The 72,089-nt window shown below is 36.4% G+C and overlaps 2 protein-coding genes across 6 annotated transcripts; one reads left to right on the top strand and one right to left on the bottom strand.

The window, feature by feature from the left end:
• Window positions 1–17,417: 17,417 nt before the first annotated feature.
• LOC104231468 (uncharacterized) lies at window positions 17,418–28,183 on the top strand. 5 transcript variants are annotated; one of them, XM_070172173.1, is made up of 17 exons: window positions 17,418–17,570; window positions 17,669–17,784; window positions 17,870–20,690; window positions 20,767–21,594; window positions 21,678–22,202; window positions 22,414–22,476; window positions 22,547–22,714; window positions 22,813–22,881; window positions 22,952–23,080; window positions 23,290–23,346; window positions 23,417–23,596; window positions 23,724–23,915; window positions 24,012–24,065; window positions 24,155–26,119; window positions 26,573–26,824; window positions 27,046–27,606; window positions 27,693–28,183. In XM_070172173.1, exons 2-17 carry the CDS (start codon window positions 17,671–17,673, stop codon window positions 27,977–27,979), a joined length of 8,265 nt encoding a protein of 2,754 aa, XP_070028274.1. In that variant the 5' UTR covers window positions 17,418–17,570; window positions 17,669–17,670; the 3' UTR covers window positions 27,980–28,183. The 5 variants fall into 5 exon arrangements, with proteins under 5 accessions (XP_070028274.1, XP_009782804.2, XP_070028273.1 ...); XM_009784502.2 differs by having other exon boundaries at window positions 24,152–26,119; XM_070172172.1 differs by having other exon boundaries at window positions 17,419–17,570; window positions 21,681–22,202; window positions 24,152–26,119.
• Window positions 28,184–28,795: 612 nt separating this feature from the next.
• LOC104231505 (cellulose synthase A catalytic subunit 2 [UDP-forming]-like) lies at window positions 28,796–35,867 on the bottom strand. Its single transcript, XM_009784520.2, has 13 exons — window positions 35,605–35,867; window positions 34,590–35,003; window positions 34,237–34,336; window positions 33,967–34,150; window positions 32,796–33,062; window positions 32,366–32,711; window positions 32,133–32,270; window positions 31,909–32,034; window positions 31,583–31,795; window positions 31,177–31,453; window positions 30,724–30,920; window positions 30,296–30,646; window positions 28,796–29,836 (listed from the first exon to the last, which is right to left on the bottom strand). Exons 1-13 carry the CDS (start codon window positions 35,683–35,685, stop codon window positions 29,255–29,257), a joined length of 3,276 nt encoding a protein of 1,091 aa, XP_009782822.1. The 5' UTR covers window positions 35,686–35,867; the 3' UTR covers window positions 28,796–29,254.
• Window positions 35,868–72,089: the final 36,222 nt, after the last annotated feature.

The following is a 72,089-nucleotide window of genomic DNA, read 5'->3' as shown; positions in this document are numbered from 1 at the left end:
TTAGGAGGAAATGCGTCTCCTATGGGTAAAACTTAAACTTAGGAGGAAATGCGTCTCCTATGGGTAAAAGTGAACTTAGGAGGAAATGTGTCTCCTATGGGTAAAACTTAAACTTAGGAGGAAATGCATCTCCTATGGGTGAAACTAAAACAAACCTAGGAGGAAATGCGTCTCCTATGGGTAAAACTAAAACAACCTTAGGAGGAAATGCATCTCCTATGGGGTGAAACTAAAACAATCTTAGGAGGAAATGCATCTCCTATGGGTAAAACTCAAACTTAGGAGGAAATGCATCTCCTATGGGTGAAACTAAAACGAACTTAGGAGGAAATGCATCTCCTATGGGTAAAACTCAAACTTAGGAGGAAATGCATCTCCTATGGGTGAAACTAAAACGAACTTAGGAGGAAATGCATCTCCTATGGGTGGAACTCTAATGATTTCAAACTAGGAAGTGCGTCTCCTATAATGAAACCTTCGCTTTCTTTTTTTTTTGAATTATTTACTTACTTGTGTTGTCCCCATTCGAAACTGTTGGGGATTATTTAGATGGGGATGACTTTTTACCCTTTTTTCTTTTTTTTCATTATTATCTTTTTATTCTTTTTTTTTTATTCTTTTTTTTTGTTTTGTTTTTGCATAGCTTCTTCCTTCGAAGACTACCTCCCTTGAGAGTCGTTTTGCCTTTCCCCGAAAGGAACCGCTGAGGATACCGACTTTCCAACCTTGTGTTGGACTCCTCGCAACTGCTAGGGATAACATTGTTGGGGAATTATTTACTTACCTGCTAGGGATAACACTGTTGGGTAAAATGTTATCAGCTGGGGGTACCTGACTTCCAGAAAATTTTCTAAATGGAAGGAAAATTTTCTGCCCCAGTTTGATAATATCCCTTGTGGCATGCAGTTCTGGCATCAATGCCATTTCCTTTACCTGCTTCAAATCAAACAAAATTTGTTAGTTTAAAACATGGTGGTTGGTTGTGATACTCCTACTGGGACGGCTTTTCCTTTTCTCCTTCCTTGCTCTGCATTCAACGACTTGTTGGGGATGATATTATGTGCTGGGGATAATCCCTTCCTGCTGGGGATATCCCTCTTCTTTTGTGGCATAGCTTGGAAACTGGCATTTCCCCGACCCTTTAGTCTAGTATGGATTTCGCCAAATCATGCTCACTGCTCTCCTTGCTTTGTTCACGGGCCTTGTCTTTGAGGTTTATAACCTTAGTTTTGGCAAGGATATCCCTCTTGACCCTCGTCAATCCTTTTGTCAATTCCCTTTTTCTGGGGATATCTTTCTTGACAATGGCCTCGCGCTTGTTCTTTGCTGACTATACCATTTGGAGGTACTAGTCAGATCTCATCTGGCATAATTGGAAAGCTGATGGCATATTTTAAAGTCATTTCATACTCGTTCTGACCAGACAGACTCTATTGGGGAGTTTTTCTATGAAAGGAGAAAGATAAGAGAAACAAAATAAAAGACAAAGGAAACGATGACTCTTTTACAAAAGAAACTATAAATAAAAATCTATCAAACGCAGATACCGACTCTAATGGCCATGACATGTGTATGTGGCCTATCCTCTACCGTCAATCATCTTTCAAGATCTTCAATTGGCGATTCCCCATCTGATTCTCAATCTTATTCGACTTGTAGTGCCCGAAGGGTTTACACTATCAAGTCTCTCTCATTTTTGGTTCTTTTCTCAGCTTTCATCGCCTTATGGTGCCTGTGAAGGTTTTCACCAATAAGACTCTCTCGTTTTATATCTCTCTCCAGCTGGGGATTTGGAGTGTTGCTGGTATGACTCTTTCTGTTGGAGATTAGAGTCCTTTCTGCTGTGGAACAGAATGTTATGTTCGCCGGTAAGACTCTTCATTTGTCTGACTTGGCATTTTTTTAAAGACTGATCAGAAGGTCTTTCTTTGGACCGTAATGTGGGTTTTGGATAGGCTAGAAAGAAAGGGTATAAAAGGCTCAAAAAATACATTAATTTTGGGTTATTAGTTACAACCTTCAGAATTAGATTTATTTACAACAAACGCAACTTTTGCCCCAGTTTCTTGCTTGGGGATATTTTAATTGATTTTTTTCATTTTTTCTTTCAAAACTATGACCGAGCCGTGAAGTGCCTACGTATCCTCTTTGAGGAATCAGGTCAAACGTAGTTCCCAATTCCTCTTTTTTCATTCGACTCTCCTCTTTTTTTTTTTTTGTTATCATTTTTCTTTTTTTCTTTTTTTCATTTTGTTGTTTTCTTTTCTTTCTTCTCTTTTTTTCTTTTGTTTACCTGCCACACTTGTGTTTTCTAGTCGTTGCTACTGATTCCGAACGAGGGGTATGAAAGAAAATAAATAAGGCTCAAAAGGGGTAACGAAGGATAGAGTGTTTGGGTAGCAGAACAAAATGCCTTCGTCATTCCAGTTTTTAAAACATGCCAAGTGCAAACAACACAATTAAACGATAGATTTATAGTCTCTTCCGATGGTGCTGGTCTTGACAATTATATTCAACATCTGTTTGTTCATTTGTCACTTCTAAAGCACCGTTGGGCGACACTCTCTTTCTCATTATTATGAACGACCCTCATGCCAATTTGGCGAATCTTGCATTTAACGGTTTATGTTTTACTTGCCCCAGTTCTACATGACTCGGGCTCCAGATAATCTTGAACAGTTCCTATTCCCTTTAAATGCTTTGATCACCTTCCTATGGTTTCAGGATTAACTTTTAAGATTAGGCCCAAACTGGGTGCGCATGTCATGTCCCTAGAATCGGCTTTGAACAAAAATGATAAAAGGACTAAACAGAAAGATGACTGGAAATAATAAAACACCGGATTTTGTATTAGACTACCGGTGAAATGGTTTAAATAACGAAACAAACAAAACAATCCAGAACAAAATCCTAAAACAAACTGGACAAGACAACATCCGACTTATACCCTAATAATCCGAACAACAGAAATGACAACAAAATGAGCCACCACAAGCTTTTCTCTTGCTGACCAAGGAACGAAACGTCCTCCCACTTTATCAAAATTGGCATTTTAGCCACTGAGCTTTGCATCAATACTGCCGAGACCATTACCAGCTTCAACCTCATCAACCTCCGTCGGCCAGTTCTCGAGGGGTTCGAGTGCTCCATGTCACTGTTATTAATCACAATCCGCCCTTCTTGGATCATTTTCTCCACTTCCCTTTTCAAAGTACGACAACTCTCAACGTTGTGCCCTACGACATTGGAGTGGTATGCGCATCGCGTTGCCGGATCAAAGTTCCTTGCAAGTGGATCTGGAGTACATGCGGGGAGTGGCTCAATCAAGCCAGCATGCCTTAGCCTTCCAAACAGACTGGCATAAGATACTCCGATAGGGGTGAGAGTCTTTCCTCGTTTCAATAGCCTCTTCATTCTTGCATGTTGACAGGGCCGGAAACCTGATCCAGGTGGCTTTTGGTAGGCTTGTGTAGGTGGGTAGGCATTTTGTGGAGCCGGGTGCCTGGAAAGTGAAGTATGGCGGGGAAAGAAGTGGTGTTGGGGAGCGGAGAAGCATTGAGGAGTGATGGAGCTACTCGGGTAGCTGGGAAAGCTGCCATAAGTGGGTTGGGATGGAGAGTATGGGGGATCTTCCATTATGGTGTTGGGTGCTTGGGAAATGACCGAGCTCAAGAGACTTGGCGGTGGAGGGGGTGGTGCTTTTCCCGTTATCCATGCCTGATACATGTCTGCCACATGCTGTCTCAGCATTCTCACTTCTTCTACCAACCCGCTGTTCCGTTCGATCAATTGTTGTCGGTCATCAGTACCGACCCACTCGGTTCTGCGGTTCTGAGCCATTGTCCTTTGATTTTGCTTTGCAGGGAGGAGTTACCACAACCAACCACTTTCTATATATGGACACATCAAAGGGAAGCCATCACGTTAGTGTTAGGGCATTGGACAGACAATCATATATCAGAGATACAATGTACCTAAGCAGTTAGACAATTGTGCCCCCTGAAAATCTTCCACACTCTCTTTTATTTATTTATTATTATATTTTTTTATTTTTATTTTTATTTTTTTTTATTTTAGTGGTGGTCGAATCTTATGGAGATTGCCTACGTATCACGTCCCCGCGTGAATCAGACCTTGCGTAGTTCGGACCAATAAGAGATAAACAATAACAAACAATTTTTTTCAATTTTCATATTAAAACAAACTGGGCTTCAAAGGTTTGAAGATGACCTACAAACTCGAAAATCAAATAACCCATATACTTTAATCAAGAGATTTATAAACTCAAAAACAAAAGGCTAACTCCCTTTCTCTGTTCGACAAATGCAACCAAATGGTTATTTTTGCAAATGTGGCCCCTTCCGAATTTCACATGAATTTTGAGGCCGGTGAGGATTATTTTATGACACTTTACCAACTTGTCCATTCTTTTACGAAAATAACCTTTCGACAACATGAAAGATACTCTAAGGTTATTTCGGCAAGAACGGTTTAAGACGCGGCCGAAGCTGACTCGGCTTATTATGACAAAATTCAAACGGTATTCACCTGACCGCCGACTCTTTATTTTTTTTTCTTTTCAAATTATAATAAAAACTTGGTGTTGCAAACACGGCTCTTCAGCGCCTCGGGGACGAAGATTTTTTAAGGCTGAGTGGGTCAACTAGATCAAAATAAAAAATGACCCTGGCTGTTTATGCAAAGTCAGCCTTCCGGCGTCCCTCTCGGGAACATTCGGCTATGTCTTGATAAAACAACGTCACCCGACTTCTTTATGACAAAATTAAAATTTGACATATTATTCTTTTATTATTATTTATTTGTTTTTGGCTTTTTAGCAAAAGGTGGGGTTGGACCCGATGAGGGTTGCCTACGTATCTCACATCCGGTGAGAATCAAACCCGCGTAGTTCGGGCAAACGAGAAGGGAGTAAATAAACTATATATATATATATATTTTATTATTATATTTTTTTTTGAAAGAACGACTTCTAAGAATTCATTTTCTTTTGACTCGAACATTGAGAATTTCAAAAGGAAGATAATAATTTTTTTCGTTTTTTCATTTGTTTTTCTTATTCTAAAGAAAAAAGAAAATGTTTTTTTGTTTTTGGAATTTTACCTTTAATAAAAGAAATGCTTAAATTTTTTTTTTTTTGAACTTTGAATTTTCTTTTGAATTTTTTTTTTGGATTATATATATATTTATTTTGGAACAAATAATAAAATCACGTTCAACGCCCGACTCTTTTTATATTTTTTTTATTTTTGGCATTTTCATAGACAAACAAAATAAAATAAAATAAAACATTTTAAAAACCAGACCCTTTTTCATTTTCATTTAATGGCAAAACAAACTATTTTCTTTTCAATATTTTTGAAAAAAAACAAGACAGAACAATGATGATTTTTTTTCTATTTTTCCTTTGCTTTTAATATAACAAACTAATAAGACATTTTTTTTCATTTTCTCAAAATTTTCGGCAGAGTTTCGATACTACTCGGACATTGGTTTCTTTTTTCTAACAATAAGTAGCCACATCTCTACACTGTTATTTTCTCCTCTTTTCCACTATTTTCTAATTTGTGGATGATGAAAACATACACAATCCTTTTTTTTGAATTTCCAATGGTTCTTTCTATATATATACATATATATTTTATTTTTTTATATTTATTATATTTTCAAAAATGTGGCATGGGAGACATAAGGACTTCCAAGACATCTTGGACTCCGCGAATGTTCCTCATGCGCTTTTTCCAAAATATGAAGCATGTGGGACATAGGGAATTCCAAGACTTCTTGGATTCCACAAATGTTCCCCTCGTGCTTTTCCCCAAAAATGAAAGCGTGGGGGACACAGGGAATTCCAAGACTTCTTGAATTCCACAAATATTCCCCATGTGCTTTTTCCCAAAAATGAAGCGTGGGGGACATATGGAATACCAAGGCTTCTTGGATTCCACAAATGTTCCCCATGCTTTGATTAAAATAACATCATGCTGGAAATGACCAAATGACCCATTCGCCCTTGACTAAATACAACATGTAGCACATAGGATGCCAAAAGCTGGTCTATTATTTTCAGGTTGCTTGTCCTAGACGGACCCAACCCCTGTGTTGAGTCCCCTAAGTCAAATGCACATGATGCAAATAAACGTTCCTACTAGGGATCCGGCATGTGGCTTTGTTATACTAGGTTCAAAAACCTGGGTCGGTGTTCTAGACAGTGTACCCGAGCGGACAACTCGAGCTGAGGAAGGAGCTCCTTTCCGGGAACCAAAAGGCCAGCCGGCTTAGAAACTTTCCGAGCCTCTTTTATTTAGGGTATGACACTAACAGAATAGGGAGTCTCAACCAGTAAGCACATCCCCGGAGGTAAGAAGAGAAAGGTTTCGGCACAGTTTATATACAGTTCAAATAATATCAAAGCGGTAAAAGCAACATTTAGCACATTAGGCTCAAAACATGTAATAATCAGATAATAAATAAAGCCAAATAATGACAGTTATTCTAAGCTCGAATTCTTAACCCTGAACCAGTGGTTCTGGGTGTTTTCCCCAGCAGAGTCGCCAGAGCTGTCACACCTCCTTTTTCCGCACCCGCGGGGGGGCAGGGGAGTTTTTCTAATTAAAGGACAATCGAAACGGGATTGGTTCATTTATTTCAGAGTCGACACTTGGGAGATTTAGGGTGTCCCAAGTCACCAATTTTAATCCCGAATCGAGGAAAAGAATGACTCTATATTATAGTCTGCGTACCAGAAATCCGGATAAGGAATTCTGTTAACCCGGGAGAAGGTGTTAGGCATTCCCGAGTTCCGTGGTTCTAGCACGGTCGCTCAACTGTTATATTCGGCTTGATTATCTGATTTTATACAAATATGAACTTATGTGCAAATTTTAACTTTTTACCGCTTTCATAATTATTATTATTATTTTTATCAAGAATTGCAACATCGTGGAAACACATCTCGAACCACGTTACAACCAATGTACCCGTGGTTAGAGCTACATTTCAACTCTGTTGGGATTGGGATTTGAGTCACATAACTGTGCACCCGAGTTTAGGAAGATAAATTATTAAAGGCGTGCCTAAAGCGACTAGCGTATCATTTACTTTGGGTAGGGCCGTGGAATTTTACTGGGCGGTCCATCCCGAAGTCTAAATAAATTCAAAGCAAATATTTACTGAGGGCCCCGCTATTTTGTATTTTATTTGGCGAGGCTCATCTCATTCTTATTCTTTGAAAGGAATTTGCAACGTCATGGAAATGTATCTCAAACCACGTCACAATCAATGTACCCATGATTAGAGACACACTTCGACTCCGTTGAGATTTGGATTTGGGTCACATAACTGTGCACCCGAGTTTAGGAAGATAAATTATTAAAGGTGTGCTTAAAGCGACTAGCGTATCATTTACTTTGGGTAGGGCCGTGGAATTTTACTGGGCGGTCCATCTCGAAGTCTAAATAATTTCAAAGCAAATATTTACTGAGGGCCCCGCTATTTTGTATTTTATTTGGCGAGGCTCATCTCATTCTTATTCTTTGAAAGGAATTTGCAACGTCATGGAAATGTATCTCAAACCACGTCACAATCAATGTACCCGTGATTAGAGACACACTTCGACTCCGTTGAGATTTGGATTTGGGTCACATAAATGTGCACCCGAGTTTAAGAAAATTAAATTATTAAAGGCGCGCCTAAAGCGACTAGCGTATTATTATTTTTGGGTAAGGCCGTGGAATTTCGCTAAACGGTCTGTCCCGAATTCTAAGTATTTTAATAGACACGTTTGGAGGGCCCCGCAGCTTGTGCATTTTTGTGTGTCGAGGCTCGTCTCATTTTTATTTAAGGCAAGCCTAAAAACAACTATGATTATCTACTTTATTCGCCTCTAAAAAAATCCTAATTTATTCACTAAGATCTTTAAGTCATTATAATTGGGTCACATAAAATGTACCCCCGAATTTTAGGCATTGTAACCATGTCATGGGAACCGTGCCCCTAGTCACGATGATGATTTGTATACATGCCTAAAGTAAGCTACGAATGTTCATAACGACCAAAATAATTAATAAAAATAACGATCAAGACTCATTCGTTCATGAGAACTAATAGTTTCATAATTCATACACAAACTAAATTCGCGCTACATCATTCAATCACATAAATTTAGAGGCATGCTAAGGGAAAATCCCGAAACAGAGAATCAAAAGATGGAAATTTAACGACTAAAGCAATATCACGTATTCATTCGAGATTCAAGTATCACTCCGGCTAAAAATGTAATCATGCAAGAACAGAACAAAGAGAGAATAAAACTGGATCTCAAACTTGTAATGTTTTCGTTTCTTTTCTTTTTGAAATATGCTGAATAAAGCATTCAACACATAGTTCAACCATTAAAACCCAACTTAAACAAAATACAATCAATGACCAACATTAGGATCATAGTAGATTCCAAAACTCACGGAATCGTGTAATATATCTATGGATCAATAAAAGAGAGTGATAGCAACGGACCTTTCTTTGTCCTCAACGTAACGGACCTCGACGAACAACGACGACCTCAACGGAAACGAAAACTCGAACCAAGATTGTCAACGACCTCGACGCTCACCTTCTCTCTCTACGACCTTGACGGGCAGTAGGTTATTTGGGCGATGGAGGGAGCTGGTAACGAGCCCGTTTGGTGGTAGTGTTTTCGTTTTGTTTTGTTTGTCGAAATGGAGACGTTGGCTTGGTGGGGTGACGATGGGGAGGCAACAGCAGTTGCTGTTCGAACCAACCTGAGGCGTGGTGGTTGCCGGACAGTGACGACGAGCTATGGCTGGTGCGTGGGGGTGCCGGAAAGGATAGAGGGAGCTGGTTTTCTGGTTTCGTTTTCCGGCCAGTTATGGAGGTTCGCTGGAAGGGTCATTTTAGGGGTGGTCGTTCACTGGACTGCTTGGTTCAGCTGTGCGCGAGGGAGCAGCTATGGCGAAGGGGAGGGCTACTAACGGGTGTTTGACGGACGAGGCAACTGGAGAGGGTTTAGAGGTGGAACGATGGTGGTGGTGTTTGGACCGTCGGGTGGAGGGTGGTTTTGGGTAGTGGTCGACGATGGAGCTAGGAGGAGGAGGTATGGTTGTGGGCTGGTGTTTGGGTGGTTTGACGATGCTGAGGAAGACGACGGAGTGAGTAGGGTTTTCTCTTCTTCTTCTTTAGGAAGAAGAAGATGAATCAGTGGCCTCTTTTACCGTAGGGTTTCTTTGTTCCCTTTCTTTTAGGGAAGGAGATGAACAGTGCTCCATCCGTTTAAAAATCTGTCCAAGTCCAACCTTTTTAAATCCTCTCTTCAAAATTCTTTTTGTCCGTGTATTTGATATGGTTTTGCCCAGGGAAATGAGCCCTACGCGTAGTGGGGTTCGAGACTTGTGTCTCCCACGCGTGGTGGGGTTCCCCATGTGTCGTGGACTCGGTTTATTATGGGCTAGGTCCGAAAATTAGGCCTAAAACCGGGTAGTTTGAACCCGAATATTATTCTTTTGCCCGGATCCGAGAAATAGGAATACGACGTTGCTCAACTGGTTATGTAAGCAAAATAGCTACTAAAATAAGACTAATTATTTAAAACAAAACTATATTATTATTTTTTAATATTTTTTCGAGATTAAAATAGCTACAAAACATTAATAAAACTATTTTTTGTAATTTTAATTTTTTAATATAAAGATAAAATATTAAGTAATATTTTTTGTATTTTTCAAAATTATAATGACTGTAAAACATTAATAGAACTATATTTTTTGGTAATTTTCGAAATTATATAAAGTACAAAATAAGGTACTATTTTTGTATTTTTCAAGTTTATGAGAAATACATAAACTAAAATTTATATATATATTTTTTATAATTTTCTCTTTTGCGACGAAATAAAGTAAAATAGTTAAAATAGCTATATTAGACCCAATTTCACATATTCATGCTAAAGATGTGAAAATTCTCGGGGAGGGTCAAAAATCCGGTGTCTACAATGCCCGGTGAGGTTCCTCAACTCGAGGACTAGATCAGGAGCCTAATATCGAAGTTGACACATGCTGAGCGCGCATGGCACGATTTGGCGAAAGGTCGATGGGAGGCTAGTACTCATGGTAAACTTTTCTTCCTGACTTGGTGATTTGACCAATGTTCGAATACTTTCCCGGGCTTATTCATTTCTTTTCGTTTGTAGGTATCGGGAAGGATGTGATTATGAGGCCCCCGTCTAGTGATGAAGAAGTCCAACCATCTGCTCTGAAGTCGGAGAAAAAGAGGAAAATGGATTTGAATTCCACGAACTCTGAGGGGCAGAAACCCAAAAAGAAAGCAGCCCGTAAACCTATGGGGAAAATCATCCCTTTATCTATGGAGTCAGTCCAATGGCTAAGGGATGAGGTTGAAGAAGAAAAGAAAGAGAAGACTCTGGGCTGGTGGCCCGTGCGCGAGCTGGCACCGAAATTCGAAGAATTACTTAGCCGGTGGGAGCTGAAACTGCTCTACCTTAAATTAATGAGATTGGGGGGGAAACTTCGGCCGAAGTCCCCGAGCTAGAAAGAACTGAAGTTGCTTCACCTCTAGGTAAGAAGATCATCGAGGAGGCTGTTGGTGTAGAGACCGGGCTCGAGGTTTCCCGAGGTGAAGTTGGTGCCCCAAAAGATTTTCTTGGGGCGATGGAAATCGGAGATTCCCCCTCGCTTCCTTTATTCACTAAGTCGATGATTAAGGATGCTCAGGCGGCGGAGACTTGCCATGATGAAGAGGTCTATAGTGCAGAAGACCCGTTCCGTGGCTATTTTGTCGTAGTGGAAGATGTTACCGATCTGGGTGACTTGGAGATATCGAAGAAGAGCTCGAGCGAAGCTTTCTCGAGCCTTAAACTGACTACTCGATTTCCAGCCCCACGTAATGATCTCGGGCGTAAGCGATCAATTATCATCTCGATCTCGGAGGATACTCGGGTCCTTTCTGCCCCCGTAGGGATGGTTAGCTACCTTCGATGTTTGGTAACCGAAGAGGACCTGGCTAAGTTGGACAAAATGGAGATGCCCTACCTGTTCAACGAAGCTCAACAGGCGTTGAATCGGGTACCCTTAGATACTTTTGACAATTTCAGGTTCTATACTTATGCTTTTTTATATAATTTCCTTTTCTGTATTTTGCAGGCTTCAGTTCTGAGTATCTAAATATGTATCTATAGCGAGTTTTAGTCCTATTTGCCCATCTTTTAGTCAAATCATAACTCCAGAATATGAAAATTCATTGAAGAAAATTGTAAATGAATAATACTTCACTAATTTTTTGTTGATATTAGTTATATTATTGAAGTTTTGTGCTTTGTTCACCATAAATATTAAATTATTTTTTTTGATCGCTTTGTACCAAAAGAGAATAACCCGAACCGAAACTCAGAAGAGATCAAGTCAAAGTCCGAAGTAATACGATACCTGCAACCTTCAAATCCTGGATCCGCCTCCGATCACAAACAATACATAACACACATTTTATGAATAAAATTCAATCTCACAATAAAACTACTACCAAATTGGATGAAAAGTATACAGTTAGGGGTATTCATAAAAACCCCAAAAAGCAAACCAAACCGACCAAAAAATCCGATATTTTTTAGGTTTGGTTGGTTTTGGTTTTGAAGTTTAAAAATCGATCAAATTTGGTTTAGTTTTAATAAAAACAATAACCAAAAAAATAAATAAAACTGACTATAGAAGTAGCTTTTAAATTTATTGTTATATATACACACACACACACACACACACATATATATATATATATATATATATATATATATATATATATAAAGTTTTTAAAATTTTATGGCACATATTAGTCGTTTGCTATTTTTAGTCTAGTTCTTTGCTATTAGAATTTTGACAAACATCATATAACATGTTATCACAACCAGGGTGTTTACCCTAAAACGGATAACAATTGAATTTATAATGTGATTTTAAGGACACGTGCTGAAATTAATTGCAAATATAAATAAAGCAAACCAAATGAAACGTATAGATTTGATCCTTCAGCTAGTTTTCCCTCGAATCGAATGAATAATCCACCAGAAAATATGAACAATGTCACAAAAATATTGAGAGCTCAAGAAAGTAGTAGTATATTGCTTTATGTAACGTAAATGTGATGCCTTTTACAAATGGTTAGACCTCCTTCATATATTAGGGGAATCCTATTCCTGCTACAATCCTAAATATAGTAAGAAGGAATCCTATTCCTGCTACAATCCTAAATATAGTAAGAAATTTCATGATTGGTTAATTAATCGACCTCTTCTTGATACGTGTGAGGATTTACGATGTGATTCTCGCCCGATTGCGGATATTTCGTTTTTTCGTTATTTGACCCAGTAAGCTTACCTTGAACTTCATTTTATTCTGTCTCGATCTTTGTCGATCTTCATCTCGGTCAGTCTTGGTTTTGGTCGGTCTCGATCTTAATCGGTCATAGGATCTCAGGCTTGGCAATCTAACTTCGTATCATGGTCCGATATGACATGGGGTTGGATCTTGGTCTGTCACCCCCTGTCTCGATTAATCATAAAAAGGCTGAGCTTGATTTTGACCGTATACAGATAGTTTCCTCATTTTTTGAAGAGTAATGAAAAGAAACGATTTAAGCCATCGAACTTCACCTCGATATATTATGACATAAGTAACAAAGGTAACTGAAACGTCTCGTCGGTATGGTTCACCATGCATTTAATGCGCATCAGTCGATGGTCGGCCATTATCGCTTTGAACCGTCATTGAGAAATTATAAATATCCTTCTTCCTAACTTTTCAAACTTTACTTTCAAATCTTTTTTACTCTAATCTTCAAAACCCCTTTGCCTTCCTCAAAGCTTTGTATTCTCATATACTTGAATTTCTTCACTCGTTTCATCACAAAATACCAAGCGCTCCTCTTCCGTCCCTTTCTTCTTCACTCTTAAAAGTAGAAATGGCTAAGACTTCAGAAACTATTTCACATAAGGAGACTGCTTCATCATTACGGTCGGTCGGTGAGGAACCGATGGTGGAGCCATGCCCTAAAGAGTTTTTTCTCGGGGGGTGTGTCCTCGATTCTAATTTCAAGGTTGAAAAGACTTCCTCGGTGCCAGATCGATGCGAACCAGTATCGAGGTATATATGTTCGATAACCGAGAAACTCCTCTCCCAAGTTAAAAAAGATTGCAACTGGGGTAAAAAAACATGTGGTGGTGCCTACTCCAGAAGAAGCAATCACTACCCACGTGGAAGGGTTCTTAAGTGTTTACACTTATCCCTTCATGTTGGGTCCCTTGGATCCGATCATCATAGATTTCTGTAAGAAATACGAGGTTACCCTTGGTCAGATTCATCCCTCTTTCTAGAGGATAGTGATACTACGTTGTTTCTTCTCAAGCAAAGTCGATGGGCTTCCCTTCACCCTCGACCACCTCATACGCCTATATAGCCTCCAACTCTATCGAGGGGGACTAATAAAGCTTCAACGTCGAGCAACCAGGGCACCTTTCTAGAGTATAGATAAGGACAAAGACCTGGGCTGGATGGGCTAATTTGTTTGAGTGAAGACCTCGGACTTGATCCCGACCGAGAGTTTGTCATTTCCTGAGAAATGGAATATGAAACGTAAGTGTAAGTCCTTCCTTAACTCCTGTTTATTGTCTTCGTCTTTTCACTCTTTCTTATCTGCATTTTACTTGATGCAGTCGTTGCCTGGATGCCTGATGTGGTTCTTCAACTCGAGGACTGGGTCAGGAGCCTAATATCAAAGTCGACACATGCTGAGCGCGCATGGCACAATTTGGCAAAAAGTCGATGGGAGGCTAGTACTCATGGTAAACTTTTTTTCCTAACTTGGTGATTTGACCACGGTTCGAATAATTTACCGGGCTTATTCATTTCTTAACGTTTGTAGGTCTCGGAAAGGATGTGATTATGAGGCCCCCTTCTGGTGATGAAGAAGTCCAACCATCTGCTCTGAAATCGGAGAAAAAGAGGAAAATGGCTTCGAATTCCACAGACTCTGAGGGGCAGAAACCCAAAAAGAAAGCAGCCCGTAAACCTATGGAGAAAATCATCCCTTTATCTATGGAGTCAATCCAATGGCTAAGGGATAAGGTTGAAGAAGAAAAGAAAGAGAAGACTCCGGGCTGGTGGCCCGTGCGCGAGCTGGCACCGAAATTCGAAGAACTACTGAGCCGGTGGGAGCTGAAACTGCTCTGCCTTAAATTAATGAGATTGAGGGGCAAACTTCGGCTGAAGTCCCCAAGCCAGAAAGAGGTGAAGTTGCTTTACCTCGAGGTGAGAAGGTCATCGAGGAGGTTGTTGGTGTAGAGACCGGGCTCAAGGCTTCCTGAGGTGAAGTCAGTACCACAAAAGATTTTCCTGGGGCGATAGAAATCGGAGATTCCCCCTCGCTTGCTTCATTCACTAAGTCGATGATTAAGGATGCTTAGGCGGCGAAGACTTGCCATGATGAATGGGTCTATAGTGCAGAAGACCTATTCCGTGGTTATTTTGTCGGAGTGGAAGATGTTACTGGTCTGGGTGACTTGGAGATATCGAAGAAGAGCTCGAGCGAGGCTTTCTCGAGCCTTAAACTGACTACTCGATTTCCACCCCCAAGTGTTGATCCCGGGCGTAAGCGATCAATTATCATCTCGGTCTCGAAGGATGCTCGGGTCCTTTCTGCCCCTAGGGGTGGTTAGCTACCTTCGGTGTTTGGTAACCGAAGAGGACCAAGCTAAGATGGACGAAATGGAGATGCCCTACCTGTTCAACGAAGCTCAACAAGCGTTGAATCGGGAACCCTTAGATACCTTTGACAATTTCAGGTTCTATACTTATGCTTTTTTATATAATTTCCTTTTCCGTATTTTGCAGGCTTCGGTTCTGAGTATCTAAATATGTATCTACATCGAGTTTTAGTCCTATTTGCCCATCTTTTAATCAAACCATAACTCCAGAATATGAAAATTCATTGAAGATAATTGTAAATGAATAATACTTCACTAATTTTTTTGTTGATATTAGTTATATTATTGAAGTTTTGTGCTTTGTTCAACATAAATATTAAATTATTTTATTTGATTGATTTGTCCCAAAAGACGAATAACCCGAACTGAAACTCAGTAGAGATCAAGTCAAAGTTTGAAGTAATACGATACCTGCAACCTTCAAGTCCTGGATACGCCTCCGATCACAAATATTACATAACACACATTTTATAAATAAAATTCGATTTCACAATAAAACTACTACCAAATTGGATGAAAAGTATACAGTTAGGGGTGTTCATAAAAACCCAAAAAAGCAAACCAAATCGACCAAAAAACCCGATATTTTTTAGGCTTGGTTTGATTTTGATTTTGAATTTTAAAAATCGATCAAATTTGGTTTGATTTTAATAAAAATATAACCGAAAAAAATAAACCAAACTGACTATAGAAGTAGCCTTTAAACACACACACACACACACACACACATATATAATATATAATGTTTCTAAAATTTTATGGCACATATTAGTCGTTTGTATTTAGTCTAGTTCTTTGCTATTATAATAATCTAATTGTTTGCCTTTACATTCTAGTTTGATTGATAGTTTTCTTTTGCTACGTACAAAAAATTATTATGTTAAAAATAATTAATTTTTAATTAAGTACTTAAATTATTCATCACTATTTGATTCAATTATCACCAATATATTTTGGTAAATGATAGATTTCTAAAAGAGCAATTAGTTTAATAGTGTTACATTGAAAATGTAGTCGCCAGAATATGTATTTGGTAGTGTATGCCTCATATTTAAGAAAAAACCCGATAAATAACCCAAAAAACTAAAAAAATCTACAAAACCGAATCAATAAAAAACCAACTTAATTGGTTTGGTTTGGTTTGGTTCCGATCCGACTTATTTGTAGGGATGTCAATGGATATTCGAAAACCGACTAAATCGACCGAACCGCACCGCACCGAACCGATTTTTACCGTAGGTTTTTATATAAATTTATAACCGCACCGATAATTAGGGTAGTTTTTTATTTTATAAAAGTAAATCGAAAAAATACCGAACCGTACCGAATAAATTTTACATGTGAAAAATATATTTATCTAGTAAGTATAAAAATAATAATGCATTAAATTTTTCTTTGGGCCTTGGAATTATGAAAACTTTTATAAGTCAACAAGTAATTAAACTCAAAATACTAATTTCTAAAACCTATTATGCTACTTCTATTTAAACTAAGTTATTTCAAGTATCTTTATTAGCAAGACACAAAGTATTATAGCGATTACGAGTAGCAATCTACAATGTTTTGAATATGCTTCCTTTCATATCATCTTTCATTTTTTTAATTCATCACCCTTTAAATAGTAAAAATATCTAAAGAGTTGTGCTAAGTCCTATAAAAGAATGTATGTTATTGCATTTTACTTCTATTGATGAATTTTACATGATATTTTAAAAAATACCGAAAATTAACCGAACCGTACTGATACCGAAGAGAAACCGACATGATTGATATGGTTTCGAAAAGTCTAATTTTAGTTATACATAATAGAATAACTGAAAAATTGGTATGATACAAATTTTATAAAATAACCGGCCGAACCGAACTATTGACACCCCTACTTATTTGGTTTGATATCTTTTTAGAGAAAAACGAATCCAAATCGAATCATTAACACCCTACAGTTATCCAAGCCCTCGAAAAAAAATTACTTCCCGATTTTAACTCAATTCCAATCGAGATTCCAGGAAAATTTAAATAGAAATTGAATATTTTAGGTCTTAATTAATTGCCATGTCGCCATTCAAAGGACGCATCGGGGCATGTGTAATAGTCAAAAAGCAGTTGTATATGTGAGTTACTTAAATGAATGACACCCATTCTTTCTTTCTTTTCTTTTTTTGTTAAAGAAAGAACAAAAATTGCATAATTATAATGCTACCTACTGATAAGTGAATGTCCCCTTTTCCCTGTAAAAATCAACTGTTGTCATAATTTCATTTGTTATTGAGGAGATTGCACATTTACTGTAATTGTGAGTACTTCCTTAATTTGCAACACATTTTGGCTAAAATTGTCAAATTATGCATATTTGTAACACATAATATTACGACTAGTAATTAATTATTGAAATTGGCTTCTTGGGGAAAAAAATAATATTGGAAGGAGCATTAAATAAAAAGGTGTTGTTGAATGTTGATCTAGGAATTTATTAAATTTTGTTTTTATTTTCACCTATTAAATTTGGTTTAAATGCACAGCAACTTTGAAATAAATCTCAAACATAAAGTCTCACTCACGAACCAGTAGATTTATCCAATCCAATCGAAAAAGTAAAAGAAAGCTCCTTATCCAATCTAAAACAAAAAGTCTTAGGCGGGAAAGCCAAGTAAATTCAAATTTCAAATCCTTCCTTATCGTTCCCTTAAATTCCAACAGTACCCAAAATTCAAAAACTAAAGAAGGAAAACTGAATGCCCATGTTCAATTCGTGACAATTTCTCAATCTCAGGTATGTTTTGCCTTCCAATTTTTGCTCTTTTTTTCTTTGAATTTCGTTGTTTCTCTTCCAATTTTTTGCCTTCTTATTGACTAATGAATAAATAGCAGAGATGGATTTTGATAATATGAAAAGGAAGGAACTACAAGCCCTATGCAAGAAACATGGAATTCCTGCAAATTTAACTAACTTGGAAATGGCCAACAAACTTTCTTCAATTATTAAGGTAATGAGTATTTCTTTTTCGTTTTTTGAGTTAAAATAGAAATTTTGAGTTGTTGGTTAAATTTTTGTTATTATGGTATGGGCAGGTAAATGATGAAAAGCCCTTAACTCAAGGGCGGTCATGTTTAAAGGTTTTTGATGAGGCTGTGAATGATAGAGAGTCTGATGTTGTAAATAGGACACTAAAGAAAGTGAAGTTTAGTCCCGAGAATGAAATTTTCGAGTTCACAAAATTGGTTGAAGTGAAAAGTAGAGGGAGGAGGAAGTCAATGTTGCACAATAACAGCGTGAGTGTTAGGAGTGATGGTGTAAAGATAGGCATTTTGGATAGTCCTGTTAGGGTTACGAGGTCGCGGGGTATGAATTTGGAAGATGGTGTTAGTGAGAAAAAGGGAAGGACAAGGCGTACAAAAGATAACGTACTTTTAGTGAATGAGAGTGAGGATGAAGTTGGAATGACCAAGAGACGATCTTTGAGGAACAAAGAAGTAGTATCAGCACAGGAAAGAAGGGAGGAAAATGAGGGTGTGAATGAAGGTTTAAGGACGAGTAGAAGAGTTAAAGGTGAGATAAATGCTAACAAGAGTGCAGAAGAATTGGATAAAAGGACGAGTGAAAAAGAAATTGATAGGGCAGAGAAGAGGGACAAGAAAGTCACGTTCGCTAGTGATGATCAGATAATGGAGTGCATGAAAGCTGAAACGAAAGCCAAGGAGATGAAAAGAGGAGGGAGAAGGAAATCGATTGCTCATACTCAGACCTCGCATGTCCAAAATGAGGTAGATGCTAAAGTAAGGGACGAGGTTTTGGAGAAGCCAGCAGAACGGATAACAAGGTCTCAGAACTTGAAATCAGTTGAGGATTATGTGAGTAACAAAAGGAACCAAACGAGGGGTAACGAAGTTACTGAGAGAAATGTAAAACTGCTTTGTACAGAATTTGTTGAATCTTCAGTTGAAGCTGCCAACAATGAAGTTAAAGTAACCACAAGAAGGTCTCAGCAGAATAAAGTGGTGGAGGAGGCATCCCAAACGGCTTTGAAGAGGTCAAAAAGGCAAGCTACTAAGACGGAGGGTGCAAGATTCACAGTTGAAGCTGCCAATGATGAAGTTAAAGCAACCACAAGAAGGTCTCAGCAGAATAGGGTGGTGGAGGAGGCACCTCAAATGGCTTTGACGAGGTCAAAAAGGCTACATAATAAGGTGGAGGGTGCAAGGTTGACTGATGATATTTCTAAAGATAAGATGGTTACTAGGGACATGACTAGAAATCAGTCTAACTTGGTTGTAGAAGCTTCGACATCAGAAGTGGTTCCTCAACTTGATGAACAGGTAGAAGTTCCTCTTAGAAGAAGCGATAGGCGCAAATCTGTTTTTCCTTTGGAGAAATTGAGAAGTGATGAGGCTGTGGCTGTAAAGGAGAAAAGAAACTTAAACGTTAAGGATGACGAGATGGAGAATAAAGGTAAAAAAGACGAACCCCTGAGGGCATTGAAGCGGTCAAAAAGGCTTGCTACACAAGTGGAAGACTCAGTATTGGCGAAAGATGATATTGCTGAAAATAAAGTGGTTGATAGAGGCATGACAGCAAGAAACCAATCTAACTTGAAAAGAAACGTTTCTTCAGTGGAGACTCGGTGTAAAACGGACAGGCCAACTGATTCTCAAGGGACAGTTGAAGTGGGTATCACACTTGAAGAACCGGGAGAAGCTCCTGTCAAAAGAAGTAATCGACGCAAATCTGTTGTTTCTTCTTTGGAGAAATTAAGAACTGATGAAGTTGCAGCTGCAAAGGACAAAAGAAATTTAGATGCTAATGATGACAACGTAAGGGTTAAAAGTACAAAAGATGAACCCCAGAAGGCATTGAAGAGATCAAAAGGGCTTGCGCAACAAGTCGAAGATTCTGTACCGGCTAAAGATGATATTGCTGAAAATAAAGTAGAAGAGAGGAGACGCTCTGGAAGGAGTGCTGCTAAAGCCCATGTAGACACCAAGATATTGGACGGTTCAGTGCAAGAAGAAATTGCAGTGGTAAAAGAAGAGAGGAGACGTTCTGAAAGGACTGCTTCTAAAGCCTATGTAGACACCAAGATATTGGACAGTTCAGGGCAAGAAGAAGTTGCAGTGGTAAAAGAAGAGAAGAGACGTTCTGAAAGGAGTGCAGCTAAAGACAGTCTAGTCACCAAGATATTGGACAGTTCAGTGCAAGAAGAAATTGCTGTGGTAAAAGAAGAGAGGAGACGTTCTGAAAGGAGTGCTGCTAAAGCCAATGTAGTCACCGAGACATTGGATAGTTCAGCGCAGAAAGAAAAACCCGTGGTAAAAGAAGAGAGGAGATGTTCTGGAAGGACTGCTGCTAGTCTCACTCTTGTAACAGTTTCAGATGAAAAGAAGGAAAGTGGTGAGAATAAACTGACAAAGAGAAACTGCACCCCTGTTCCAGAAAAAAGATCTACCAAGAACAAGTTCGCCCTGCTAGATTTAGATTCTCTGAAACAGTCCACAAGTACAGCAAAAACAAATGTGGAGGCAGCAGCAGTTGATGAAAAGACTATTACTGCTGGAAAGAAGCAGCAGGGTCAACAAAAAAGATCAAATTTGGAAGTAGAAGCTCCTACATCTGAGGACATGGAAATAGTCAGAGAGTCAGACAGTAAAGAGTGTGATATCTCAGGGTCAGAAGGTGCTACGAGCTTCTTAAAATCAGGATTGAATGAGCTTGAAGCTGTTAAAAATGATGTTAATATGGTTTTCGCTGGAAGCAAGGATGAAGCAGTTGCTGACTCGAACACACTAGCTGAAAATCTGAAGGAGAAAGGACCACTTGTAGATGCAAATGCTTCTCCGTCTGAAAATAACTCCACATTTAAATGCCCTCCATTCAGCGATCCATTCAGCTCCAATGGTAGTGTATCTGAACCTTAGTTAATATTATGCATTTTCTTGTGAAGAATGCTAATTCATTCTTTTGTGTTTTGCAGCTAGACCCGATGAGAAAGTAGTTGATGAACTTTTGCAGTCTGACCATGAAGCGCCTCCAAGCAAAGGCCTATGTCCTAGTTCTGTTTTGGCTGATGATGCAATTCCAAAGGACATAACTTCTGACAAGCAGGAGCATGGTGCAATTGCAGCAGATGATGCAGAAGAATTTGATACTGAATTATCTAATGAAGTTATTGATAACTCTTCACTACACCATAGTGATAACATGGAAGAGAACCTTGAGTCTGGCCTTAAAGAACAATCAGAGACTGGATGTATTGTTGATGAAGGAGTAACTTATGGTGAACAGGAGCCTGCAAGCAATTTGGCTGATGATGCAGTTCCAAATGATTCAACTCTTGACAAAAAGGAGCATGGTGCAATTGCAGCGGATAATGCAGATGAATTTGGCACAGGATTATCTAATGAAGTTCTTGATAACTATTCACTAAACCAGAGTGATAATATGGAGGACAACCTTGAGTCTGGTTTCAAAAAACAATCAGAGACTGGATTTATTGTTACTGAAGGAATAGCTTCTGGTGAACAGGAGCTAACTGTAACGAACTATGCCAGAGAGTTTGATGCGGGGTTGTCTAGTAATGTCTCATTGGCCAGTGTAGGTGCTTTCAATCTGAGCAATGAGATGGAAGTTAAAAATTCTGAATCTGGTCCTCCCATGGAAAAAGCAGAAACTGGATTTATTGCTAAATGTGATGGAGATGCACCTACCTTCACAACTCAAGGTGAATTACATGCAGAAGGATTTGCAAAGTTGGAGGAGGCTACTAAGGAATTCTCGCCAATATCTCAACCTGATAATGATGGTATGCTTTGTTAATGTTTGGTTATGAATGTTTCTACCTATTCTTTGCATTTCACTAGCTGTTGACTCAACGTTTGAATGTAGCAGCAGGCCTTTCTAGTGCCGTCACTTTTGAGAAATCTTGTGATCATGGAAAGCAATCAACGTTCAGGCCCAGGAACAGTCTTGATTGTGGTATCCAAACTTCTTCGGAGCTAGCTAAATATAATGAAGGTGAGTACTTGGATGATCAGGAAAACGAACTGGATGAGGGTGTGAGATCCATAGAGCTCGAGGCTACTGAAGGACAAGAAGAGATTATTGATGATGAGCAGCTCAGAAACAGCAATGACAATGAAGACGGGTACTTGGAAGATCAGGAAAATGGACCTGATGAGGGTGTGAGATCCATAGAGTTCGAGGCTGCTGAAGGACAAGAAGACATTATAGATGATGAGCAGCTCAGAAACAGCAATGATAATGAAGACGGGTGCTTGGAAGATCAGTATAATGAACCTGATCAAGGTATGCAGCAGCTTGGACACAGCAATGACAGTGGAGGCTCAGTTGAGGCGGTTGCTTCCGAGAAAACCGTCTCAAGTCCAATAAAAGCAGTTCTAGATTTTCAAGGTAGGTAGTATTTTCTCATCTCATACTGGTCATAGGAATTTCATACGTATTACATTGTGATGCTCTGTTGAAACATAGTAGTATTTTCCCTTTAAGCAAGAGCGACTGTTATGCTCTTCATAATGATTAAACTTTGCAGTTAAGTAATCGAATCTATCCTTTCCTTTTCTCCAATTTGCTTTTGAACTATTGTCATTGACATCTCTTTTAGTTGCAGAAACTGCTGTTGTTGGTGATGACATCGCATTAGAGGACAGTGATGAAGAGAAGCAAGGTAGTTATGATGCTTACTTACCTTCTTGTTCTCTTTAATTTGCTCATTTCTATACCTTCTGTTGCAACAGGTGAAGAACTTAAAGTTTTGTTTGCCACTCCTGGTGATGTTTCACATTCTAAAGAAGAATCAAAAGCTTCTTTGGAAGGTGATTCAAGGTTGAAAGAAAATAAAGTTACTTTGGATAAAAAGGTCAACAATAGGGAATTTGATGAGAATCTCAACAGAAGGGGGCAAGGTTAGCTTCAGAATGCTTCTTTTTACATGTGTCATTTGTGTAATTTATTGCTGTAATTCACTTTTAATTCCCGCATTTTGCTATGTGATTTTATGCAGCTTCTTCCGTCAGTGGTAATGATAACTCAAGTCTTCAAAGTTCTGTCCATTGTGATGAACATGGCCAAGGTTAGTCCTGGACTTCTTCTTCCCTAAAGATTATATGTTACTTACAGCTTGATTTTACTATATGTTACAGGAGAAATTTTGAAAAGTTTGTTTGCCACACCATTTGGTGGTGGAAGCAACAAGGTAGAAATAGCAACTTCTATCGAGTTGAATGAGACAAGCAGTCAATACACGCACAGTGGCCATGCAAATGAGAACAGTTAGTTTTTCTTCCTTAATATGATTTCCAAGCCATTTTATTACTTGATTTATGTTCTTTTATGAAGCCCTATTTTGAAATTTAGGTTGTTGAGAACAAGCCAGTTAATGTCATTGCCAATTTGCCTGCAGTTCTTTTTAAATCATCATTCACCATATTCATTAATCACTTTGTAAGTATCTTTTGACATGCAGCTTTTCCCTCTGCAGGCAATGGCTTGACACAATCTGTAACTCCTTTAAAAGACACATCTAATGACGAAGAAGGTATTTCTAAACTCATTTCCTGGTTATGTAAAATTTCATAAAGCATGTCTAACTCATTAACTTGATGCAGCCGGAGAAGAGCTAAAACGTTTGTGTGCTACGCCTTTATTTGTTTCACGATCCATTGGAGGCGAATCTTACCATTTTCAAAGCCAATTGAGTGGAGAAGCAATGACCATGGAAGGACTCGGCTCCAGTGGAAAAAGAAATCCAAGTGTACCTGTCGGTGGATTGATTGAGGACGAGCAAGGTTGGTTCTGAAATCCCTTTCTTTTGATATGATCTTTTGGAAAAACCAGTTTCTGTTTGCCCTCTGGATTTTCTTGGTTGTTCTTCACTTTCTTTTTTGTTCTCTTTGGTTTCTAACATTTGCTTAGAGATGTCCATTGTAACAGGGGAACACCTAAAGAATCTATCTGCCTCACCAATCTCTGTGAAAAGCACTAATGAAGAGACTACTTCTACCAAAGGAAAGTATAGTCAGAGTCATGAAATGGAAACTTTTTGTAGCAGTGGATTAGAAAGAAATGTCGGTGAATGTGAAGATGGACTTGCTGGAGTCGACCAAGGTAGTAAATTATCCCCATTAACCATAATGTATTTAATTGCAGTTTGTGTTTGTGTTAGCTTCTTGTACTAACACCGAAGGCTTATTTTTCTTATAGCTCGTGAAATCTCACATATTGCTGCTTTCAACTATGATGATGGAAGTGAACAAGGTTAGTTCCGAAGTATCTCTCCTCCTATCATCTTCTGTTTGCTGCTTGATTGTGCATATTTAATAGCTTGAATTCCTGATGCACAGAAGATCAACTGAAAATGCCGTTTGCTTCACTCATCAATACCCAGACTCTGAATCAAATGGATGGAACATCAAGAAAGACAGAAGAGCTTTCTACTCAAGGGCTCTCCCATAACACAGGTTTAGCAGTTGCAAATCCAAGTGCTGTGGATCTGTCAGAGTCTGACAGCATACATTCTAAACAATCGGAAGACAATATTACAGAGTCTGAGTGCATTAAAGGATCCAGTTCTCTTGAAGAAGAGAACAACGAAGGTCAGGGTAATATGCTGTCTGCAACATCAGCTAAAAGCATGACTCCATTACGGAAAGATGAGCTTTCATCTCAAGAACCTAAGACAGCAGATGTTGCAATGTCGGGAGAAATGGTTAGAGACCAAGGGATGAATACAAGACCTGAGAGCAGGTTTCAGGAAATGGTTGACATAGAGGAACACGGAACTGATGAAATAGTGGCTGACAGGGATTTGTTGCTAAGAGATACCTCTAAAGCTCTGGAAGAAGACGTTGATGTTGAAATTGCAAACCAAAGCACTTTTGCTGTTATTTCAGAGCCTATATTCAACGATGCTGATTTTTCTGAAGAGCAAATGCTGGAGATTAATAAGAGTAGTCCTGAGTCCAGCAAACCATCTGATGATGTCTACAATGAAGAGAATACTGAAGATCACTTGAAACTGCTGTTTGCTACACCAATCAAAGGAACAAGTCCGTCCAGATTGAGTGAAGCTTCTACTTGTCAACTGAAGACAGCAATGATTACAATTGCTTCTGAAATGGTTGGTAGGGAGCCTAAGTGCAAAGGGTTTGAATTTTCTGGAGAGCCAGTAACTGTGGAGATCATTGATGGAAGCTGTGAGAGTAGAAAAGGATCTCGCTTACTCAAGGAGAATGAAGAACAGGTCAAACGAGGGGCTTTGTTTGCTACACCATCCAAAAGCGCAAGTCCGCTTCAATTGGAGGAAAGTTTTGGTTGCCTATTGGATACAACAGAATTAGCTCTCTCGACTAAAGGCATTGATAGCAAGGCTAGGAACAAAAGTCTAGGCTGTCCTTTAAGAACCATGGAAGCAAAAGAAAGTTGTGAGCCTTCTAAACACAGTGAAGCATTGGAGCACATTGAAAGTTCTCTTCAGGAGCCCGAAATTGAGGAAGCAGTGGCTGGCAAGGATTTGTTGCTAATAGATACCTCTGAATATCCGGAAGAGAATATTTATGTTGAAATTGCAAACAAAAACACTTCAGCTGTTATTTCAGAGCCTGCATGCGACGATCTTGAATTTTCTGAACAGCAAATGGTGCTGGAGACCCATAAGAGCAGTCCTGAGTCAATCAAACAGTCTGACGCTGTCAATGAAGAGAATAGTGAAGATCACTTGAAACTGCTGTTTGCCACACCAAACAAAGGAACAAGTCCTTCCGGTCCCGAGTCCTTCAAACCATATGATGCCATCAATGAAGAGAATAGTGATGATCACTTGAAACTGCTGTTTGCTACCCCAATCAAAGGAACAAGTCCTTCCAAATTGGATGAACATTTTACTTGTCAATTGAAGACAGCAATGATTGCAACTGCCTCTGAAATGGTTGGTAAGGAGCCTAGGCGCAAAGGGCCTGAATTCTCCGGAGAGCCACTAACTGTAGAGATTGTTACTGGAGGTTCTAGTAGCACTAAAGGATCTTGCTTGTTCAAGGAGAATGAAGAACAATTTAAAGGAGGGCCTCTGATTGCTACACCATCAAAAGGTACAAGTCCACTGCAATTGGAGGAAAGTCCTTGCTGTGAGGAAGATATCTTTAAGGATATGGATGGTGGTAAGTTCCTTAGCTCTCAGGAACAAAGTTTTGCACAGTATGAAGATCGTCAACTTCTTAATGAAATGATAGATGACACTGGTGAAGCTACACTCAATTGGTTTCAAACAAACGATGGCAGTGTTCTCAGAGAGACAGAGCTGGAGACGCAAAAAGGTAATCTTTTTACTCCTTTTCAACATTTTGAACCACGTGCACTAAAGGACACTCTTAATAACATCTGTACACGGTTTTTGCAAAGCTGCTCTGTGCAAAATTCATTTGCATTGTCTTTAAAATCTTCAACCACCTCCTATGGTAAATTAGTATGTTAAAAATAACAATACAAAATTAAATTTGCAGATTGGTATATGTAAGATTAATTGCAAGTCTGATTATACTATAATGAATTCTCAATTGTTACAATGATAAATTTTGTAATGGTTAAAATAAAGTGCAGTGGAAGAACAAGAAACTAATTTATCAGATGCATGAAACTTTTTAAATTAATTTTTTTGGAACACGGTATAGAGGGAATATAGTATTTACTCTTACACCTTTCTCATTTTCTATTTTGCAAAATCCCTGAATAGATGCATAATACTAACATTTATACTGCCAATGCTGTAGAAAATGATTCTGTCCCTCAGTTCGAGCCCTTGCATGAGAAAGGCGAAGTCACAGAAGAAGATGCTCTTGCTGAGGGCCAGGCACACGATCGTCAAATGACATCTCAGGAATCTCCAGAAGATGAAGCAGCAAAAGGTGGTTCTGTTAGTGATGCAGTTTGCCAACAACCAAACATGCTTCTAAGTGACATTGAAACTGAGAACATACCTCAGGAGAGCTTAAGGAAGACTGATGGCACTTCTATTAGTGCTGGTGAGTTCATTAAGTCTGTATGAGCTACAAATGAAAGAAAAAAAAGCTTTCCTTTTTGCATGAAATTTGTATATACAGGCCATCCATTTCCTCGTCTTACAGCCAAAGAGGCAATTATATGAAGATTTTGTGATTTTTTACTTTCAAATATCTTGAATTTTTTGCTCTATTAATATTTTTCTCTCCAATATTAGAACTGCTTATATCTTTATGAATTTCAGAAAGTGGAATTCTTGATTTTGATGCTGAATCCAGTACACTAAGAAGTCAGGAAAAGGTTATCATCACTTTAGAGGAGACTAGGGGAGATGAAGAACAAAACCTAGAAGTGAGAAATACCAGTAATGCTTTCCAATACAACACTCCGAATAACGATGAAGATGCAAATGAAATCTCAATAGTTTGGCCTGCTGATAAGCAGTTCCACTTTCCAGAACATAATGTGATAGAAAATGTTGCAAGCACCAGGGAGTTAACTGCTTCAACAAATGAATGTCAATATGATTTTAAGGAAGTTGATCTTGCTGTTCAGAGGGATAGACTTACCGTTTTTGAATCAAATGAGAGCACGTCTATGAATGTTAAGGATTCAGTTCTCACCACACAAATGGACCTACCTGGAATATTATGTGAAGAGGCTCTGAGTGAAAGTGATCAGGGGAAGTCCTGCGAGGCTAATCAACAGGACGAGTTTTCTTTTGATAAAAAGGAGCATGAAACAACAGAATCTGTGGTATCACCCTCTTATAAATCTCGTGCAAACATTAGCTTTATTGAGGAAGGTAAACTTTCATCCACCGAATTTGTATGTTCTATTTCGAACTTTAAGCTTTGACTATACCAATTATGGATTTGTCATGTCATTTAGGCTTTGCTGGTGAAGATACCTTGATGTCTGAGAAAAAAAATTCCTTGGCTGAAAAGAAAGAACCATTTACCCCAGCAGGTGTAGCTAAAACTTGTTTGGCCGAGCAGTTGAATTCCACTGTTAAAAAGAAGAATGTCAGAACCATTCTGATACATGGAACCCCAAACAAACAATCCCAGAAAGCTGACATGAAAGAAAATGATCCAAATGTGAAGGGAAATATTGGCACTTTAACAGCATTAAGACCAGAAAAGAGGCGTGCTCTGCAAATCCTACCATGGAAATAGAAGAAACATTTCTGTAGTTGTTTTCATTTTTTTCTTCTTTCATTGGTCTTTTAGTTGATGACTAAGCATATATTTCATGCCCTATATTACTGTTACATGAGATAAAAGCCAGCAACTTTCGTTTTATGTTTTTGTATTTGTTTGTGAGAACTAAACGATTGTAATTTTATAATGTCTGTTATTTCATGGGTTTGATTTAAGTAACCAAGTTTCAACAGATCAAAGCATACTTTTTGGATTAGTTAAACTGAATTATTCAAAATTAGAAACTGGAAGTACACAACAGCAAAAATAACTCATCATAACCTTTTGAAATGCTGTGAAGCTAAGGTACCTTGTTTTACCTGCCAAGTAGTTGTTTCGTCACAAACCACCTGTGAGCTTCATTTCTTTTTTTCAACTGTAAAAATTATTTCATTATTTGACTTTTGATGCAAAAGATTTTGATGAAGCAAACTATTTCAATAATATATCCAAAAATGAGGAAGTAGAAAAAATCTGTATACGCTATAAAAAATACGATCTTTATAGATTTATAGCTTTGCGTCTAAAAAGAGATAATAATGTCCAACAAGCTGATCGTAGCCCAATTAAAATGTTCTGCAAAATTATAGCTTGAACATCAATAAATAGCACTGATGCAGTATGTACGAATATGCAAATAATAGCATCTACAATAATACAACAACATAGTATTCCAGATTCCAATATCACTTTCTTGAAATGGCAAACATGGAATGAAGTTCTTAATTAACATTTCTGCCTGCTTCCCTTAGTGAGAGAGGGATATCAGCAACCAAAAAGTACATAAAAGTCTGAGACAGGGAAAGTCTGGATATGGAATTTCAGTTTCTTGAAATTACAACAGTGGAATGAAAATTCTTAATTACTGATGAAATTTCTGACAACAATTTTTTACGTGTGAAGTCCCTTATTAAGAAGGGGTTGTGGCTTACCACAACAAATTTTATGTTTCAGTTGGTATTACAAATATTGGAACTCCACCGCACTCCAAGCCACAAATCCTAAAATGTATCAAAAGAATCAAGAAACACTTTGCAAAAACAAATATCAATGTGTCTGCTATTCTGCCCTTTATACACAATCATCAGAGCTCATTCTCTGCTTCTCCAGCTCAAAAATCTTCGTCGTCGATGACCAAATTGTCAGGAGATAAAGATATCCTAGTTCCTTCTCTCCCTGAGTTTGAGCTCTATTTCATTTTCATACAACCTTTCTACACTGAAGCCACATAATGCTTCCTATTTCTTGTGCTTACTCGCAGTCCAACCCGCACACTTCTAAAACAAGTCCACCTCTTGCCGTGAATGGGTTGACTCGGACCCATAATAAGGAAAAGATAGATGCCAGAAGGATAGACCAGACAACAATGATGGTTGGAACTTTATTTTGTCTGCCCATCACACCTTTGAGGAAGGGATATAGATGAACAATGACCCATAAGGCGAAGAAAAGCCTACCGAATAGAGGACCCCAAGAATCATAACCGTTGTTGATTGCATCCGAAATTCCAACTATGACTCCAATGATGTTAATAATTAACAAAGTCATAGGAGGAATCAACAAAGATGTCCACTTGAACAGATAAAGCTCAGAAAACTCCCCGTCGTCTGCTGCTTTGGAAGTAACAGTGAAGCTAGTGCTGACACCAGCCAAAACTTTAAGAAGACCTTGGAAAAGAGCAAATAGGTGAGATGAGGCACCACCAATGACCCAGAACTGCTCGTTTCTCCACCAGTCATCAATAGTAACACCTCCCCATTGCATCTCAAGAACACTCGTGGCAGCAATCATTATGAAAAGTCCCATGAAAAGAATGCTAGCATAGTTACTAATCTGCAAATCGCAATGAATTTTCAGCTAAAATATCATGCGATGAGTTGAATGCTGTGATGCATTTTAAGTTTGCCTAGAGATAAAAGATTCTGGAACTGAAAATAGTATCAAACTTTCAAACTGGTGGCCTAATCACTAGTCCCGGACAAATATATAAAGACAAGAAATTGGAGCAGCTGTCTCCTTCTAGGTACAGCACAACCAAGATAACAGGCTTCTTGCTCTAAGAAACTGGGGGGCGAGGGGAAAAAATCAAATTAATAACCGCACAGTTTCAGCTGTTGCCTAGAAGTTCACCTGTGTGAAATAGTACTTTAACTCAAATATTATTCTAAGGCAGCTTATATGAAAAGAGGGATATTTTGCGTACTGTCATTTCCAGAACTGAAGATACAAAGTCCATGTAATAGGAAGAGTTGAATAGAATATAAAATAAAGCTCGAAGCAAGAAATCCTTACCTCTGGAACAATAAATTTCCCAGTAAGCAAACAGACAGCTGGCAATGCACAATATGCGATCAAAGGAAGAGAAGTCAATGGGTAGACCACTGAGTTTATGTAGGAAAAGCGCTCCAGCGGCTTCAGCCCACACCCATATCCATACCAAATGGGACAATGTTTACTCAAGAGAATTTCAACAGATCCCAAAGCCCACCGCAGAACCTGGTGAAGACGATCTGAAAGATTGATAGGAGCTGACCCCTTAAACGCAGGCCTTTTGGGCATGCAGTAGACAGATCTCCAACCGTGACAGTGCATCTTAAATCCGGTAAGGATATCCTCAGTAACAGATCCATAAATCCATCCAACCTGGCGGTGCACGACAAGTTAGACCAAATAAATGCAGAATGCATTCCAGAAAATAAAAACATCAGCATGTATTTTACCTCTCTACCCCATTCTGTTTTATCTTCATAACCACAACTAATGACATGTATTGCTTCTTTCAGGAGAGATGCTGATGTTGCTCCTGGAGGAATGCCACCATCTTCTAGAAGTGTTGAAGCAACAAATACTGGTGATTGTCCAAATTTCTTCTCAAGTTTTATCTGAGGCATAAGGGTTGCTTTTTCACTATCAATTCCTGCAGCAAAAAGCAAGTTAACGACAAATGAACGTACAAGAATCTGAAGTTTCACCATGAGTAAGGGAAGAAACATGCTCCAGAGATTTTAACTCAGATATAATCCAAAAAGAAGAAAGTTAAGACAGAGGAACTTCGAAATTAGAATGTTTGCTAACCAAATAGGCAAATTGAAAAGGATCCAAACTCATTAATCTAAATACTTAAGCCTACAAATTAGCCTTAGTGGTGGCTTCTCAAAGTGTCCATTCCGTACCTTCAATTCCTTCCTCGATATTTTCAAGGGCGTGAATTTGTGGTGAAGCCTCTTTGGTTTTAGTTTTCTTTTTGTTATCCTTAGTTGTTTTCCCTTTCTTATGCTTCTTTCGAGAACTGAAACAACAGCAACACCATTTCGGCCAGCAGTTGCATGTTTTTCCTGGAGGTTTCGTCTTCTTTGGAGCATCATAACCATAAAGTGCTTGCCTCCTGAAGACACATCCAGTACCCACGTAAATTGGACCCTGGATCCCATCAAGTCCTTTCATATTGATCTGTTAACGCAAATGGCATAAAATTAGCTTTCTGTCAGGCAGCTAATAGTGCATATCGTATACTTATGCACAAACATAAACACTGCAACATTGCATAACAAAAACCCCAGAAGAAAGCTTCTTACGTACATCAAAGAAGACCACATTGCGGTTGGAGTATCTGTCATGCCTGTCAATACCATCAAACCTTTGCGGAAATTGTACGTAGCATATTTTCTTTCCTGAAGTGGGGTCCATCATAAAGCACATAGCTTCTCTCAGTGCCTTACTGTTATTTATATAGTGATCACAATCCACATTGAGCAAGTAAGGAGCATTTGATATGACCGCTGATACCCGCATCTAAAATCACATTTTAAAAAAGGGTCAAAAGCCTATCCAATGCTTTTTTTTTTTTTTAAATTAAAAAAAAAAAGAGGGAGGGGAGGCAGAAGAAGAAACAAACAACGACTTACCAAAGCATTCATGGCACCAGCCTTCTTGTGGTGGTCAAATCCTGGACGCTTCTCACGAGAAACATAGATAAGGCGAGGCAGTATATTCCCTTCAATATCACGGACACCATCATTACCCAGGAAGACCTTTTCAATTTCATAAAATGAAAATAGGTTAGGTCACAATAGTACAATCTTAAAATATCTCCATTGAAGTTAGGCTACAAAAGAGATCAGATTTATACCTGAATCATTCCAGGATGATCCCTGACAAGATTTCCGGGCCAAGGCGTTCCATCTTGCATAGTCCAGCCATCTTCGGGAACCTTTTGTGCCGTGGCAACCAGCCCATTTATCCGAACCTTGAATTCTTCATAGTCTCTCTGCACAAAAAGAATGGTAGCAAGTTGTCTGAGCAAAGAAATTTTTAGTCTTACCACACGGGGGAAAATGATGTAAAACTTGATAACTTGCACACCTTCATAGCACGACGTTCCCTCACAAATGATGGATGTACTTTATTTTTCAGATAATCAACCTTCTGGGAGAAATACCACTCCGGGGCCCGAGGCTCTATGTTGAACTTCTTGCAGAATGGGACCCATTTCCTTGCGAATTCAGATGTTTCAGAGAGAGCCTCAAAAGTAAGCATGGCAGCACCATCGTCAGAGACATAGCACGAAACCTTGTCCACCGGATAATCCACAGCGAGAATGGAGAGAACAGTATTTGCAGTAATAAGCGGAGGTTCTTTCATGGGATCCACCGTACTAACAAATATATCTATAGGGGCTAACCCAGAAGGCTTTCCTTCTTTCTCATACCTGAGAAAAACATTTAAGGTAAGGACATGACCAGAGAGGCATGTATGTATACACACAGACACACCTATTATATTATGCATATACCTCAGAGATAGCCTGTCCAGGTATGTCTCTCGCACAATCGGAAACCATTTAGGGAACTGATCAAATATCCACGATACCGCAAACCATATTTCACATATGATAGAAATCAGCCACAATGCATATGCATCATTGACAGGATGCGTTATTCTATAGTGGAAAAAGAGCCCAACAACAGCAAGACGAACTAAAATGAGTAATCTGTATGGGCTCAGCCTACTAGAGGAAATAGGCAGCTTTCTCGAAAGTGGTTGTCTGCCTTCATCCATCCTGCAAACAGAGATAAAATAAGAAAGACAAATCTTACTGATACAAAGAATGTTCAAATAAAGCAGTGATTGGGTTTTAGAAAGTAAGGTCCTCGCTGGAATAAACAGACATGCAACATGTTATACCCACAACAACAAAAGATAAGTGGCAAAAGAGATGGACTATGCTGTACAAAAATGCTTCAATTCAAGTGACTAATCTGCAACATTTATCCCCTATGTTTCATATCTTTTTTTATGCAAGTACAACTTACATTTGCTTAATTTTTTGTTAAGAAAAAATGGTAATTAATTTCATTGGGAAGTCTCTTTGTCATTAAGATTCTTTCAAAAGGAGAATAACTCCAAAGCCAATTAGACAGTGCAGAGATTCTAGTTTGATCAATAAGCAAGTACATCCAAGTCACAAGCAAATCTACCCCAGGGTGCCAAAACTACGTCAATGCAGCAGCTGCAGAAAAAAGGTGGATGGACATCCATCCATGATTAAATTTTGTATCCCTTTTGATCAAGGGCTCAGTGTGGCTACCATTTCCGTTAATGAGATTTCCCTTTCACATACTTATTGAAACAAAATGACAACTGAATTAGTTTTTTGAAAGGCGCAGTAACCTGCACGAGACTAAGTTGCTGTCTGGTATGATCAAACTTCTTAAGTCAGTCTCAACTAAAAGAACCTCAAAAAAAATCGAAACACATGTGACATGATCAACTTTTCACGCCTTGTACTAAAGTAAGAAAACCTTAGTACTTGAGTATTTTCTTCAGCACATAGTTCCACACAATCAATAACATCTACAGCTTGCAACAACTGCAAGTCACCATCCCACAAATAAAATAAAGTGCAAGTCATATCACAGATCACTCATGAGGTTGGTTAAAAAAAATGGAACGCATACACCTACTTGGGCAAATCGGGATCATCCAGCTCATCTCCATCGTTACCACCACCTTTACCGCCTCCGTGCTTAACCACCTGTAATTTATCATTCTGTTTTTTCTTCCAGTCCTCCATTCTTTCCTTCCATGCAACAGTCCCGTATCCATAAACTGCCAAATCTTTCTTAGGATCCATGGGCCGAGGAGGCACTGCAAAGTATCAAACACATTAGGCCCTCTAATACTGGAAAATTGGTCAAAGAATTAAAATTTAGCACAAACATGTTTTAACTTACAAGACATGGAATCAGAATAAGGCACAGGATGAACTTTCTTTCCGCGACCCATAAACGGTGGGATGATAAGAGCATGCTTGTCAGCGGAAATTGTATCATCCTAAGCGACAAATCCAAAAATTGCAACTTTTTAGCCAAAATTCAACAGACAACAACAACAACAACAATCCAGTATAATCCCACAAGTGGGGTCTGGGGAGGGTAGTGTGTACGCAGACCTCATCCCTACCCTAAGGAGTAAAGAGGCGGTTTCCGAAAGACACTCGGCTCAAGAGAAAAAAAAAAGACAAAAAGGAGACAATATTAATTCAAGAGAGGGAGAACAAAAAAAATTGACAATCTTGAGGGATTACCTCTTGACCATAAGTAAGAAGAGGGATCTCTGAGTGAAGAGCAGCAGGATCTATTTCTGATGGGGTAGTAAGCCCAGAAGCATTATGATTGGTACCGCGGCCAAGACGAGAAGAGAGTGCAGCCTCAGACATATATCGAGGGTTACCATGGTAATCGAACTCATGGTCTAAGTCATCAAATTCATCATCTTCATCATCTCCATCAACTCTGGGGCTCCCTTTAATGCGCTTGAACCGAGTTTTGCATTGAGGGCAAGCTTGATTTCCTTCTCTCCTTTCATACTCATAGCATTGTCTGCAAACAGGGAATGCACATTCATTGCAAGCGATAAATGGCTCCCCATCTACTGTAACTTCAATCTCATCTCCACAAATCTGGCAAATCTGCCCACTTAATTCTTTCACAGAAGTTACCTGTAATTAATAAACAATTAAGAAATATCAACACCTCTTCAGATCAAGAATTTCCATGCTTGGAATTCACAGAGCCCCATTTAGAAAAGTTCTAGAAAAAAACAATCTTGGGCATGTAAACAAACTTACGCAAAAAGAATGCCAGTAATAGGCTTTAGCAGGCTCTGAAATCAAGGGAGCTTAAAAGTGGTGGTAAAAAAAGAGAGCCAATTTTGGCAAGTTAAATCTAGATATTGCACAATCAAAAGCAATGAATTAGGGATCTTTACTCAGCTGAAGTGAAGCACTAGAAGACAACACCCTCCCCCCAAAATCTGTGCAAACTTGTTTGAGTAAAATCTAAGAATCCAGCAAAACGGAAGAAAAAGTTGTGAACTTTATCCTCAAAAATCACACCTTTTTTGCACAGAAACAGGAAATGAGGAAATGGTAACTTACAGAAAGAGCAAAAATGTGGTCAATAACACCCCACCGACAAAAAAAAGTAGCAACTTTGAATGGCAGTTTGACCTCAAATCTCCTTGAAATTACTCAGAATGGAGCTAAGAAGTGAAAGAGATGAATACAAGAAAAGGTAAGATATTGAAAAGGCAGCACTTACTCTTCCAACTTCATCAGCATTGATGACAACAAACTCATTCCTATTGTGTGAACCAGCAACTAGCCTCCCTTTAGTATCCATTACTTGAGCAACACAATCAAGAATGGAGGAGATAATACCCGCTTAGCACATTAGGAGAGAACCCCCGTTACACTACACATTCAAGAAAAGCACAACCCTTTATGACACTGCTTTTAAACACCCATTACAAGTAACAACAACCACTCTTCTCTCAATTATAGAAATAATAATGAATGAAAATGATGTATAAACATACACATACCAGTATATTATAGTAATGAAATAAAATTTAGTGGGGATGGAGGAATATTATTATAAATGTGGGGAAAATAAAAATAAAACAAGAATTTGGTGATGTGAAGAAAAAGACTCTTTTGGGTTTGTAGAGTTTTTTTTTTTTTTGGGGGGGGGGGGGGGAGATTCTTTTCTTGTTACTTTGAGAGTAATGGGGTTCACTCTCTTTACTTGGTCAGTGGAGTAATATTTATATGCTGAGCTGTGGGGGTGGCGTGGATCAGAGAATGAATGAACAAGAAGCTAAGGGATCCACACAAAGACAATTTAAAGAGAGAGTTTGGAAAGTTCAACGCGTAATGCACAAGGGACACTCAGATCTGTTGGATAGATCTTTGATAAAAATGATCAAAGAGTGAAAACAAAAAAATGGGGCATGTGGGGTCCAATCTTGGTGGTGGTGGTGGTGGAAGTGGCCCCACCTAGGGAGGAGGGGCACGGTGGTTCTTGGTGGTGGGGTGGAGGGTATATTGGTAAATTCAATGGTTAACTGGTGTTTTTAGGCTTAATGAGTCATTAGATGTAGTAGTTATTGTTGATGGTATGAAAGTTAAGTGATGGAGTTGTACTAACAATAGTGAAGATGAAATAAGTGATATTTAAGGGTTAAAAGAGTCAAATGAGAGAGAAAATGGTAGTTTTTGGTAATACTCTATATATACACTGACATATTTGTATGCATTATTATTATTATTAATGTAATTAAATGGACTACTACATTATTATAGTGGAATACCATTTTTCATACTCTAGTAAAGAGGTAAGTGAGGAAATGGTTGAGTCACGTGCTCTACATGTGAGGGTTGATCGAAGGTTTTGATTAACTAATTAACTAATATTGAATAATTAAGGTTCCACCATGTAAAGTGCATTTTACGTAAAGGTAAAACTTGTTTAAACACTATTAGGAATTTTAGAAATGAAAATTATTAATATATAACCTCCTAAATGCAACAATTTTATAAATTACATTTTTCATCTGTTTAAAAGTGAATTAATCTGATAGAGTTCGTATAGCATGGAAGAAATATACAGCTGCCAAATATTACGCCCACTTACATACACAACCTATTGAGCAAAATAAACGAGGGACGAATAATACATTCAATTTCTTAATTATTAATAAATTTTAATTTTGATCCTTATAATATAACTAAGTACATTTAACCTTTATTTTATTAAAATGTGTTTTTGTTCAATTTTATATGAATACTACTTACATTTAGACTATACTTATAAATGCAGAACCAGAATTTGAAGTTTATGGGTTACAAAGAAAGAATTACAAGAAAACACACATGAATTTACACCATAACAAAAAATGACCCATGTTTTTAAGTTTTACCCAACCTAGCCCATATTGTACATATTTTGAAAGCACTAGCAAATTTAAATTTTGTGTTCTTACAACCGTTGCTTCTAAAAAGATATGGAGTTAAATTTGTCTTCTCACAACCATTGCTTTCACTCTCTCTTCTTCTCACATCATCTACATATGTTTCACGGAGCCGTGTATTTTCTGCTTCTCCCCCCGTATCAACTGATTGCAATGTAAGAAAATTAAAGAGTAGAAGTCCACCATTGAAGTCCATTCAAAGCTTTGCTTTCGAGAATAGGATTTTTTGAGTTTATTAGTTGTTTGGATTGGGTGTTGTTCCAATTTATTGAAAATATCAAAAGAAGTTCAAAATTTAAAATTTAAAGTGATTTGGAGAAGATTTGAGTTAAATTTCAGAAAATGACGCAAGAAAGGAGACGAAGTCAGTTTTTTGTATAATTATGTATAATCTTGTATAATAGTGTATATGAGTGTATAAAAACATCTTATACACTATTATACAATTTTATACATATTTATACAAGCGTTTGTAGACGAACTTCTTTCACGATTTTCAGTTGCAATTCTTGTTAAAAACCAATCCAAATCTCCATTAAATAACATCAAATTTTATATACAACATACTTATACTATTTTTAACAAGTTTAAATAACACTCACTCCAAAATTCGCACAAAATGAAATTCGGAATTTAAACCCACATATTTAAGCTTGTTAAAAATTTAATTTTCATCACCCAAATGGATTTGGTTTGTTTAACTAATATTTGAGTCACAGTCACTGAATCAAAAATTAACTTAAAAGCTTGAGCAATCTTTTTTAAAAATTAAATAGTAATTTCGAGAACCTATTGGAGTTGAATGTTGAGTATTAGCCTATTATTTTTGGGCTAGTTGGTTGTAAATTAAAATATGGTCTATAAAATTGAAAAGTAGGGAGCCCAGTTGTTCTTATGCGAAATTTTCCCTTCTGAAATTGTTACTGAACTCATAATTCGTCTTAGTTATTGGGATCACAATTAAATATTTATATATATATTTAATGAATTTTCTAATACAAATACAGTGTTTAAGCAGAAGTGACTAATTTTTGATCAAACCTGCACTTAATAAGCTAGCTCATCTCTGAATACTTAGAACTATATCACCGCATGAAATAAAAGTACAAACTTAACGTAATATATGATTAGTCAAATGATGTAACCATATATTATTCGGTAAATTTGGGAAGATTTACAAATAGGGGATCACAAATGCATTCGCCAAATATCACAAAAATTAAAATTATATTTATTGATAGTTCAGAGATCAAAAGGGTAAATTTCGATCCCAAGCAAATACTTGAGTAATCAGTTCTAGTCCGACCTAAGCCGGAGTACAACATTCCTTGGACAAAATATTGTCTTAATAACCTTTTTTTTCTTCAGAAAATATTATTTAGTCTCCAACTAAACACTGTAAAAAATATTTTCAGAAAATAAGTTTTTTTTTTTTTTAAAAAAAAAAAAAAACCTTTTAGAGGCAAAAATATACTAACACCTTTTTACTACAGCTAGTCTACTTTTTGCTATTAGTTGAATCGATTTTTACCATATCTTGAGGAGGTCAACATTGCCATACATCTGAATTTTGCTGCCTTTCTTATGATAACAGCTGCTGGCCTGTATATAGTTTCTATTTTTATTTGTTAAGAGTACAAACCATTGTTGCGTTGAAAAACTCCATATATGGTAATACGATGTTGATGCACATGCTCCAGTATATGATTTCATATGAGGAATTCAAACAAGTATATCGGATGGGACTTTTTTTTTCGTTTTTTTTTTGTTCATTGAAACATATAATTTGTGGTGCTTGTTATAGCAATTCTTAAACAACAATAAAATTGTGCTCGAAAACAAAAAATTTAAATTTTTTTCTACAGATTTTTTATGGTAATGGCTATTACAAGTTACCAACTATGACCATGTTAAATAATCATGGAGATAACTTTTGACCATGAAAACCTCATATGATAAAAGCCTTTATATATAGAGAGATGAATCCCGTATTGAATTTTTCAATGCGTTTTTGTTACTCCCAATTTACTTTTTCATTTTGGTTCAAAATAAGTGTTCAATTATGTAATCAAGAAAGAATTCTCTTTGTTTTTACAAAATAACCTCTATGTACATATTCCTAAAAAGTTTTCTTACTCCTCACATTAGATGTTTAATTAGGGGTAATTTAGTCATAGTAGGTATTTTTGTATAGAATTTAGTATTTTTTTAATGGGCGTGCTAAAAGCAAATTGGTCACTTATTGTGAACTGGAGGGAGTAGTTGTTGTACCAAATATGAACAGATAATTAATACGTAATATCACAAGGTTAAACTTTCGTTATCTCGTTGCATGCTAATAGTTAGTTAGTATATAGCTTGTCTTGACTTGGCAATTCCATTCAATATAAAAACAAATTAAATTTGACTCAGATTAGTCATTAACTTCCTTCTTAACCATACTAATATTTTTTTAACAGTGTATTAGCCAAAACATTGACAAAATTAACATGGTTATTTTCGGTATTTCCACAAGCTGCTATTGATTTAACAAAAGGGCTTGGATTGGATTTGCTAGATTTTTTTATATTCTCATTGACGGAGCGGAGCTAGAGCTTGGGTAAATCGGTCGAACCCAACTTTAGTACAAATCATATATTTATTTTAAAAAAATCATTGAATATATATAAATTCTTACTTTAGAGAACTCAATAACATAAAAATGTTAGAATCCCGAGCTCAATAACTTTTAAGTCCCGGCTCTATCACTGCTAGAAGAGTAGCAAAGCTGTAAATGAGTGAGTGAAACGAAAAGGCGAGGATCGATTTTAAAAACAGTATATTTTCTAGCCGATATTTTCACTCTTGACTTTTGTCATGCAAGGAAAGTAATATGGATCAATTTTATGTTAGCGTTTGGACATAAAAATTTAGTTGAAACTTAGAAAAAAGAGTTTTTGAAGTTGTGTTGAAAATAATTTTTAGAAGTTAAAATTGTGTTTGGACATGCATTTTAATTGAAAAAAAGTTAAGTATTATGAGTAGAAGAAAATTTTCACCTAAAACTGCCCTAAACCAATTTTTGAAAACTTGAAAAAAAAAATAATTTTTTCCTCAAAAACTAATCATATTCCATGAACAAACAATATATTCAAATTTTATTGTTGAAAAGAAGCAATCAAAATTTATGACCAAACGGAAGCTATAATTCTTGATCTTTTTTCTGAAGGACATAATTTTTTCATTGTTCAAGAATCTCTCTTTTTTTAGACTCCATGCCATAAGGAGAGAATAGTCAATTGCACAATGATATTAAATGTAGAAGATACAATAACTTTATTTTCGTTATTAATTGTTTGTCTAATTTGTTGTGAATTCATTTTTGCCGTACAATAGGGGCCAGCTAAAAAAGTTGGTGCAAAAATATCTACCATTCACAATAATAATTTCCTCCACTCCTTTGATTGATATCACATCAATTTGCCGACACATAAAAGAAAAAAGCTTTATGTTTGCTCACAAGAAAGGGAAGTTACTGGCATGGTTACATATTCTACTTAATCTAATTTAACAACAACAAAAAAATTAGTATAATTTACTTAATAGTCCTAAAAGTACTTCAACCCATTTTTGATGAACAAGTACTTCAACCTATTTTAAAGGGGAAAAGAAAAAGTGAAAGATTTTTTGCCTTACTTCAAATACAATAATTATTTCTGTTGTTGTTGGCTATAAAAAATAATAAAAGTTGCTAGTTAATATCGAAGAAAAATTAAACCAACTTAAACATTAAGTGGCGTTTGGACATAAGAATTGTAAAATTCCCAAAAAACAGTGGCTTTTTTTTTCAAGTAAAAATGATATTTGAAAATTAGAGTTGTGTTTGGACATGAGTATAATTTTGCGTTGTTTTTGAAGTTTAGTGGGTGATTTGAGTAAAAATTTTATAAAACGGCTTTTTGGAGTTTATCAAATTTCCGAAAAATTTCAAATTTCATTTTTAAGTAAAAATTAAAAATTTCAGGGTCAAATACTGATTTTGAAAAAAAAAAGTGATTTTTTTTAAAAAAAGGTAAATATTCTTATGTCCAAAAATTTTCATGTTGATATCCAAAGGTGTAGTTGGAGTTTTTATCATCTACTTTATGCTGATTTGATATACAAAAATAAGAGCGGAGTGGTAATATATACTCTGATATTTGAATGATTTTGGCCTAAAAGAAATAGAAACCAAAGTGCACTGAAAAAGTGACTTCAATAATTGGAGAAAGCAAAAGGATCAACAATATTTCTATTTGATATAATAGTATTTCTTTTTTCTTGTAAAAGTCCCCACATTGTCCTATATCATGCATCACCGACAGCACAATTAATTCACGAGTTTCTCATTTTATAAACCGTGATTTAATTGGTGCAAAAGACTAAGTAAAAGTGGAATTTTTTGTCTATATTATCGCAATTATTTCTTTATGACACTATGTTTCTGTAGAGAATAAATTCTCTTGATTGAGGAAAGGGCACTAGAACCACAATTAATTGAAATATAGCTATAGAACCATAAAATTTTTATTTGTTTATTTTATGATTTGCAATAACGTGAGGGGATTACAGCTAGGTTCGGGCTATTGAGAGTGTCTATACATGGGACAAGTGCACGCATAGGCATTCTTAATTAACCGTATTTGTTTTCTCTCGAAATTTTAAATTAAAATCTTAATTTTAGGATAATTTAGGATATTTTTGTCCTGAAATTTAGAATGCATTGTGTCATTTCTACCTATATACATGTTGACTTCTAGCTCTCTAAACTCACTAGAATAAAACGCAATAAAATTAACAAATTGTATAGCAAACTAAGGTTAATTAATTGAATTAAAGAAGCGAGAAAAGTAGCAGCTAGCAAGTAGACCACTTGAAAATTCCGAATAGTTAATACACATTATAAGTGAACGAGTGATAAGATTATGTGAGTCGAAATCAAAGGATATGAGAATCTTAGAGGGGAGAAATAAAGGAGAAAAAAAAAAAGAAAAAAAAGATATGTCGCACAGGGTTTTCCTATTTACATCTCCCGTGTGGTTTACATGCTATTATATAGGTGGAAGTTTATCCAATGCGCACACAATGTTCACCTCAAAGTGCTCGCCTCAAGGACAGAGACTGACAAATATTATAGCGGCCGCAAATTTTCTCTCTTCCAGAAAAAAAAAAAAAAAACGATAGAAGAGATATTAGAAGAACAAAAGCATGTGTACAGAAATGCACCCTATGTTTTCTCAAATAAGGGGATTCAAAACACCTATTCTCTCTTCATTAAAACAATTTCTGCAAGGTGGACCCTTTTGGATGCTTCATCTATATGTTTGTCTCCTTTTATCTCGATTTAAGTTATATACGTCTACGGTAACACAATTAGTATTTAGTAGGCGTTTGGACATTAAAAAAAATAATTTTTGAAAAAGAATAATAATTAGAGTTAAGTTAAAAATAATATTTAGACATGTATTTCACTTGAAAAACTCATTTTTAAAAAAAATTCCAAAAACTTACAAAATTCTATAGACAAACACATTTTTGAAAAGAAAAAAAAAACTCTATGGAGAAATGGGTCCTTAAAATAGTTGACTTATTATAGCAAATGTATTATAGAGATTTACCTAAAACTACATGTAATTGACCTAATCCTGTAATATTGTTTACACTGTGCATGCCTAGAAATTATATTCTTTTGAACTTTAAATTACCCCCACACCCACACCCACACCCTATTTAATGTTCTATGACCTATCTGACGACTATGACCTACATTTATGTCAATATATATATATATATATGCAGAATTTCCCCTTTTTTCTCCTGTTTTTATTGTTAAAAATGTACTAATGTTTATCAAAAATAGAGTACAGATAATTGTGTCTTTGAATCTGATGAAATGTTGAGACTGAAAAATTGTATATTAGAGTTCTGAGAGTATCCCTAGTTTGCTTGTTGTTGGAGAATTCAGACTTGAGAGTAATGAGTGAGTGGCAAAAGGGAGTGAGCCAAAAAGTTTATATTATATTGTTTGCTTTGGAAGCAAAGTAAGAACAAAGGGGAAGTGATATGTATATTCTTCCAGGAAAATTATAGATAGATGGCATGCATGCATGCATGTGCTGTGATTTGGATTGTTCATTACTCTACGCCTATAATTACTTACACTTTGTTTGTTTAGCTTATGAAGCCTATGATGTGAACGATAGAGGATAGTGAAAGCTTTTGCAAATTTTATAGAACCACGACTTCCGACTCCAAATATGAATATAAATGTAAATTAGTAAAGTAATTTCTAGTTAGTAAAGGAAATTAAGTTACATACTAATTAATTTAGGTAAAATTTATATCTAAAAAGCCCGAATAATTTAGAATTTAGTAAAATCACATAAAAGATAAAAGAAAAATATCTATCGAATATATTTGAATTTTCAATTGCTCCTCTGATGACAATGTACTAATAAGGTGATCGAGAATAAAACATTCAAGGCTGTGTCGATTGTACACATCTTAGAGCATCTAGTCACTCATTATATCAGAGCATCTAGTCACTTAAACTCCAAGATTTGCTTTCTTATTTATTCACTGATCAAGCATCGAGTATGAACAATTGAGAATAAATCATCAACGCTAGTCATATATATGTAAGTGTAAATTATCATAAATAAAATAAAATCATACATTCTATTATAATATATTACACGTATACATATGAAGTGTAATTTATACGAAAGCACAAGAATGATAAATATTATATATATAATTGATCGAGTTTAATTGATATATTCGTTGTATCCAACATGCTATGATACACTTAGTGTCTTAGTAAATAGATAATAAAGTGTATCGTTGATGTAATGCTATAGTAAAACTTAAAATGTAGTGCTATATATAAATTTAATTATAAATTATTTTATTACAATGTTTAAACACCAAATCGATTGATATCGGGTGTAAGTTAACTATAAAAAAATTTGATTAAGGTGCAAATTAAGAAAGAAAGTATATATTAAGTGTGCAAAATGCTAAGAACAAATTTTTTTTGTATGGTACGACTTTTGTACGGTTTTATTAAGTTCAAACGGTCAAATATTTTTAATAATACCAACCGAGATTTCTGACCGAAGTCGATCAATAATCTGTTAATTAGACAACCCAGACAGGTTTTCTTCCCCATTTTCATCTTTTCCCCCTCTCTCTTCTTTCTCTCTTCCATCTCTCTTTCTCACATATTTTTTCCCAAATCCCACCCAAAATCAAGTCATCCACCCCCAAAATCGAAGCCCGCCTCCCCTAGCCGCAGTACTATTTTCCATCTGCCGATTTCCGCCTTCTGACACCACCACTGCCATTCCCCTCCCGCCGCCACCACTGCCATTCTCTTTCAAGGTTAGTGTTCTACCTTATTAATTTTTTTAATTTCTAATTTATGGAATATAATTGTATGCAAATTTTTAGGATTTTTGTCTATTTAGGATTTATGTGACTAAATAGGATTTTTGAACTATATTGTGACTAAGGATTAACTATATTGTGATTAAATTTAACTACATTGTAACTAAAACTGATTATGCACTAATAGAGGTGTATAAATTAATTAAACTAGTTAATTTGTGGTGTATAAAGTATATAAATTAGGGTTTAGTGCTCTTAAATTATGAAGGTATGGCTCTTAATTTTATTGTTTGAACTATATTAGATTTAGAATTAAGTACATTGTAATTAAAGTTAACTACATTGTAACTCTAATAGATTATGCACTAATAGTGATGTATTTGATACTAGTTAATTTATGGTGTGTAAATTATATAAATTAGGGTTAGAGAACCTTAAATTATGAGCTTATGGCTCTTAATTTTGTGGTTTGAACTACATTCATTATGCTTTCATAAAACTAAAATTTATGCATTTAAATTATTTAATGTATAAATTAATTTAAGGTATAAATTAATTTGTAACGACAATATTAATTAGTTATGCAATTTATGAACTTAAATTATTTGTTATGTAACTTAAACTATAAATTAATTTGAATACTCAATTACTATAATATGCAATTTATTTGTTCCTTGTGTAGATGGAATATCGTAGTTGGATGTATAATAGGAATTATCCTAATCGTCGGTTTTTAGGGAGGAATTTATAGAATGGGTTAATGAATTTATTAGGCATGCAATGTCACTTGTACCGTTTCGAATTGGAGGGATGATTAGGTGTCCTTGTGTCAAGTGCAAGTACTTGCATTTTTTGGGATCGGAGGATGTTAAGACTCATCTTTATAAAAAAGGATTTATGAATAATTATTTTGTGTGGACTAGTCATGGAGAGGTTGATGATAGTGATGGTGTATTTCACAACAAAGTTGTTGGTAAAAGTAGTAGGTCGGTGGTGAATAACATTCAACATCCTAGATACCATGAAATGGTTGTGGATGCTTTTGGGTTGCACTTCGAGTTTGAACTCCATGAAAGTATTGAACAAGTTCCTAATAAAGAGGTAAAATATTTTTATGAATAGTTAGAGGTCCAACTTTCAACATACCTGGAGATTTCTATAAGGCTAAAAGATTGGTTTCTAAGTTAGGACTCTCGTATATGAGAATCGATTGTTGTGAAGATGGTTGCATGTTATATTATAAGGGTGATGCAGATTTAGAAAGTTATAAATTTTGTGAAAAACCTCATTTTAAGCGGGTTTCCAGTGTTAACAAGGTTGCTGTGAAGTCGATGCATTATTTACCTCTTATTCCTGGATTGAAGAGGTTGTACGCATCAATGAGTTTCGCTCCTCATATGAGATGGCACTATGAAAATAGAAGGCCGCCCGATGTTATGTGTCATCCTTCATATGAGGAAGCTTGGAAGCATTTTATAGGACGTATCCAGATTATGCTAGTAAACCAAGAAATATTCTGTTGGGTTTGTGTGGTGATGGTTTCACGCCATTTTCTGTTTCTGCAACACCATATTCATGATGGCCAGTCTTTATTATGCCATATAATCTTCCGCCTGAAATGTGTATGACTATTCTATATATTTTTAAAAATTGTGGTATTTCTGGCCCCGCTATTTAAAGAGTTTGATTGATGTATATTTGCAACCTTTGATTGATGAGCTAAAACAATTGTGGTATGATGGAGTTGAGACATATGGCATATCAACTAACAAAATTTCAACATGCGTGCTAATTTAATGTGGACCATTAATGATTTTCCTGCGTATGGAATGTTGGTTGGGTGGATGACCGCTAGAAAGTTAGCATGTTCTTACTGCATGAAAAATGGTAAAGCGTTCACTTTAAGACATGACAGAAAGCAATCATAGTTTGATTGTCATCGTCAGTTCTTGCCAGTTGATCATGAGTTCCGAAAGATGGAGAATGCATTCAAAAAGAATATAGTTGAACATGATTTGCCACCTCCAATTTTGTTTGGTGAAAAAATTTAAGAGATGGTTCAGTACTTCATTAAAGTCACTAAGGCTCCACCTTCTAGATTTCCTAGACATGGTGTTACTCATAACTAAACAAAACAGAGCATATTTTGGGAGTTGATATATTGGAAGGATAATCTTCTCTGATACATCTTGATGTTATGCATATTGAGAAGAACTATTTTGACAATTTTGTTTAACATAGTATTGGATAATAAGAATAAGACAAAAAATAACCTCGAAGGCTACACTAGACTTATAAGAATATTGCAGGCAACCTGAATTACATTTGCAGTCTGCGAACAATGGTAAGGTGTTCAAGCCCAAGGCCAACTACACATTCACTTTGGAACAAAGACGAAATATTTGTGAGTGGGTTACAAACCTAAAGATGCCTGATGGCTATGGTTTAAACTTAGGAAATCGTGCTGATATAGTTGAAGGAAATCTGACTCATATGAAAAATCATGACTGTCATATTTTTATAGAAACTTTAATCCCTATTGCATTTTGTGGTTTGCTTAAAAATATCGTGAAACCCATCACAGACAAGTTTGTTCTTCAAAGATTTATGTCCTACCACATTAAGTATCACGACCCCAAAATTCACTACAGGTCATGATGACGCCTAGCGCCGCCGTCAGGCAAGCCAATGGTGATTTATCATCTTAATTACTTATTTTATTACTTTTGAAATCATAATTTTCATTAATTAAATAGTGTGAAATAGAATTTACAGGGTGAAAAATAATAATTATATAGAATACTATACTAAACATCTAGTAGAAACCCCCAAAATCCGGTGTCACAAGTGCATGAGCATTTACTAATGAGTACAACAATAATACAACATCCGTTTGAAATACAAGTGAGACGGGGAATATAAATAACTCCGATGGAGACTTTGTATGCTCCGGATCGTAATAAGGAAGTGCAGCTCACCGTAAAATCTCCGTAATGGCCGTGCCTCTATGCCCAGAGGACCACCAGAAACATATATATATATATATATACACCTGCACAATAAGTGCAACAAGTACAACATGAGTATGTAAATCAATACGTACCCCGTCAGTAACTAGCCTAACCCTAGAGAAAAATGATGAGAGGTCGACATTGACACTTACTAGTGGTCCAATAAGACACATACAGTAAGAAGTAAACAAAATAAATAAGTATAAATACGTGGTACAATCATCCTCTCAATCGCAAACTCAAACTCGATTAGCAGTTACCTCCTATTGGAGTGTGTATATATATATATATATATATATATATATATATATATATATATATATATATATATATAATAGACCTCACCAGATAGATCGTTATGATTCATATTAGGAAAATTCCCAGATACACTAGCTTCTTGACAAATATTATGCATGATTTCATAGGAGTATTTTATAGAAATGCCGAGGCATACGACCCGATCCCATCATAATTTGTGCACTACCTAGGGTCGAACGGCACGAACCATAAATACATCTATTATACTGCCGAGGTGAACGACTCGCTCCCATGAGAATGTGGCACATAATCCTGCCGAGGCGAATGACCCAATCCCATCAAAATGTGCGCACGATCGAGGGTAGAACGACACGAACCATATATTTATCTATTACACTGTCGAGGCAAATGGCCTGATCCCATTAGAATAAGAAATTTTAACGGGTCCTTGACCCCACTCACGAATAAACGTGTGAGTTATGAACTTTAAGTAAGCTTTTCGATGAAAACACACAACGCCGGAGAAATTCGTAAGAGGAGCACAATTATTCCATGGCTAAATCAAGTAGCACCTCACATCTCTGTAATAGCGAGTCTATAACTCTATGCAAGTCTAGTCTCAGGTCGTAACATGAAATCGAGTAACTAAGCAGGCAATAATAACTTAACTTGTACAATAAAGCATGGTGTGAATCCTAATCTACCCAGACATACTCAAAAATTCTAGCATGCACACGGACACTCGTCACCTCATACGCGCACAGCTCCCACAACATGTAGCATATAACAAGAATAACACCTACGGGGTAATTTTTCCCGCATAGGGTTAGATAAGAGACTTACCTCGCTCCGAAGTTCCATAACCGGCTCCAATGCCACTCTAACACCTCAAACAAATGCCAGTCGCTCCGAAACTAGCCGAACAATGTACAAATCAATCAAAATATACTACAATGCTTACAATTTAACAATTTATAACAATTCCTAACTACGCTCGAAAAGTCAATAAAGTCACCCCTCGTGCCCATGTGTCCGGATTCCAAATTTTTTTGAAGATAAACACTACCCCATAACATTACGAACTCAAATATATAACTTATTTCCAATTCCATGTCCAATTTCGTAGTCAAAATTCAAAAATACCAATTTCTAGGTTTCTTTCAAAAATCTCACAATATGAACTAGTTTCCATGTTTAAATACACATAAAATCCATGTATTTCACTAACATTATGTGGAAATTACTTACCTTGCAATGGCTGATGAAAATCTCCCCTTGAAACTTCCAAAAATCGCCCAAGCTAAGAGAGAATGAAAAAAAATGGGCCAAATCCTGTATAGAAATCAAGTCCGCCTAGTGTTGCCTCGTACCAACGGAACAGTAGCCGTTTTTGCGGCTCCGCACCTGCGGAAATTCCCATCGCAGGTGCGGTTCCCACTAAGCCCAGCCAAGTCCGCTTTTACGGACGAAATATTCGCTCTTGCGGTCCCGCTTCTGTGGAGCACTGATCGCTCCTGGGGTCTTTCCCCTAGCTGGCCCAATTTTGCTTCTACGACGACCTCCTTTGCACCTGCGTGTCCTCACCTGCGTCCAAACCCATGAGAGGTGCGATGACACCAGACTTCAGCAGTCTTCAGCATTTCCTTAATCCAAATTTCGACCTGATTTCAATCTGTTTCAACCCGAGCCCCCTGAGACCCCATCCGAACATACCAACTCATCCCAAATCATGATACAAACTTAGTCGAAGCCTCAAATCACATCGAACAACATCAAGATTACGAATCGACAAACTGAAACCTTTCTTTAAACTTTCAAACATTCAAACTTCGCCGAACGCGTCCGAATTATATTTAAACATTTTGGAATGACGCAAAACTTTACGTATAGGTCACAAATAACAATACGAACCTATTCCAAGGCTCTAAATCCTAAACGGACATCGATAACACCAAAATCCACTTCAAGTCAAACTTAGGAAATTCTAAAACCTTTAAAATACTAACTTTCCACAATAAGCGCCGAAATACTCCCGGTCGACTCGATACCTAACCCGAACATATGCCCAAGTTCGAAATCATCAAATGAACCTATTGAAAACTTCAAATCCCAATTTTGAGATCGTTTGTCAAAATTCAAACCTTGATTAACTCTTTCAACTTAAAGCTTCTGAATTTAGAATTCTCCACTCGGATCAACTTTGAAACTCCCAAAATTCAACTCTAACCACGTGTACAAGTCATACTACATGAAATGAAACTACTAAAGACCTTAAACCGCTGAACATTATGCTAGATCTCAAAATGACAGGTCGGGTCATTAAATTAAGGAAGAAAGCTTATTTCAAATGAATCGAAACATTCATGTAATCAATAATAAGCTGGAAAGAATTTTTCCGTGTGGTTTCTTTGATGTGATGGAACGCCTTCCAATTCACCTTGTACACTAGGCACAACTTGGAGGGTCGGTTCAATATAGGTGGATGTATCCATTCAAGATGTAATGATCAAACCTTGATTCATTCTTGTATTTTTTTAATGTTATCGTCTAATTTGAAAATGTGTAGTACTATCGGCAAGTGTAAACGACTTGTTAAATAGAGGAATATGATTGACGGATTCATATGCGAAGCCTATCTTGTAAAGGAAACTGCCCATTTTTGTTTTTACTACTTTGAGAGTCATGTTCCATGTGCTAGAAATAGGCTCAATCGGCACAATGTCGTGATTAAGAATGATCCATTATATCCACCAATGTCCATATTCAATCAACCAAACCGAGGTTCTAAAGATCAATCAAAAAGAGGCCTAACTAGTATGGAGTACAAATCAGCTTTAAATCATGTGTTGCTAAATTGTCCAGAAGTTCTACCCTTTCTTAAATAAATGTTAACGTAACATTAATTTACATGGACTATTATTTAATTTGGTTGATGCAACTAAAAAGTTTTTCAATGTGTCGCTTAGTGACTTCGTGAGTCAATTTGGCCATGATGTTGTATATTTTACATTTGAGGCATGCTTTAAAGAGTGTGTAACTGCAGCTTACATACTTTCTCACATGTGAATAAACATACTTGGTCACTTGTAAATATACTTGCTCACTTGTGATTTAACACTACATGTAAGTCAATAATCCAAATAATGGTGTTAGTTAATTTTTGATATATCTTGGGGACCTGCACCTATGGTTATAACTATGTCTATGTATTTTGTGAATGGCTACATATTTCACACCGAGTAATGCTCCAACTATATAAAAAAAAAAAGTAATAACAATGGGGTGTGTATTAAAGGTGGTAAAGGCAACCAGGAAGGGGAACACGATTATTATGGTGTGATCAAATAGATTCTAGAATTATCATATTCAGGTTGGCCAAATAAGAAGATCATACTTTTCCGATGCAAGTGGTTTGACCCAACACCTAGGAGAGTTACAAATGTACACTCGCAGTACAACATAATTGAGGTTAATAAAAAGAGGGAGTATGATTGCTTTGATCCTTTTATAATTGCAAAAAATGTTAGGCAAGTGTATTATGCTCCATATCCATTGCGGAGGGATAAGGATGATTGGTTGGTTGTAATAAAAACTAAGCCTGTTGGTGGGGTGAAAGTTGAGAATGTGCTAGATGTTGCTTACCAAAACGATACCTCAAGTGTTAACCAAATGGTGGATGATCAGTTGAAAATGATTTGGAACATCCTCAATGAATATTAGAAGAAGTTTATATGGAGGAAATAACAATCATAGAAAATGAGGACGAAGAATCACCTGATGAAAATGAAATAAGTGAAGAGTAAGAATTTTCGGACGAGAAATGATATTTCGAAGATGACTAGCATGTTAGTTTTTTCAAGCGCTCTCAACTTATGTAGATTTATATTCTTAATTCTAACATTTGAGGCATATTTATTATGAGGATAGTGCTACACCCTCGCTTCCTTCCGCTCCACACTTGCATCTCTCCACTGTTGATGGTCGGCAGCAATCTTCTAGGCACACATCTTTTCCACCATATCCATATGCTCATTAGACTACCTACCGTTCTCCCTACCAGCAGTATTCTTACCATTCTCTACCATATAGCTATACCCCTCTTCCTCTACATAATCCTGTATATAGTTACATAGGCACACAGAGTCAACAGTCATATGGCCATATGGTGATACGCCCGTCATCTGCTCCATTTGCTTCACCACCACCTGGATCACATCCATCTAGATTACAGCCGCCCGGATCACAGCAGGGATCTGGTTCACAGTAGGGGTCTACATCACATCTATCTTCATCAGCGACCCCTCTCATTTGCATACTAAGTATGCCTGGGAGGACCAACATAACAGTGCATTCTTGTAAATTTTGAGTTGAAATGTTGTAAGAGACTATCTGATTCCTTCTATTCTGCTCGGAAGAAGAACAAGAAGCCTTCATGAGTTCTACCGCATTTATGGGAGTATCTGCTGAGGCACTGGACAACTGAGAAATTCGAGAAGAGGAGTGAATAGGGAAAGAAGGCTCGGGCATTTGAGAAGGGTGGCTCCTAGGATACTATTAGTAATTCCTTAAAATATTTAAATCTATTTTTATCGAACTATATTTACATATTTTAATTTATTTAACGTGTTTTTTATATTTGTAGGAAAAAATAAGGGAGGAAGATGACTCATGATGAGTTCTTCATGGAGACTCACATCCGAAAGAAAATGGCACTGACAAATCTATGTAGATGGGCCGAGGACCTAGCAAAGACTACATATATAAGTTTCATAACTACTATAAAAAAATTAATGTTTATAATGTTATATGGTTAATAATTTTTTATCTTCTATAAATGGACGCTACAAGACTACTGTGGAGGAGTACAGTTAGAGCTTTTCACCGAATGAGCAAGGCGAGCAACCTTCCATTTCAGATAAAGAAGCGCAGAAGGTATGGTTGTTTGTTGTCGGTGGTCCTAAAAGGGGGATAGCATACGGCCTTCCAGAGAGATCGTTTCGGTGCTACAAGGATGTATTGCAAGGTATAGGGACTTCCGCCCAAGGCGAGGCACTTGATAGGTCGACTCTCTCTGCTATGGAGAAGAAGATCGCAAAGCTGTCACCAGAGCTTGAAGAGGCAAAGGCTAGAGAAGAAAAGAGAGATAAACAATTTGATACCCTTCAAGGTCAGCTAGAAAAGAGGGAACGAACAATTTCATGTCCTTCAAGGTCAACTAGCCAATCTTCTTGCTAGTGGTGTTTTCCCAATTCCCCGGTCTCGTGAGTCTTCCCCAGATGCTAATCTTTATCGTCGTGATCCTTCGGACCATGCCGACGATGAAGGTTCTAGTAGTGGAGATGGAGATGATGTAGCACAAAACACTCATTGAATGATGTTTAAAGTTTTAACTTGTGAAATGTTTTGTTGTTAGATTTTTTGAAATTCTATAAATATTGTTAATATAATTTTGATAGTTGTTATTGTTGTTACTATTGTTGTTATTGTTGTTGTTATTGGTTGAATGATAGCAATGTAATGCTGCCATTATAGGTTATTGGTTGTTGGTAGGTGGTGCAGCTGTAAAACAACTGTATTCTGCCAACATTTTACCCAGAAAACTGATCGCATACCAACCGAAGTCGAAAATGTTAAAATAATAAATTCCCAGAAATTTAAAATTACCAACCGACTCCGGTCGGTTTCACCAATAAAAAATTTCAGGTTTTGAAATTATCAAATGAAATCGATCGAAATTTTTGATTTTAAATTTAAAATATTTTAATAATACCGACCGATTTCAGTTGAAAATGTATAATTTTTAAGAAAAAAATAACTAAGATTTCGACCGATATCTGTCGCTAATTTAAAAAATAATTAAAAATTATTTTCTAGAATACCGACCGAATTCGGTCGGTATATTTAGTTTGTGCCAGATTATTTGGTCAAAGATGTGTTAAAATACCGACTGACTTCGGTCGGAAATATCGACCATTTGCGGTTGCCAAATGTTAGCGACAATTTTTTTTTCGACGAATTAAAGTCGGTCGATTTTTAATAGATTTCGGTCGATTTTTCTGTACGCTTTTTGGCAGTTTTCTAGTAGTGTTAATGGGTAGTTGACACAAGTCTCTGTTGGTTTGACATCCGACTTATCATTTTATTACTTGTATTATCACGTATACTTGCATGTGCGTCTGAAAGCAACATCCAATGTAATTCTACATTGTGATGTCTAGGAAGAATAAAGTATATGCAGATTTTACCCCTACCTTGTAGAGGTAGAGATGTCATTTCCAAATGACCCTTAGTTCAAACCAGTTAGAGGCGAAATGACCATGCACCCTAAATGTGACATCGAAAGCATGTTTCAACCACTACGTACACATGGTTAATACTAGAAAATTATCGATTGGTGCATTTGCAAATTTTGCATGCAACACTAAATGAAACCAACTTGACATAACTAAATTCATTAGAAACCAAAATAACTCAATAAAATTTTTGTCTGCTCTGAACTAGTAATATTCCCAATTAATGAAGAGAGTACAGAAATGCGGGGGACCATATTTGCAAGCTATGTAAAGGAAGTTCTTAATTAACTAAACACAACGAGATGGTAATTAATGAACATGGGCAGCCTGCCTGCTGGATTCGTCGTTTCTATATTTTTCTTCATGAATTGAAATTGCATTTACGAACCGTGAATAAAGTTTTACACTGTTAGTACAGTTTAACCAATGATAGCATGCGATTTAACATTTTTACCATGTTATATTTAATGTTTATAATAGAAATTTGCATATAATTTCTTTTTATAAGTGACTTATTTAACTTATTTTTATAGTGATATCGTCCCATTGCAAAATAAAGACGCATGCTATTGCTTATAGAAATAAGCTAGCATACGCATTAAGAAAAAGAATGAGATGCTAAAAATAGAAGCTAATTAGTAGTATAAAAGTTGTTCCAGAATTAATTAATACTCCAAATAAAATATGGGATAAAGTTAATCTCAAATTTTATCCCGAAATTATTACTCTTATCTCATGTACCAACGACGCCTTAAAATGTTCCTAATAGTGTGCTTTTCTTAGTTAAGAACAACACCCATAATATTTTCGTATTTTTGAATGGCTGAAAAAGTATGCAACTTGCTAGTGTATTAATCAACTCTCAGTAGCAAAGAATTAGTAGTTTAAGTAACATCTAAAATAGTATACATGTTTATGTTTTTTTATCTTTTGGATTAGCATGAAAAAAAAATTGGGTAAAAAATGGATAAAATTTTGAAAATCAGTGGAGAAGACACGATTAGGTTGCGTTCTCACAATCAGGGGCGGCCCGACGAATTTTATTGTCTAAGGCAAATTTTACGAGGGGCCTTAATTTTTTTTTAAATTATTATTTTTTAATTTGAATTTTTTAGATGCAAAGTTATTAATAATTTTTTTCTAATAATTCTTTCTCAATTGACATTATAGTTAATCCATTTAACCTCTCTTCAGACATTATTGAGCTTAGTTAAAATTTTATTAATTTTAACGGTAACATGAGTTATTAACATTATTCTATAAGCAATATAAGCATTTGGAAAAGAATTAAATATTTTTATTTGATTGAGTATATCAATTAAAATGTTATCTTCTAGTTGTACTATTTTTCTTAACACTTTTAATTTAGAAAATAAATCTAAACCATTATCAATATCAGATTGATTATTATGCTTCAAGGAACACTCAAGATTAAGACAGTATTTTTCTAAATTTCCATCATCTAGTGATCTCAATATTTTACGCTAAATAGAAAATAAAAAATATTTTCATATGCTTCGAATTGTTCAAATTTATTTTGAAGTGAAAAAAATTGTCTTGTCTACTATGTATAAAAAATAATTTAACTCTAAAGGACTATTCGAGAGATTTTGAGATTTCAATATCAATATTCTCGTCAAATTATTTTTTTCCCCTTATATCACACGTTTCTTACGAAGTTCGGCCACCCTGCCCACAATATTCACAGTTGTCTCAAATCTCAATACTCTGTTATCATGATCATGATATCAATAATTCTCTTTACGGCCATTGTATCAAATATCATTCGGTATTCAATACTTGTATTAGAATCATGACTTATATAGTGGACTCTTTAGGAACTAGTTCCACTAGAAGAGTTCCATTTTCTAATGATGCTATTTAGTAATATATAAAATTTAGTTATTAGCAAAAACAATGTCTCGTTAATTCTTTTTTTCTTTCGTTTCCTTTTTTTTAAGCCTAGAAATATTTTGCTCTCCTGGGCTGCTGGTGTTACTATAGGTATTAATTTTGTATGGATCATTTCCTTCTGCTTACGACAACTATAAACAATTATGTTATCATATTCTTCCTTTGTAGAAAGCAAAAGGATAAAGGAAAAAGAAATAGAAATAAAGCTAAAAGATATCAACAAGCATTAAAAATGTGACTTGACTGCTAATTTAATTACAACTCCACTGCACTACTAGTAGATTAATGAAAAGCCAAAATGTGGGGCATTGTCATTGTGTTGCCCGAAAAGGATAAATAAGTAAAAGTAAATTACAAGACTAAAAAGAGGTTATTCTTTAGTTGTCACTAAAGCACCGTTAGGTATATGAAGTAAGATAATGACTTATGAGAGTCTACTTAGGAAATTATTAATGAAAACTTAAAAGTAATAATTTGTAGCTTATAAGTCATTTATCTAGACAAATGGTTCATTTATGTAATTATTTGGATTGTTAAATGATTATGATGAAAAGAATACATTTTCGTTAGGACAGTAAAACCTAACTGAGCTTGCTAGAAGAACTAAAATAGCGATACTTCACAAAGCATATTAGCGTCGTAATCTAAAGTAGCTGTCAAACCAACTACTTCACAAAGCATATTATTTTATTCATTACTAATTAAATTTCAACGTTTTAATCATAAGTTTTTTTAAAATATCAGTAATATGTGAAAACTAATCTATTGCACCGTTTTATATAGCTTCAGCACAAAAGAAAATTTATCTTCCCTAGTAATTTAATTATTTTTCTATGTCAAAATTCACTCTAGCTGATCCTTCATAGATATGGACCACGGGATATCAAACTTAATTGGGGCTCACAAAATAAATACAGCTATGTAATAGTAAACCTACATGTAAAGAAAGTGCTAATTTTTAAGCACAAGATATTAAAAAGAAAAAAAAAACACTAAGTATAAGTTAAATGTATACTTTAAATGTGAAAGTGTAAATTATTAAGCCTCACACGCTATTGTGGTGTCCCTGATGTAGAAGTGAATTGATTCCAAGCACAATAACATAGTTTATTTATCGGACACTCAAGTAGAAATTTTCCTTTTATTCCTTTCTCATATTATCTGACATGATTCTCTTCTACACACCTCTTAAGAAAAATTAATTAGGATGAGATTTTGACTACCTCTTATTCATGTCTTAATATTTAATCTTTCTTCATTGGTATTTGAACAAAGTTAGGTATTTGTAGTCTTCAAAGATAATTATTACTAAGGGTAAAAAAAGAAAAAAGATAATTAGTTTTGTCTTGCACTTCTTGTATACGGTCAAGATCGAATGCCTCCGATCTTTATACTTGAGAGGTCGTCCGAGGTCCGAGTCCGGGTAAGACTAAGTTCGAGCTCGAGGGACCAGATCTAAGTTCGAAGGCGGAGCATGATGCATACCGAGCTCGACCTCGAAATAGTACCCTTATGGATTCGTACCAGAACACGTTAGGTTCCTACCACGTCCCCAAAGTCATGACCCAAATCCCGGAATATGATTGTACTATTCCGTACTAGGCGCTTAGGCAGCTGTACCAAGAATATTCCCTACTGTAAATAAAAATATTCTTTTTTTAGGGCTTCCCCATTATATAAAGGGGACCCCAATTATTTATAAGACATATTATCTTTTAATGAGAAAAGAATATACTTTATACCTTTTTGTCTATTGTTCATCAGCATTGTCCTTTAGATCCATTGTTCTTACTTTATTTTGAATACTTAATTGTTCTTACTGTCCTAAGCCACCTCGAGGTCACCGTTTCGAGGTTACTACTGCTAACTAACATTGGTTTGATTCATTTATGTCTTTCATTCCTACTTTATATTTTTTGATTATTAATTGGTATTGAACTAAATTACATATTTTTAAAACTACAAATCAAGTTTAATTGTTGTCCGTATTTTCGAGGTAAACACTTCTAAAGTGATAAATAATTTAAATAATTATTTTTAATAACCACGACTGTTAATATGAGACGGAGGGAGCAATATGTTGCCATTAATAGAAGTTACTAAGAAGTCAAAAGTGATTGCTAGCTCAAGTGTCATAGGCTTTAGAAGCTGTAGACCCAAGTTTCCTTTTTCAATTCTACATTGGATTCTTCAATTTTCTCAACAATTAATGAGAATATCATATTTCCCCTTTCATTGTCTTACATTTGTCCTTTATACCTTGGCTCGACGTAATTTCTTAGGGAAATAGGTCCACTTAGACTTAATGACCAACACTATGAAAATATGTTAATATAATACATATACTCCGCTTAATCAAAGTTTGCTAATGTGTCAAGCGTAGTAAAGTAATCATGAACTTTGGTAAACTATATACGGCTGTTGATATTTGTTACTTAATTACTATTTAAATCCTAGTAATACATTTAGAATCGCGATTAGTAAGAACAATCAGAAATCTTTTAAATATATAAGAGAGATGCAATGCAAATTAACATTGAAGTTTAGGTGTTGAGACATTATAACGTCCTATATACAATTTAAAATCATTATTACACAATTATAAGTTCTTTTATGAAGGTCTTTTTTGTGCAACTTTACGTTTACAAATACTTGACAATTTTTTTTCCAGAATACTAAAAATAAAAATGAGTTGAAATAGGAGTAGCAATTATTTTTAAGTGTGAAAAAAATAGCTGCAATATATTCATTAAATTGAATATGGCCCTCATTTCAGGAAGACAAATATTCCGACATTACTACCATAACTAGGAATAATGTTGTACAGAGTGACTCCGAAACTTTTTTTGATGCTTTTTTGGACAAAAAATACGTTTCTAATGTTAAAAAAATAATATTACGTAATTACGTAAAACGCAGTACTATACTATGTTTTACTTTAACGGAAATTTGGCCGTTAAAGTAAAACGCAGTACAGTACTGCGTTTTATTTAAAAAAATTTTTTTTTTAATAATTCGCAGTACTATATTATGTTTTACTTAAAATCTGGGCTCAGCTTTGTATTATTAAAGCAATTCGCAGTATTATACTGCATTTTACTTAAAACGCAGTATAATACTACGAATTGTTTTAATAAAATAAACCCCTTCTTCTTCCTTGGACCACAGAACCGACGACCCCTTCTTCTTCGGATTCTGCTGGTCCCCCCCTGTAAAAGTAAAAAAAAATTTGGGCCCCACCCGTCACCTAAAGAGCAAGGAGTGTAGGTCCCACACATAAGACAAGCTTTGGATTCCTTCTTTCGGGTGCAAAAATTCGATTTCAATCAAATTCAAAAAACTTAAATAGAGGTATTTCGATTTTGTTTATGTCGAAACTCATATAGTACATGCATATTTGTATTGGTTAATGTGTTTTCATGTTAATTTGTGTTATGTTTGTGTTTAAATTTGTATCTTATTTATACCCGGATTGATTTATTAGCTTTGATACAAAAAATTGTTAAAATTTGATAAATTATTTGTATTGTTAAAAGATTAATATTATTTATTTTGTTTGTTGTTCATATTTATATTTTATGTTAGTTATTTTTATATGTAATAATGACCTTTTAGCGTGGTAAAATAAATAGCCTTTTAGCGTAGTAAAATATAGAGCCTTTTAGTGTAGTAAAATATAGCCTTTTAGTGTAGTAAAATATAGAGCCTTTTAGCGTAGTAAAATATAGAGCCTTCTAGCGTAGTAAAATGTAGAACCTTTTAGCGTAGAGTCTATGTAGTTTAAATATGTAGTAATTGCAAACTCTATCCAATTACACTTTACAAAATTAATTATTTAATTTATAACAATAAATTTACAAAAGTAACAAATTAATATATATTGTAAAATTATCTCCAATATCGAGTCTGGAACCCATACATAATTATTTAGTCCAATATTAAACATAATTAATTATTTAATTCCTTAAACTAACAAAATTCTAAAAAAGTTGAAATTGACGCGCATAATAATTAAGGATAACTTGGTGCTACTGGGCCTCAAATATCGAGCCTGGAACCCATACATAATTATTCAGTCCAATTCAATAATTTTAATTTAATTCCTTAAACTAGCAAAATTCTAAAAATGTTAAAATTGACACGCATAATAATTAAGGATAACTCGGTGCTACCGGGCCTCAAAAATCAAGCCTGGAACTCATACATAATTATTCAGTCCAATATTAAACATAATTAATTATTTAATTTATTAAGCTAACAAAATTCTAAAAATGTTGAAATTGACACGCATAATAATTAAGGATAACTTGGTGCTACCGGGCCTCAAATATCGAGCCTGGAACCTATACATAATTATTCAGTCCAATATTAAACATAATTAATTATTTAATTCCTTAAACTAGCAAAATTCTAAAAGAAATTGACAAGCATAATAATTAAGGATAACTTGGTGCTACCGGGCCTCAAATATCGAGCTTGGGACCCATACATAATTATTCAATCCAATATTAAACATAATTAATTATTTAATTTATTAAGCTAACAAAATTCTAAAATGTTGAAGTTGACACGCATAATAATTAAGGATAACTTGGTGCTACCGGACCTCAAATATCGAGCCTGGAACCCATACATAATTATTCAGTCCAATATTAAACATAATTAATTATTTAATTCCTTAAACTAACACACACAATTAATTTTGTTTAAATTATCGAGAGATGCCGCGAGGTTGGACCACGAGGCTCAGTATGCGGCGCCAGATGACTACCATCGGGGTAGGGGTGTCCCACGAGGCAGGGGTAGGGCACGAGGGAGGGGTGCCCCACGAGGTAGAGGTGCCCCACGGGGTCGCGGGGGACGGCGAGGAGGTGGTCCCCAGCAAGGGGGCGTTGAGACACCTGTCGACCCACCTGTTGAGGGACATGATGAGGACTTTGGAGTTGAGGCGCTTGGAGATGATTAGCCGGGTTGAATACCTCGGGTAGATGAGTCTTCCAACAACATGTCTTCGTACAGCCTTCAGCTATCTCTGCCAGCATCGCAGGTCACCCTGTCAGGAGCATTGTCGATCACGGGTACATTCGACGGGGATGCAGACCAGTACTTTGCATGCTCATCTACCGCAACTGAGGATTGGCCCACCCGGGATGTGGATGGCGGGCGCACGTTGAGTTATGCCTCATCCCCGGCGGTTGATGCGGAACTACCACAGGGGCAGGTATGTTTGTATTACTTTAAAATTTCAATTTGTTTTCTTTTCCTTAATGAGCTGACATTAATTAATTTAACTTTCTTATGTATGTTTTGTCCCAGCCCATCTTTGAGGCCACTACATGCTTTGATGAGGACACCACAGATGCATATACTCAGGCAACCGACGAGACCACGGTGAGAAAATATTTTTTGACTCAACACGTACAATACAAATATACTTTTTCACATGCTAAGATTACTACTTGTTTTGTAGGTTGCTGACGGCCCGACAACATATTCTTCTGATCCTGCCAGCTGTGGTGTCGATGCTGCTGCACATCCTCACATAAAGTGACGGCTTGATGACGATAATCCTGATAGTGTACCCGGGCGACAGGGGATGCGACTTAGGTCGGAGCAGCACTGAAGCACACAGGCTGCGGGACTCACTGATTTACTTATGTTTTTAGTTTGTGTAAATAGTGCATTATGTAAATAATGGTAACAATTATCTTTTAACAATATTTTTATTTTAATTGCGTTTGAACAACAATTTTACTTAAACAGTACACAAGAAACACTAACATTGCAAACGTAACACAAAAACAAACAGTAGAACTAAAACCATCACTGCACAAAGGATAACTAAAATCATAAAACGCAGTACTATACCACACGTTATATTAAATTTTTCTGCAATAAACCAGCTTTTTTCACATAGATTTCATCTTTTGCAGAACGACAAGACAACTCCATAAAATGCAGTACTATACCACGCTTTATATATTAAATTTTTCTGCAATAAAACAGCTTTTTTCACATGGTTTTTATCTTTTTCAGAACGACAAGACAACTCCATAAAATGCAGTACTATACCTTGCTTTATATATTAAATTTTTCTGCAATAAAGCAGCTTTTTTCACATGGTTTTCATCTATTTCAGAACGACAAGACAACTCCATAAAACGTAGTACTATACCACGCTTTATATATTAAATGCCGCCTATAAATAACGGCCTCATTGTAGTTACTTTGTGTGCTCAAAATTAGTAAAAGCAAATATTTCATTAAAAGTAAGATTTTTTTACTAAAAGCAAATATTTCATTAAATGACTCAACCTCTTCGTCCACGAAAGTGCAACTGTGGAAAAGAATGCTCGATGCAAAATTGTTGGGACGATGGTGAAGTTGGACGCCGCTACTGGTGTTGTATGAACCAGTTATACAAGGTTCCTGGCGAACCTATTTGTGATTTTGAGGAATGGGTTGATGAACCATGTTATCAGGAATGCTACAGAGAACAACTGCAGTTTCTTCATAATATGTGTTTATGCCAACGGGAAACACAAAGAGAAAGCAATAAAATTATTGTAGAAATGAGGGCGAAGCTGAAGGAGGTGGGAGAAGAAAAATGGAAAGCACAAAAGGAACGTAAAAAAAATATAAACGGGAACTTGCGGAGGTGAAGGCGAAACTGAAAGAGGTAGAAGAAGAAAAAGAACAAATAGAAGAACGATTTAAGTGGTTGGAGCGGAGAATAAATGGCAACCGGCACTAAACATTGGCATGTATGTGTTTTGTGTATTTTTCATATTTCATTTATTTTTATTATGTTCGCCTGTTATGTTTGTGTTTGTGTTGTAGTAATGTTTTATTTTAATTGAAATGGCATGTATGGCATGTATTGAAGTGGCATGTATTGGCATGTATGACATGTATGTGTACTAAGTTTATTTGATATATATTGCAGCATACACAAGTACAAACACGTATTACAAAAAACAATACCAAAACAAAAGACTAGGGGTATCCTTGATAGTTGGGTACATTCGACGAACTTGCACCAGGAGCCAGATTACCACCGCCACGCACACCACCTAAAGGACATTTACGACGGTCGTGTCCTGTTTGCGAGCATATGCCACATTTACGCGCATAAACGGTGTCACCAACATCCATTTGGATACGTATACGCGTTCTCTTTTGTACTTGCAGCTTGCGCAAATAGTCCTTGTTACATACCATCTTAAAAGGTTCCGGCGGCCAATAATGCTCAACACCTAATGGCTGCAACTTCCCACTATACGTGTCTACGTATGCAACAATACTGTATTGCCTATCAATATAGTTTGTTGCCCCATATCCAACTTGTTGAAAGCACTTCAACGCATGTGCGCACGACATGTGGTATATGATCCATTTTCCACATGAACACAACCTTCTATATTCATTCACCGTCTGTAGATTATTCCCACGGTGTCCGCGGATAGCGGTCTTAACTTCAAAAATACCCCGTTCATGATCGTACTAAAGAAATGAATGCCACTGTGCTCGCCTCCTGGACCTTTCAAATCTTCTCATGGGTATTGGCATAAATTGAACACCCTTGTCCATTAATGCTAATGTAGCTGCATTTCTTTCAACAAACCTCTTTGCACTCTGTTTGAATGTCATGCGGACCATGGCAATGACATGCAGACCACGGGCAGACTTCAACAAGTCGTTGAATGACTCTGACATGTTGGTAGTGAGGGATCCCCATCGTCTGCCGCCATTAGCATGCAATGTCCACATGTGAAGCTCATGCCCCATCAACCAAGTATAGGCTCGTGGTTCTAATTGCTGGATCGCTTCCATGCGCCTCGTGAATTTGCATTGTTGGCGCTCAGTTGAAGCCATCTACATTAAGTCATGCAAGGCCTTGTCCGGATATTTCTTCTGGAAATTGGCATTCAGGTGACGCACACAGTAACGGTGGTATGCATATAGTTCCTGCCATTCAGGCAAGTGACGTACAGAACTTAAAATACCACCATGTCGATCAGATATTAGACAAATACCTGAACGTTGTTTGACAACGTGCTGCTTCAAGTGGTTCAAAAAAAGCGTCTACGTCTCTGCGCTTTCGTTGGCACATATGGCAAAAGCTAGTGGAAATATTTGCCCGTTGGCATCTAATGCAACTGTAATCAAAAGTTTAATATCATACTTTCCATAGACATGAGTACCGTCTATGGAAATAACAGGACGACAATGCACAAAACCATCAATTGCTGGTTTAAATGACCAGAACACATAGTTGAAAATATATTCGGGTCTGTCCGAACTCCGCTCACGCCTTCATTCAACAACAGTCCCGGGGTTAAAGTATTGCAGTGCGGCCATGTACCTGGGCAGATTTGAAAAAGACTTATCCTAGTCGCCATAAATAAGTTCAAAGGCATGTTTGCGACCGAGATATGCCTTTGTTATGGTTATAGTACAACCATACTCCTGGTGGACGGCTGTAATACACTATTTAATCTTGAACCTAATGGACACTTCCAAATATGGAATCAAGACAAGAGAAATCAAGTCTACATCCAAGTTGAAGTGATTCTCAATGTATGTGTCCATTTCACATCTGTGCTCGCTAAAAAATTTACCCACTTTCCACAAACCTAATTTCTTCTTGGTGGCACGCAACATCCAGTGACAACTCATAAAGTCTCTACGACATACAACCTTGTATTTCTCCGTAGTTGACTCACTTACCGTCATCTCACGGCACTCTCTTATACTATAGATTTTTACAGCCCTAATTAGGCGAGCTTTATCGGGGAAATACATGCCCTTTTTCAGAACAGCTGGTCTAGACTCATCCCACATCGTTGACCGAAATTCATCATCATCCCTTGTGAGGCAATCCACGTTCGGGAGGAGGAACATGCTCCCTCGTCAGCTCAGGTTCAACATTCACTTCCTCCTCCTCATCACCTTCATCATGGAAGGGTGTGTCATCCCCAGACTCATCCGCATTGTTGTCATAATCACTATCATCTTCTTGACTGCGCATCTGCCAAATAACGAGTAAATACGTCATCTATGGGCAACTGTGTGAGGTTAGGAGCTTCAAGAAGCTCATTTTCACTACACAAAAAGAACAAAATGATAAGTTACCCAACTAGATAAATACTTTAAATATAGCTATATCACTTTACTTACAAGTCGTACTGTCTTGACGTTTTATGATGGATATTTTCTTGTTGGTGATGACTCCCGGATGGACCACCGTGGTCCAATACTCCAGAACTACGCATATTCCAACTAGGGGCGGGGTCATAACTTGTAAAATTCATATTCGGACGGTACCCCCTATGAAAAATATGAGTGTTAATACAAATCTAATTAAAACATAAAATAAACATTGCTAAAGCGTAGTAAAATTGAAGTTTACTAGTTATCTTGTTGATTACATAAAGTCGAAAAATTATTTTGTGGTTGCTCATTCGCCGGTGGAGACAAGTTTAAATCAAGGCAAGCTCTTTCATCAGCAATCTGTCCGGCAAAAACTACTCCAGAATAACCACCCGATGACTGGGGGTTATCCCTATTATGCACGCCCTCATTATTGGGAACGTCTTCCACCTTGACGTACTTTTCCAATAGTTTTATTACAATAAATTCCCTGTATTCATCCGGAATACGCAAAAAATCTCTAAGAGTTTCATCATCCTCGATGTTAAACTCAGAATAATAAGCAAACCCCTGCGGAGTCACTGAATACAGAAATCTACCAGTTACTTTAAGGTTAACCTAACGCCTCCTATCACTCATTTTTGTACGTAACAACGATACCAATTTATCGTACTCCATAGTAAGCGTCAATTTAACATGACACTGTGGAGGTGAGCTATACCTCACAGAGTTATTCTCCAGCACAACCTCACCCCCCAAATATAGTGAAACCTTTATTTTTGGCACTTCAGACATTGTAAAAAAATGATTGATAAGAAGAAGAGAGATGTATGAACGCAAGTTTGAATGGATTTTCATAAAATTGAAACGCCTTTAAATAAGGTAAGTACGAGAATTTTTCTATGTAAAACGCAGTACATTACTACGTTTTATGTATTTAAATTATTGTTATGTCAGTTAATTGGTGGGGCCGAAAATCAGAGTAAAACGCAGTATAATAGTACGTTTCAGGTAAAACGCATTATTATACTGCGTTTTACAAAAAAACAAATGTGTTGTACTGCTTATAAGTAAAATGCAGTATAGTACTGCGAATTAGTAAAAAAAAAATTATGAATAAAAAGCAGAACTATACTGCGTTTTACTTTAACGACCAAATTTCTGTTAAAGTAAAATACAGTATAGTACTGCGTTTTACGTAATTACGTAATATTTTTTTTAACATTAGAAACGTATTTTTTGTCCAAAAAAATATCAAAAAAGTTTCGGGTAGAAGTACAACGGAAAGATAGTGTTGCTTAAAAAGGTAATATCAAAATCGACTTATTACATATTTTTCTTATATTCTTGTGAAAATTAAAATTCAATCGAAAATTTATCAAAGTAGATTCTGATATTTAAGAAAAAGAAAAAAAAAAGGATAAGTGAGCGAGTAAAGTGAAAAACTTAGCTCCGGTCAAAGATTAAAAGCAAAAAAAACTAATCATGATTTGAGTAATTGATTAAGCAAAAGCAAAACACATTTACCGAATGATTAAGACACTAGATTGGGACAACCATCTTAAATAACCAATCATATCTACCCATAAAGGAAAAATACGATGATTTTTCTAAGTAGGTCCCATAAGAACTTTCTGACAGCTGGCATAATCTTACGTGTACTAATACTTCCTTTGTTTTGTCGGTGGAAGGCAAAAGAAGGTTTTAAATAAAAAACACAGAAATAAAAAATAAAGAAATTTGGTCATTGTGTAGGTCCCACAAGCGGCAGCCCATGAACGTGGTGCCCGAATATCCAAGTCCACCCACTCCATATCGCCGACAGAATGATCCAACGGTTATTATATCATGATCTAACGGTCAACAATATTCCACGTCTTCGAAGGTGGGTCCAAAAACGCGGAGCTTAGCTTAGTGAAAACCTTTTGAGTGATGTTGGTATGTCGCTTTCATTAGCTGTCAAGCAACAGCTGCTATGTTATCCTTATTTGAGGAGACCGAAATCAAAATGTGATTCTTTTGGATTCAAAATACATAAATAGATGGTAAAAAAAAATATATTTTTATATATAGTGCCACAATACCTAGCGCTATACATTAACGATAACAATACCATTAATATATAGCGCCAGGTATTGTGGCGCTATACTGTAAAAGCTGACACGGCACAAGTATAACGCCACAATACCTGACGCTATACATACGTTTTTTAAATTCCTTCCGTCTTCTTCATCGTTTCTTCCTCCATTTTTTTAACCTCTCCTCTCTTCTTGGTCCCCACCCCATACCCGCTTCTGCCCTCCTTTTAAAAAAATAAAATAAAATTGTGGGTCCCCCGACACATAAAACTTGAAGAACGTAGGTCCCACATTCGAGTAGAGCTTCGTGTTATTGTTGATTCACACATTTGGAGTCAAAATTTCAATCTTTTTGCTTTCTGAAAATTCTAAATCAAGGTATTTCGATTTATTTTAAGTTGAAACATTTATAATAATGCATATTATTTGATTTGAATATGTTCTATTTCGGTTTGTGTTTTTTTCGAAACTAGCATATTAAATTTATTCGGATTTAATATTAGTGTTTTCTAAAAAAATATAAATTTGTAAAATAAATTTGTCTGTTAATATCCTGATTTATATATATGCGTTTTCATGTCGTTTTGTGTTTTATTTGCAATTAAATTTATTTGTTGTTTATGTTTAGTTTAGATTATTTTTTAGCGTAGTATCTAGACCTTTTTAGTGTAGTAAAACGTAGACCCTTTTAGCGTAGTAAAATTTAGAGCCTTGTAGCGTAGTAATGTGTAGTATTTTAGTTTAGAATTCCTTTTGTTTAAATATCTTATACTGGTTGTTGAAACTACAAACTTTGTACAATTAAGTTAATAATTGTATCAACACACATAATTAGTAATTTGTACAATTAAGTTATTAAAAATATGAATTTAAACTATAAAAAGATACATAATTATTAATGATAGTTTGGTGCTATTGGGCTCAAAATATTCAGGTGTGTGTGTATATATATATATATATATATATATATATAATTTATACAATTAAGTTATTAAAAATATGAATTTAAATTATAAAAAAATACATAATTATTAGTGATAGTTTGGTATCATTGGGCCTCAAAATATCGAGCCCTAAACCCATATATATATATATATATATATATATATATATAATTTGTACAATTTATTACAAAATATGAATTTAAATTATAATGAAAACACATAATTATTAATGATAGTATGGTGTCACTGGTCCTCAAAATATCGAGCCCTGAACTCATATATATATATATATATATATATATATATATATATTTAATTTGTACAATTAAGTTATTAAAAAAATATGAATTTAAATAATAATAAAAACACATAATTATTAATGATAGTTTGGTGTCATTGGTCCTCAAAATATCGAGCCGAAAACCCATATATATAATTTGGTGTCACTGGGCCTCAAAACACATAATTATTAATGATAGTTTGGTGTCACTAGGCCTCAAAATATCGAGCCCGGAACCTATAGGTATGTATATATATATATATATATATATATATATATAATTTGTACAATTAAGTTATTAAGAAATATGAATTTAAATTGTAATAAAAATACATAATTATTAATGATAGTTTGGTGTCACTGGTCTTCAAAATATCGAGCCCGGAACCCCCATATATATATATATATAATTTATACAATTAAGTTATTAAAAAATATGAATTTAAATTATAAAAAAACACATAATTATTAATGATAGTTTGGTGCCACTAGGCCTCAAAATATTGAGCCCGGAACCCATAGGTGTATATATATATATATATAATTTGTACAATTAAGTTATTAAAAATATGAATTTAAATTATAATAAAAATACATAATTATTAATGATTGTTTGGTGTCACTGGTCCTCAAAATATCGAGCCCGGAACCCATATATATAATTTGTACAATTAATTTATTAAAAAATATGAATTTACAGTTGACGACATGGACGCGACTATACATCCCGGCCCTCGGACGTTGGATCTATTAGCCCTACAGCCCCAACATAGATCCGAGTATATATGGGACGGACAGTTGCTTACGCAGACTTTCCGGCCAGGAGAGTGGATCTATTGTGGGAGATTTTGAGTCCTCCCCGCGTTCTACATCCCCGCGTGGTCCATTACCTAGAGGAGATGAGATTATATAGGATTATTAGGATTGGCCGAATACAACTCGACTATGCTTTGATCACGGCCTTGATTGAGTGGTGGCGACCGGAGACGCACACTTTCCATTTGCCCATCGGCGAGGCCACCATCACACTCCAGGACGCTGAGATTTTATATGGCCTGTCCGCTGATGGCTTGCTAGTTTTACTGTCTGCGACCATAAAATATTATTCGCGGCAGGAATATTGGGATATGCTGCACATGCTCACAGGTTTCATGCCGGAGGACGAGGAGGTAGCGTCTGGGTCCAGTCGTACACAGTTGGTCCCCATTAGAGACCACCTAGTGCAGATCCACCATACTATCACCGACGACTCAGCGGAGGTGGATGTATAGCGATATACGAGGCTGCTGTTGCTCCTTCTATTTGGGGGAGTCTTGTTCCCGAACACTTTGGGGAACCTAGTGAGCCTCTATTTTCTGCATCATATTGCCCGGTTCGAGGATACAACCATCTACAGCTGAGGTGGTGCTGTCATCTCATATCTGTACAGACAGATGTGTCGGGCTTGCATCGGCACACAGAAAGACGTTGGTGGCTTTCTGCCACTTCTACAGGTGACAACATATTCAAATAATATGTCCATTAGTTACAAGTTTACCTAGTTATAGTTAATTTTATACTTTACGTCAACTTTGTATGTTAGGTTTGTGTCTGGGAGCGATTTCTACAGTTTCATCTACCTCTACCACAGCTACCGGCTAATGTAGAAATTCCGCAACTCCCTCTAGCCTGTAGGTGGGTTATGCATCGTACTCTTGCACGAGAGTATGATGCCCATCATAATCTCCCCCTCTGCAAGGATGTGTTGGATCTGCTGGAGGACGCACAGGTGAATATCTAACTAAACTTACCTATTATAGATTAACTTAATGTTGCGCATACTAACGATTTGTGTTCTTATTTGATAGTTCATCTGGACGCCGTACAACGATGAGGTGGTAGGTACCCTGCCAGCGTATTGCATGTTCGGCCAACATATTTGGAGGGCTTCTGTCCCGCTCATATGACTCGATATTGTCGAGCATCATGCCTCCGAGCGGGTATTTCGTCAGTTTGGCCTGCCGCAGCCTATACCGACTCTGCCTGCATGGCATGCTTTACATTATGAGAGGGATGATCGGTCCAGGGTGGACGACACATTTATGGCATGACTTAACGAGCAGTTAGGTACTTGGGACAAGCGAGGGGACTTGACCCCACCTCCGCAACACTTTTCTATTCAACGTTATATGGCATGGTACCGCACTGTTTCCCGATTTTTTATCGGGAACCCAGTTCATCAGGCACACGGTCGGTATGTCCCATACGCCGTGAGACACGAGGCCCTGGTATGTTTTCTGTTATTATTAATTATATACCTGTAATTTAGTGCCAAAAATGTAGTTTACATTTTTTACTTTGTGCAGGCGATTGGATTGCATGCCGTCTATCATATGGGGCAGCAGATGCAGAGTTATGTCCACGATCCTGTGGCTATGCAGGAATATAGTCATCGATTCATGGATGTGGCTGCCCAGACACTGCAGCGAGCCCGATCGGATCAGCGTTTGGCACACGAGGCTGATTATATAGACCCAGCGCAGTACCATCGAGGTCGTGGTATCCCACGAGCTGGTGGTACCCGATGAGCTGGTGGTGCAGGACGACGTGGTTGTGAGCAGAGAGAAGGTGGTCCCCAGCAAGGGGGAATTGAGGCTTATGTTGATGATGTTGTTACTGATATGGCAGGTGGCATGCATGAGACGGACAAGTCGTCTTACAGCCTTGGAATTTATCGCACTCAAGTGCCATCGCAGGTGACCCCATCGGGTCAATTATTGATCACGGGCTCGGATATTTAAGGAGTGGATTGGGGTAGATACTTCCCAAGCCCGTCTACCACTGTTGAGGATAGACCGACCCGAGATATTTATAGTGGGCGCCGACTGAGTTATGGCTCCACATCACATGCGTAGGTATGAGTTTATTAGTATTGAATTTGAATTTGTTTTAACTGTAACTTATTTATTTTCTTTAACTTTATTAATTTCCTTTTAAGGCTTCATGCGATGTAGCGACAGATGACTACATTCAGGATCTAGAGACGATGATAGTAAGACAATATAAATTGTTATGTAGTTTTCTATACTAAGTTTCATATTATTATGTAGCCTTCTACTGGAGCTGACAGCACCACCGATACATGTCATCCTGTGCCGCATCCGGCTATAAGGAGACGACTTGATGATGATGATCCTGATAGTGTACCCGGGCGGGAGGGAATGTGCCTCAAGCCAGCGGCTGCATTGAGACACACCGGATGCAGGACACATTGACATGGTGTAAACAATATTTTTGTATACATTAACAACAATATTTAATCGAATATGCCCATTACTTTTTTTAGTTCTCCATTCATTTGATAGTTTCATAAAATAAAATTTAGAACAACACAAGCACTTAAACTTAACTTACACTTTAATTAAAATAAAATTTAGTACAACACAAGCACTTAAAC

This window comes from Nicotiana sylvestris, chromosome 4 (genome assembly GCF_000393655.2).
Source record: "Nicotiana sylvestris chromosome 4, ASM39365v2, whole genome shotgun sequence".
NCBI lineage: Eukaryota > Viridiplantae > Streptophyta > Magnoliopsida > Solanales > Solanaceae > Nicotiana > Nicotiana sylvestris.
The sequence above is the reverse complement of the archived record's forward strand: the minus strand, read 5'-3'. Positions and strand labels throughout refer to the sequence as shown.

Excerpts from the sequence above, each read along its gene's own strand:
- LOC104231505 (XM_009784520.2), bottom strand. The coding sequence starts at position 35,685 with ATGGATACTAAAGGGAGGCTAGTTGCTGGTTCACACAATAGGAATGAG. Across the intron at positions 32,271-32,365 it reads GGGAACGTCGTGCTATGAAG|AGAGACTATGAAGAATTCAA; the intron begins GTGTGCAAGTTA and ends CTTTTTGTGCAG. Across the intron at positions 31,796-31,908 it reads CTGGTGCCATGAATGCTTTG|ATGCGGGTATCAGCGGTCAT; the intron begins GTAAGTCGTTGT and ends ATGTGATTTTAG.
- LOC104231468 (XM_009784502.2), top strand. The coding sequence starts at position 17,671 with ATGGATTTTGATAATATGAAAAGGAAGGAACTACAAGCCCTATGCAAG. Across the intron at positions 23,597-23,723 it reads ATTGATTGAGGACGAGCAAG|AGATGTCCATTGTAACAGGG; the intron begins GTTGGTTCTGAA and ends ACATTTGCTTAG. Across the intron at positions 23,916-24,011 it reads ACTTGCTGGAGTCGACCAAG|CTCGTGAAATCTCACATATT; the intron begins GTAGTAAATTAT and ends TTTTTCTTATAG.